The 60,243-nt window shown below is 50.2% G+C and overlaps 2 protein-coding genes across 5 annotated transcripts; one reads left to right on the forward strand and one right to left on the reverse strand.

The window, feature by feature from the left end:
- The first annotated feature begins 1,374 nt into the window (after window positions 1-1,374).
- On the forward strand, window positions 1,375-42,815 carry LOC116573066 (core histone macro-H2A.2). Its single transcript, XM_032312702.1, has 9 exons — window positions 1,375-1,940; window positions 20,334-20,564; window positions 31,944-32,050; window positions 33,777-33,974; window positions 35,003-35,113; window positions 36,593-36,692; window positions 39,429-39,518; window positions 40,230-40,404; window positions 42,087-42,815. Exons 2-9 carry the CDS (start codon window positions 20,393-20,395, stop codon window positions 42,250-42,252), a joined length of 1,119 nt encoding a protein of 372 aa, XP_032168593.1. The 5' UTR covers window positions 1,375-1,940; window positions 20,334-20,392; the 3' UTR covers window positions 42,253-42,815.
- A 47-nt stretch (window positions 42,816-42,862) lies between these two features.
- On the reverse strand, window positions 42,863-59,389 carry AIFM2 (apoptosis inducing factor mitochondria associated 2). 4 transcript variants are annotated; one of them, XM_032312699.1, is made up of 10 exons: window positions 59,308-59,389; window positions 51,397-51,587; window positions 50,911-51,026; window positions 49,908-50,027; window positions 49,079-49,171; window positions 47,324-47,432; window positions 46,024-46,176; window positions 44,692-44,892; window positions 44,372-44,546; window positions 42,863-43,101 (listed from the first exon to the last, which is right to left on the reverse strand). In XM_032312699.1, exons 2-9 carry the CDS (start codon window positions 51,572-51,574, stop codon window positions 44,395-44,397), a joined length of 1,122 nt encoding a protein of 373 aa, XP_032168590.1. In that variant the 5' UTR covers window positions 51,575-51,587; window positions 59,308-59,389; the 3' UTR covers window positions 42,863-43,101; window positions 44,372-44,394. The 4 variants fall into 4 exon arrangements, with proteins under 4 accessions (XP_032168590.1, XP_032168589.1, XP_032168592.1 ...); XM_032312698.1 differs by having other exon boundaries at window positions 51,397-51,590; XM_032312701.1 differs by having other exon boundaries at window positions 42,863-43,133; window positions 51,397-51,590.
- Between the last annotated feature and the right edge of the window lie 854 nt (window positions 59,390-60,243).

The following is a 60,243-nucleotide window of genomic DNA, read 5'->3' on the forward strand; positions in this document are numbered from 1 at the left end:
ACATAAAAATGACCAAGTATACCATTTTTATGGCGAAGTTACAGGGAGAATGTGAATCTAATATATATTGATGAATTATTCAACTATATCTCAGTCAGCCAGGCTGAGTGGGTCACAGGGTAGGAGCATTTTTCAAGCACTCCCAGAAGGCTCCTGAACTCTTTTGAATGTTGGCCTGGAGGTTATTTGTGATCAAGAATGGACACACCAAAAATCTATATAAGAAGGGAGATAGGCACTTCCTCTAGAACAGGAAAATCGAAACCATTTGAGATACCCCCAAGGGATCATTTGAAACCCTTTAAATATATGTCTCGGGAAAAGACTAGATTTCTGACCTGGAGAGTACCTTCAAAGACAAAGAAGAGTGAGGTCATATACAGACAGGGTAAAAGGGATAGGAAGAAGAGTGAAGGAAGTCTCCATAAACTGAGACCATTGTGTCCCGGAGAGCTGGAGAAGCCATATGAGATTTCAACAAATGAGGTTTTATTTATACCTTTCGATATATGCACGATCTTTTGGGAAGCAGACAGATTTCTCAGCAAAATACTTGTTTAAAAGGCATACGGTCTAAAGCCCTATCTACTAATTCCATCAACAGCCCCCATGGACTAATGAAAATCCCAAGGCCAGTTGGGCATTTGGGTTCTTTCCCACTCCAGGGACTGGAGGCTCTCAGTCACTCCCAATGTTTCCCACTACTTAAACATTTACAGGTTTATGGGAGCAGATGTACACAATATCACCAAATGTGAAAGGCTCTGAAAAACACACATTTGATCAATGCTGGAGACCTGTGTCTTCCTGTGGGTTTCTCTTTTATGAAGAGGTCAAAATTTCGCCTCTCCCAGTCCTTTGAGTCATGGGGAGAAACCCGAAAGAGCATGGGTGGCCCATAGCAAGTGAACACTTCTCCCTGCATTAAACACATTCCTTGGACTCACCCCCAGCCACGGAGCCCCCACCACCATCTCCAGTGACAAAGGAGATGGCTTCCAGTAGAAGAGAGCTACTACTAATCCCATGATCACACCTGATATTGTCCACCGCATCCTTAGAAAAATACATTTCCTGGAAACTAACATTTGGTCCTTAAGACAATAGCCTCGCGCCCATCTTAACACCTGCTTCGATATTACAAATTAACACACGGTAAAGCAACCGAATTAAAAATTATGTCCACACACACCGTCTCCCCCACCAAAACATCCATCTGCTAATATTATGCAATGCTGGAATCTAAACTGGTCTGAATTTATAAAAAGCCAACAGGCATGGATACACAGTCTCAGTTCTCGTGGCCGTGGCCACCCTAGGCAACAGCCCCAGGGGTAGCACGAACGTTCCTGTACGGTATTCGTTATTATTTGAGGACACGAGACCATAGAAGGGGGCCGTTTGGGCTTTCCCCTTCTAAGGCTCTCCCCAGAAGGGCCCGATGAACGCCCACGCCGTCTTCTCCCACCAAAGGTGGCTCCTGCTCTCCGGAGCCTCCGGATCCTGACCGTAGCGCTTCTGTCCCCGGCCCTGGGGAAAGCCTCGTCTCCGCGAGCGGCCCTCGGCGCAGCCGGCAGATCCGCCCGCGACGCGGAGGCCGCGCGGTTTCATCATTAATGCTCCTGAAGGACAATAGCTCATCAAGCCCCACCGAAAGCCCCGGACCCGTCGCGGAGCCTGGGCTGGCGGGGGATGAGGCTGAGCGACTCCTCCTAGAGGTGGTTATGTGGAGAAGGAGCAATCCCTTCTCCCTCCTCCTCCTCCCCCCGCTACTATCCGCGGCCCGGAGAACTGCCGCTTGCCGCCATTGACAAGCACCGATAGAACCCAAAGAAAGGCAAAGAGTCCTGCCCGGCACCGGCGCCGCGCGGGCCGAACCTGCGCCCCGGGAGCGGCGTGCCGAGGGCACCGGGCGCCCGGAGCAGGAGGCGCAGCACCAGGTGAGCCCGCCATGGCGATGGCATTATTGTTCAGGGGGCTCCGGGGTCTGTAGACAAAACGCGCCGCGGGGGCAGCGCAGGGGCCGGAGAGAACCCCTGCCTCTCCCGCCGCCCGGCCCCTGCAGGCGCACCCCGATAGCCGACCCTCCCCGCCAAAGAAAAGAGAGAAGAATTAATAAATCAAGCTGCCCAACTTGCTTCCTCGCGAAATAAAGGCGGGGGGGGGGGCGGGGGTGCGAAAGAAGCGGTAAAATTGCCGCGGCCGGCAAGGAGCTGGGGGCATCCTGGGCGAGGTGGGAGGAGGCGACGGGATGCGGGGTCCAGCGGCGGGCCGCGGCGAGGCCGGCCCGGCAGGGAGCGGAGGGGTCCCGGGATGCGGACTTCGGGGCGCCGGAGCCGAGGAGGGAGGCGCCCGGCCGCCAAGGGAACTGCTCCGGGGCGGTGGGCCGCTCGGGGGGCCTCCGAGGGTGCGGGGCTGGCCGCCGGCCCGCTCGGGGCTGACAATGGAAGGGGCGCGGGGGCGCGGGCCGGAGGGAAGGGGGCCGCGGGCCGGGGGCGGGCCGCGCCGCGGAAGGTCAGACCGGGGACGCGGGCGGCGGGGGCGACGCCGAGGGCCGCTGCGCGGTAGCGGGGCGCCGCGAGCTCCGGGAGCCCCGGGAGCCCCGGCCGGCGCGGAGGAGGTCTCGGGGCCGGGCACTCCCCTCCGGTTCCCTTTCCGGGGCGCCCGGTGCCGCCGCGCGCTGCGCTTTCCCCGGGAAATGGCGGCCCCTCCGCGGAGCTCGCTCGAGCAATCCCCGCTTCCCGCTTTGCGCGGGAAAAATACAATAATAATAACAATAATAATTAATAGTAATAATAATAATAAAAGGGAAAGGGGGATAAAAGTAAAGTGGCCGCGACGAAGGAAAGGGCTGCGGCGGGCGCCAGACGGCGCGCGAGGCGCGTGCGGGGCGCGGCGGGCGGGACCGGCCCTGCCTCCCCGGCTCGCAGCCCGCTCTCCCCAGCACCCGGTGCCAGCCTCGCCCGCCGCCGAAATCGCACCCGTCGGTGTCCTTCCCCGCCTTGCCTCGTGGGGGCGCCCTCCGCTCCTGCCCTCTTTGTTCCTCCCAACAATGGCCAACGGGCATTGAGCCCCCAAAGGGCCAAATGCGTCTCTGCTCCAGGAGTTCCCGGGCGCTGATTGCTGTGGCCACCACCTGGGCCACCGCGGGCTTGATTTCCGCCGGGTCACTGCTGGGGTTTAGTGGAAACGGTCCTACGGTGAGCGAAAAGGGGCCAGAAGAAGCGGGCTGAGAAGCCAAAGCGCGGGTCCCTGTGTGTCTGGGGCAGGGCAGCCCCGACGGGAAAGGGGGTCCCCGCACCCCAGCGGCGCTGGTGACCCCAGGGAATTCCGAACAGGGCCCGCGCCTGCGCCCCCCAGACCTCAGGGGCCCACTCTGCTGGAGGCGGTCAGTCCACCCTAGCAAACGGTTTCTTCATTTTTCTCATTTGTGTTTGTGTCCAAATACCACCGTGCCCCCTCCCTGGGCTGCACAGTTGCTACTGAAACGGTTCAATAGGCGAGAGAAATAGAAACGTTATCCAGAGCGAAACGCGCCTTGGTTTATACTGTTTCTTATTTAGCGACACACAATTCTCAGCTCGTTCATATTTAACTGAAAGTTATCTCTTACCCTTTTGGAAAACTTTTTTTTTTTTTTTTTTTTTTAAGTGAATGTTCAGAACGGCAAGATTTGGAACCACGCTCACGGATTTTTAGAATCGCTTTAGCCCAAGATTATCATACAAATAAATATAGGCTCTGCCTGAAGGAAAAGTTTATCTTGCATCCAGTAATTTACACCTCTAAAACCTCCCTTTCCTGTAACCAAATTGAAAATATATTTATTTCCGGTTCTCTGCTCCAGTTCTGCTAGCCTGTCACAGGTCTTCCTCACCTGGATCCATTCATTGCCATGCTTCCGACATTATGAATGATTTCCTCTATTTCAGAACTCTGTAAAAGAATTTCATTCCTTGGATCTAGAATGTTCCAAAGAGGGACCTTACTCCCTCTCCATCCCATCTTCTGTCTACTTCCCAGGGATTCTGAGGCTTTTCCCAGTGGGTGGGACACCCTGTTAGCTGTTGTCTGAGACAGGCAGGTCTGCTTTCACTGCCTCCTGCCTGCAGAGAACGAGGGAATCCTGTTTTAGGCAGACAACTTTAAATGAAAGATATCTGTAACTTGGCCAGGGGAAAGGATGTACAAAAATCCAACCAAGTTTTTGAAAATTATTTTTCGTTCTTAAGAAATAACCTCAAAGATAAATGCTTTTTTGGCACAGGGATGAGCAAAGATTGTGATTGGAGATCACTCCCCAAGCATCTACTGGGACCCAATTTTTAAACACCTCTGGTTGGGGAAACCAATACACATAAGTAGAAGTCATGGGCCTTGCTCTGAGGGAGCTCAGGTTCCAAGCCTAGGAGATAAAATATGTATGCAAGTAAGACAAGGTAAAAAATGATTACTCTTGGCAAGCTAAGTGGGAAACCAGTTACTTTCTTGCACTGCTAACAGGTATGTCAACTGGTATAGCCAATTTGGAGGGCACTGTTAAAGTCAAATAATGGACACACTTTGTGACCCAGCCATTCCATTTCTTGGTCTATATCTTAGGGAAGCAGGCACAGATTATGTAATTCCCTCCCATTGCAGAGTTTTGGCAGTTTTGAAACTGAAAGCAACCTAATGGCCATCATAAGGAATGGCTAAATAAAATCTGGTACATCTGTCTTCTGGACAGATCAGGCAACATTTTAAAAGAATGAAGTAAGTCCATATACACTGAGACAGAAAGGTCACCAAGACATACTAATGAAAAAGGCAGTTGCAGAACAATACATATTGTATGGTATTATTTATGTCAAAAACAAAAACAAAATGCTATGTATTCTATAAGTAAAAATGCACATATAAAAAGATAGGAAGGGCATAAAGACACCCACTGAAAGAGACGAGAACTGGAGAAATTATCAAGGAAGAGTTTAGTCATACAATTATTCATACCCATCTGTAACCATTGTTATAACATTTGGAATTTTACTATTTGAATTAATTTCTGTATTACTTGCATAACTAAATACAATTAAGAAGTTACAAGTGATTGATAATGTGTAATAACAGTCCCAATAAAATGCTGCAACAGTTTTTAAAGGAAGAATAGAATTTTAGTCTGGAAGAAGGCTGGGAGTAGGCTTCACAGAGAATGCAGAAGAAGGGGATAGGGTCCGAGGCAGGCAGAAGGAAGACTGACCAGACAGTCTTCCTCTTTCTTCAATGTCATCACGTTATCACGTAAATACCCTTGCGAGGCTGCGGTCAGCCTGCCCTGCCAAGGTTCAGGTGGGTGAGGGAACTAAACCCAATAGTTTATACTTGTCTAATCGCTATGATTCTGTGAATATCTTACATTAGATTTAGATGAGAGAAAAAAATGAACCAGTAGAGGAACTTCTGACAATAATGCTGGAAGGTAGTATTTTAAGAAGGAAGATAGTGAAAACTTCAGGATGGGGGAGTTTTTTTCTCCTGGATGCACACAGGGCTATATATGGGGAATTAAGTTGGAGGGAAAGATGAGCATTTGAGAGGATAATTCAATTCCCCTCCCCCCAAAAATTCACAAAAGGAACCCCCCAAAGGCTTTTGAAACAGATATTTAAGGGGTACCTGGCTGGCTCTGTCCCTAGAATATGCAAATTTTGATCTCGGGGTCATGAGTCCAAGTCCCACATTGCAGGTGGAGACTACAGTAAGAAGGAAGGAAAGAAAGAAGGGGACATTTAAGGCTGGTTTCCCTTATTCACTCGTTCAAGGAATATTTATTGAAGATCAAATGTGTACATTACACTGCCAGGTATAACCGAGTACAGGAAAAACAGCCCCAGACCAGGGTTCCAGAAGTGGGGGTGAGGGGCTGGTCATAGGTCTGGTCTCACATGGACTGTGTGGTCATAGACAAGGTGTTTACTGACCCCCGCCCCTCCCCTGTTACACCTTCTGTGGTGGCTAAAAACAGGAGGGGGCACTAAAAATGGTTGATCACTCTAGTCCCTTTCCGTCTTAGATCATGACCTTGTGAAATCCTAGGATTCTAACCATGTGATGACTGACTGTGAATTCCCAGACAGATGGAATTTGGGGGATTGGACTAGGAGGGGCCCCAAGTGCCCCATCTTGGGAAAAATAAAAGTTTCACTGTCTTGAAGTTCTCAGTAGCTTGGGTAGCTCTCGCTGTTTCCCCAGGGTGGAAATTTCATCACCAGCCCTTTACACAAGCTCCTAGGAAGATGTTGCTGAGCTCCAGCTTCGCGATGTACACAGACCACCCAGCGCTGCGGGATTGTCGTTGTTGCTTTTGAACTAGAGGGGAAATGCCAGCTTGCGCTCCATGAAAGTCATCCCCTAAAATTGTTTCTTCTCTGGAAATAAGTCCACAATGGCTAAGGTTTATGAAATGCCTTATTGCCTGCCAGGCGCTGTTCTAGACACTTTCTCCATATTCACTCCTTTCATTCTTTCCACAGCGCAATAGGCGGGTACTATTATTAGATCCATCTTATGGGAAAGAAAAGAGAGGTGGAGGATGTGCCCACAGCTGGAGGTAGACTTGGGAGTCGGGTCCAGACACCCTCCCTCTACAACCCACATCCTCCCCTCCATGAGGTGAGAACAAGGGCCTGCGGGCCTCCCTAGGGAGTCTCAGATTAGGTTCGATAGAAAGATTTTTACTTTAAAAACTTCTCTGCATCACCATTTTACCTGCCTCTGTCAGATGAAAGATAAAGATTATCCGATTGAGCTACACAACACTGTGCTTTAAACTGTCTTGTCACAAAGTATTAAATAAGATGAATTTGGTGGTTTCGCTGAAGCCCTTGCTGTTCATTTATCCATCCCGCCCTCCATCATACTTCGCCCGATTTATTTGACTGGCGTTGCCAATTTGGACTAGGAATGGAGTAAGTAATTCAAGTCAGAATTCTCGTGCTTTGACAGAGAAGTGTGGGTGGAAATCCATGTCCGACCAGCAGCCCCAGCCCAGGGATGTTCGCTCCAGCTCATTCTGGGGATGCCAGGATTAGCTACCATAATATTGAACCCAAAACTGTGACACATGATCTGATCAGAGATTTGGGGTTATTTCTGGATAAAAGAGGCAATCCTGATGATACAGTTTGGAGGACTAAATTTGGGGTGTTTCCACCACAAGTGGACAAAAACCTAACAAAGTAAAAATCAAACCGATCCTGGGAAACCCACGCCCTGCATTTACTGCATTTACATTAGCCCGGTGCTAATAACGCCATATATTATGCGATGTGTATTTTGGACTGCCTTAACCGTTCAATAAAGCCATTAAAATTAGATAGTGGTGACAGAATATGAAAAGGTAAATTCCAACAGCTTTTGTAATAGACAACATAAACTTTTAGCTCAGGTGATTATTCACGGGGTCCCCCAGCAGGATGCCAAGCTTGCGGATCGATCACGCTTCCGGAATTTTCGTGCAGTGCTAACCCACTCCAGTGTTGCCCCCGTGCTACGGAACTGGATTTCACCCCCGCTGCTCTTCAGCGAATGCTATAGATTATCATCTTGGGTGGAGAAGGGCAGTTTTGGAACAAAGCAAAGTAGAATATTCAAGTCTGGTTTTTCTTTCCGATGATTGCTTGTGGATGACAAGATAGTCCCTTCAAAGGAAAGGTCACCTGGCTATGACTTTATTCTACTGGGTTGTTCCATGTCTGTGGATGTAACAGAGGGGAGGGGGGTCAGAAGGAGGGACCTTTTGAGCATCTTCATAGAATAGGACCATCTTTCAAGTGGGAAAGGACCTCACAGGTCGGCAGGTGTAATGGCTGTCACTTCTCAGAGGCCCAAAGCAGGCAAGGCGGGGACCAGCCATCAAGGTTCTCAGGGTCTTCCCAACTGCACCCAGGACTGCTCCCCTTCCTTCCATCTGTTTCATATGTTGGAATTCCTGAAAGATTGTTCTTTTTGTTGTTTCTCTGAGCAAAGTTAGCGGGGTTGTGGAGGAGAGGTATTGAAAAATCAGTGGGTTTGGCTAAGGACCACAGGTGGTGCGTACAAGACTGGACCCCCACCAGCTCACGCCACACACCGCCCCCCGCCCCCGACTCCGGTCCCCTGTACCTCCCATCTGCCATTGTGCTTCACCCTCGAGGTCTAGCGGCTTCCGCTCGTAGATGGCAAGGCACCCCACAGTTGCCCTTACCTAGTGTAGCAGATAAAACTGCCAAGACCAGTCCGTACGCACACACCAGGAAAGGGCACTGTGTGTTGCCAGTATAGAACACGGCAGCCGCAGTCACAGCCCCCCGCCCCCCACCAGCACCAAAAGTGCAGCCACTGCCTTAGGACCGACAGTAAGGAAAACAGGGTGGGAGAGGCAGGCGAGGGAGGGATGAAGGAAGAGGAGTTCCAGGGCAGCTGCCTCTCTCTTGAGCACCCACAACTGCCCCCACCTATGCACGCAGGGGCACAGCAGTCATGGATGTCTCTGGAAGCCCCTGGTGGGTCAGGCAGTCCTGAGGGGCTACAGTCTCCTTGCTGTCTGATACTGGCATGCTCACACCCAGCCCCGAAGCAGGCTCCCGCATCTCCTCACCCCTCACCTGAGAAGCTCATCTTGGCTCAAAGCTGGTCCCCTGCTCAGAGGATAAGAGGCCACCACTGATAACAATAAACCTCACTACGAATCTGAAACTGCTCGATTTTGAAGAAAGAAGACAGCTTGCCCACTGTTCTGGTTTGTTAATTCCCAAGAGCAAAAAGACAAGACACCAGGCTGGACCCAGTGAAGGGTTTGGTTTTTATTTTGTTTTCCATGAATAAATAGATTCAGGAAGACAGTTTTCTTCCGGGGTGCATGACTGAGATCCAATAAGAATAAAACTCTTTTTTATTCATTCATTTATATTCATTTCTCAATCAACTGATACCATAGATAACCAAATATATTTATATTGTATTAGACAATGGCAAGCTAATAATGAAGAGACTGAATATATATTAACAACTTGTCCTTTTGTCTTTTTTTAAAAAAACATAAGCTCACGTTTAGCAAAGGTAACAAAACCTAGTCCCCGAGTACTATCCTAGCAGGATATACTCTATATCCAGACCCTATCTGTCCCCCTGCCCCCATGCTCTGCTCTCTCTCCCGGCCCCTCTAGAAGGAGATGGGCACACACACTCTGACTCTGGGTTATAAAGAATTCACTAGAAGCTGACGTCCTCCTAGATTATTCCAGGACATGACTTGAAAGACTTTTTAAAAAGGGAATGATTTGTAACCCAATAGTATAATTTAAATAAATTGGGTTAATGCTTGGTTCTAACGTTCACGGTTAGTTAATTTAGTTAATTTGATCCACGCGTCATTTTGATGAAATTGCATTTGCTATAGCTCTTTACATTATAAATTGTTAATGTGCTCTAACATATATGACGATAAAATTATTGACTGTTCTCATTCACTTAAAGGTGGCCTTGGAAGAAAACGGTTTGGAAAGTATTACTTGTGCAATAATGATTTGCCCTTGGACTTCATAAATGGAAATGTAATAGAGCAGGTGATTTAGCTAGTATTACTGAGAATGGTTTTTACAGCTACAAAATAATACTAACTATTATTATTTTAATACAGTACATAGGGGAACACACCAAAATATATTAGAATTCTATTAGGTGTGAGGCTAAGAGGTTGTCTTTTTTTTAACACCCTTTAAAAATATATTTCTACATATAGTTAATACATTTGTATTGAATTCCCTTATGTTCTACCGAGTTTTATTTCATCTCATTTTAGTCTCCCAAAGGTGAGTTTTGAACTGAAAGAGTAAAGATGCTTCATTGCAGCATCTATCTTGTTTTTTTCATAAATATTTACAATATGAAATATTCTGAAGCATGATCCTACAGATTAGAAAAATATCACGGGGATGAGAAATGAGTACATCTCAGCAATTTTAAAACAGTACTTAAAGTTTAAAAAAATTCATCCCCATCATTAAAAAGCTACAAGTCCTCTAATTTCTGGTTTTAAAGTAATATATAGATGAAAGCATTTTGATTCACATACTTTTCTATGGAGATTCCCTTGTTCACTGACTTACTCAACAGAAACTTCTGGAGAATCATCTAGGAGGCAAGGTTTGTCTAGCTAGTGCATGGATAAAACAAGGCCCCAGGCTTGTTGATGTTCAGGGGTCGGGGCCCCTCTCACTGGCCAACCCCAGGGTCCCTCCTAACTAAAGCAGAGGCAGCAGGACCGGATTTCTCTATCCAGCGGGAGCAGCCTGCAGGCAGATGGGGGACCAAAGCCCGCCCCAGAGCATTTGCTGTTCCCAGCCACTCCCTCCCCATAGCCCCTGATCGCATACTTCTGAAGAGAACAAGCTCAAAAGAGTAATTTAAAATAAGCTGTCTTGTAATTCCAGATCCTTTGTCAGGGTGGTTCATCCGCCCAACCAACCCTCACCTGTGACACGCGGCCTGCAATGACTGTTCCCATCTCAAATGACTGCTCTCTTTAAAAGCCGCTTTGCAGCACCTTAACAGCAGAAAAAGGGTCATTGAAATCAGGATGGCTGGCGGCTTCTGATGGACCATCTCGCTGATTGGCTAGGGTGTGTCATAGTCCTCATGAGTTTACATATAATAAACATTGCAAGAAGTTGTTGGAGGCAGAAAAAAATGGATTACTCTTGATCAGCTCTTTATGCTTGAGAAAGAACGTATTTAAATTAAACAAAATATTGGTCCAAAGACACCAGACTATTTTGTCTTCTCAAGAAGGCAGGCAATCAGAGTGTTAAGCAAAGTTTGCTGTTTCCCATCAAAAGCAATTCATTCAATAAGGGCAAATGCTTGGGATTTTTCTTTCCTTTCTTCTCCTCCCTTCTGGGATTACAGTATAATTATAAATATTGTTTATAGGAATCCCATATGCTATAGTTGGGCAAATACAGACACACTGAATTTGATTCGGTTATATTAATGGGTCTTACATAATCTCTTGATAGGAAATTTTATATTCCTCAATTATCTCAAGACCAGTGACTCACCTGGTGATGAAAGTGATCTAAATTTTTCAATATGACATTATTACTCAATTATAAAACAGTTGAGCTTTTTCTCTTTACCAGCATACTCATTTCTAGGCTGATTCCCAATTGATGTTCTTTAGGATGTTAAGTTATAATGACACTTTCCGTTTCCAGTTCTACATGATGGCTAGAGCGCAAGGGCTTTCCCTCTCCTGGAGCCCACAAAAATAATGGTTAAGAATTTCAAGGAGGGGCGCCTGGGTGGCTCAGTTGGTTAAGCGACTGTCTTCGGCTCAGGTCATGATCCCAGAGTCCTGGGATCGAGCCCCGCATCAGGGTCTCTGCTCGGCAGGGAGCCTGCTTTCTCCTCTCTGTGTCTGCCTCTCTGCCTACTTGTGATCTCTGTCTGTCAAATAAATAAAATCTTTAAAAAAAAAAAAAAAAAGAATTTCAAGGAAATCCGAACATCAACATTTGCGGAAGGCTGGTGTGGGTCTTCAGCAGGTGGGAGATTTTAACACATTGCTGGAAGACCCTAGAGCCTCGGACCATGCAAACAGTGTCACACGGGAGAGCCTCCCGTTTAAGGGTTAGGCAAGAGGGAGCTGCAAGGAAGGTGGGCAGGGTGAGAGAGGGGGAGTTGCTGAGAGTCTGTTTCCAGAACAGCCAGCTGAATTGGTCCCTCTCCCTCCCCTCCTCCCTGTAGTTTCTGGCCATCGGGCATGTATCCATCCACCTAACTATCTGGGTTTCCTCTCTAAAGAAAAAGACTAACTATGTGGGGCACCTGGGTGGCTCAGTTCTGGAAGCGTCTTACTCCTGATTTCAGTTCAGGTCATGATCTCAGGGTCGTGAGACCGAGCCCTGCTTCGGGCTCTGCGCTGAGCATGGAGTCCATTTGAGATTCTCTCTCTCCCTCTCCTTCTGCCCCTCCCCACTCAAAATAAATAAATTTCTTTATTTTAAAAAAGAAATCTATTAAGGTTTATTTTTTTAATAAAAGAGAGAAACTGAACAACTACAGGGCAGGTCTAGAATTTCTAGGACACCTTCAGCTCCACAAAGTGATGCTTTCCCATTCTGGCATTTGGGGGCTCTCAGTCCCTGACTGGGTGCCCAGGTGATACGTGCTTGGCAGGCCCTATGCACACACCCAGAGGTCCCAAGCAGGAACCATGCCTAGCTAATAACAACAGCTGAGAAAACTTTTCTATCTGCCGGTAATGATCAGACTTGGCTTTCATTCTTAAGCATGAAGGCATGACCAAACTCAGCAGACATTGAAGGAAATCTGACATGAAAGAGAAAGAAAAGAAATACATGGGATGACTGACTGGACCAACTAATTTTGAGGGCAGACGATCACATTAACACACCCTAACTAGTCTCAGAGAGACTTGAAGACGTGGTGCATTCATAAAAGGCGGCGCTGATATGAGAAAAGGAATGATCAGAGAACAAGAGAGAGCTCTTGGAAATTAATAATACAGTTGCCAAAATTAGATGTTAAGAAGGCTGAAAAAATGGAAGGAAAAAGACAAGAGACTTCGAGGAGCAATGCAGGAGCTCCAACCCCTGGTTTACAGGCATCCCAGTAAGAGAAGGGACAGGCAAGAGGCATAAAGAGACGGGGCAAAATGATCAAGTCTGGAACAGAAAATGTCTGGAGTTATTAAAGACTCCAGTCTTCTGACTGATTGAGCAGGGTGAATGGGGTCTGGGAGGACCCATACTTAGACATCATCCTTAGACACATCCTTGTGAAATTTTAGAATAGAAAGAGACAATCTAAAAGCTTGGGGTTGGGGCTCCTGGGTGCTCAGTGGGTTAAGCCGCTGCCTTTGGCTCAGGTCATGATCTCAGGGTCCTGGGATCGAGTCCCGCATCAGGCTCTCTGCTCAGCAGGGAGCCTGCTTCCTCCTCTGCCTCTCTGCCTACTTGTGATCTGTGTCAAATAAATAAATAAAATATTTTAAAAAGTAAAAAAAATAAAAGCTTGGGGTTGGGGGCACCACACTTCTCTGTAACACTGGATGAAAAAAAAACAATGGATCGATGGTTTCAAAATGTTGAAGCAAAATTATTTCAATGCTGGAAATTATATACCCTACCAAATGATCACCCAAAGATCATTCAGTAAAGACAGTTCCATTTATAAGAGACCAACGTGTACTTCCCTGTACTGTCTCCGAAGAGTTACAGGAGGCTGACCCCAAGCAAACCAGGCAGCGAGCAGAGAAGGAGGAGGTGAGGGGTGAAGGAGGAGCTGGGAAGATGGTCCCGGATGACCACTGGGCGAAAGCACCATTCCAGACTGGAGCGTGAGGTCAGAGGTCCGAGAACTTTTGGGTACAAGTCTCTGGGAATTAAGTGGCCCCGGCAAAGAACGATGAGCGAGAAGTGGCGGGGGCGGGGGGAGGCAGTGTTAGGCTATGGCAAAGCCACACTTAAGGAAAGCATGATCAATCCTCGTTATTCACAGATTCCGTATTAGCGAGTTTGCCGGCTTACTAAACTTCATTTGTCACGGCCAAATCAATGCTTTTTCAGTCTTTCAAAGACACGCACAGAGCAGCAAAACATTTGAGCCGAATCACTCACCTTCCCAGACGAGTTCTGCCGAGACTGGCCTTCCTCTTTTGTCTCTTACTCAGTAAATTCGTGCCCTTTCCACGGCCCCTGTAGCGCCCTGGTTTGCACATCTGTGTGCTTTGCATGGATGATTCCACTTTTCGAAATGGCCCCCAAGCTCTGTCCTGAAGTACCGTCCAGTGTTCCTGAGCACAAGAAGGTTGGGAACAAACGTGCCTTTGGGAGGAAATACGTGTGTTAGTTGAAGTTCGTTCAAGTTTAAGTGATAATCACTAGTTCCCATGAGTTCAATGTTGATGAATCAACACTACATATTACATAAGGTATCTGTGAACAGAAACACACATAAAACGAGGTTATATATTGATTTCATTGATGAAAAAGTGATGACCAGGGGCTCGCGGCCACCTAACCCTGTTTCCCCTAGGAGCCGTGCTCCTTATTCACTAGTCCAGTGTTCCCAGTTGCTCTGTAGAACCCAGCTACTGCCCCTCCCCACCCCAGCCCACAGTGATTCCTAACTTGGGGGTGGGGGTGGGGAGCCCTGTAACAAAGGCAGGATCTAAAGGTGAAACCAAGTGAAATGTGGAATGACTGTTGAACGACACGTTTTTAGAACGCAGAGAATCCGCTTGTTAATCCTGAGACACAAGGCATCTGGAGCCGGACCACAGAAGGCCAATATGAGCCCCACACCCACCTGATTCACCAAGGGCCAGTCTTTATAAAATCTTAGTCATATAAATGCTGCCTAGGAGCATTTCACTTTCAAAATCAGCCTAGAGCCAAAATGAAGACTTCACTGTGATTCCGGAACCAAAGGAAGGTTGTGAGTGGGGATGATGGTGGCAGAGAGGGCAGAGGTAGGAAAGGGGAGGAGAGGTAGGGAGTGCAGGACCAGGGAAAGCTCAGGGCACACAGCCCCAGCCTACGTAACAGCAGCTCAATAGGGAACCCTGAAGTTGGGGGAGTCAGAGCTTGAAGTGTGTTATTTAAAGTTCCCAAGGTAGGGGTGCCTGGGCGGCTCAGTCAATTAAGGGTCCCACTCTTGATTTCGGCTCAAGTCCTGATCTCAGGGGCATGGGATGAAGACCTGAGTCAGGCTGCGTGCTCAGCATGGAGCCTGTTCGTCCCTCTCCCTCTGCTCCTTCCCCTGCCCCCGGCTCATGCTCTCTCTCATTCTCAAATAAATAAATAAAATCTTTTAAAATAAATAAAGTTTCCAAGGTAATCAGCAGAAGAAATAAAAACGGTAGTATGCTGTCAACAGCTAGAAAAGGGAGGGGAAAGTCATTGTCCTCCTTAGGCATTGATAGACTATCTAAAAATGGAAATAAATCACCAAGTAAAAGTATAAATACTAGAGCTGAGGAAGTGACCACCAGGACTAAAATTATAGAACTGTTCCAGAATGGCCTCTGGAGGCAAGATTGGAGGTAGAAAAAGTGGGGTGGGAGACTACTACTTTTCATTTTGTGCATTTCTTTGTCCTTTTGCTTTATATTACTCTGTGCAAGTATTACGTAGATTTAATGATAAAATAAACTCAAATTCTTATTTTGAGATTTTATTTTTAAGTCCTCTCCACACCCAGTCTGGGGCTCGAACTCAGAACACCGGGATCAAGGGTCACCCACTCTACCTCTACCGACTGAGCCAGCCAGTCACCCGTAAACACAACATTTTAAATAACTAATTTAAAATTTTGTTTTCCTTGCTTCAGGGCGACCTTGGGCAAGTCATAATTATATGTTTCAGCCTGCTGGTGATGCGCCCTAACAGAGAAGTTCCCAGACTTTCTCAGTTCACAGAGAAATTAGTGTCATGTCTCCACCATTTTTCCTCTGAATGCCTAGGCCAGAAGAAATACCTATTGGTTCTACTTATTAAGTGGCGAGGTCCAAACACCTTCGTATTTATGTCCTAACAATTGGGAGCTATTTGAAAAAAAAAAAAAAAAGAATACATGAACAAGAAAAAAAAAGAATATTTGTATTCTGTTCTTAAATAACCACAATGAATTACAAATAGCATGTATGTGTGTGTTGGGCACTGCACAACTTCCCAGACCTTAGAATAAGGTTGGACATGGTCATTCTCATTTTCTGTTCCACATCAGTTTCTCCCTGGCTTTTTCTTTAATCACAGCAACAACCAAAAACTCAGCTTTATAAGATACGGAACCATGAGAAAGAAGTACAATCTGTCATGAACCCCTGGTAGGAACACTTTGACCTGGAGACTATAGGGTCCCACAGTGTTTGGGTATCACTTTATTTCCCTTGAAAGCTAAAACATTTGCTGATTTGTCCCAGGGTATCCTGGTGCACAGTCTGGGAACCATGTCTCTAGCATCTATTTGAAACTCTATCATGGTCTGTCTTGCAACTTCATTGGAAAATATTTGAGGACAAGGGCCATGTATACTCCACAACTAATGCAGTTCCTTGTTCAATAATAAATGCTTCATAAATACTGTCTTTCATTGAGTTGATGATGTCATAGATTGGAAGATGCATACTGATTTCCAGAGATAGTAAAATATAAAAAAAGAAAACACTATAAAATCAGGGAAATACAGTATTTATTTGAATAAGCCGGTATGAGTTTATTGCCCATGTCTGAGTCAACGCTGCAATGTAATATTTACCCTTGTCATATCTGTGAAATCTATCACATCAGTGTTCTTATGGGCTTAAAACCCATTGTAGGAATAAATCCTAAAACAACGGAATCTGAATGTGCCCTCTGCCCAGCACACAAAACCAGTTTTGTTCTTCCAGTTGTGCTTTTGGAGGGAAAGGGAAATGAGCAGGCAGCAGGCATTCTCTGGTCTTCTTCCCTGAGCCCCCACTGTTAGCATGCTGAAAACTCTCCCATCCACTTTTTAAGTCATCAGGAGACTTTATATCTTGGTTTTTCTTGGTCTCTCTGATATGAAAGGACAGATATATTGCAGATCTAGGTTCTCTCTGGTCTGGTCCCCAAATCATCTTAGGGACCCCAGGATACCCCAGGATTGGCCTGGAGGGTGGGGCCGGTTGAGCTTGGCCAGGCGCAGCCTCCAGGGGGCGCCACGTGGTGCCTGTAACCACCGGGAGAGCGCCAGCCAGCCATATTCTGTCTTCAAACTTGAAAACAAACATAATGTAGGGTAGTCCTTAGCTGTGCCTAATTAGAGAAAAAATTGTTTTAGAGCAGAAGGTAAATAAGTGTAAACATTTAAGTATTAGTCTGATGGAAACAAATTTCACATTGCCATACTGCTTTTCTCTTTCGACGAGTGGCCCTCTACAGTAGATTTTGGAGATTCACAGATAAAAAACTTGTTCAAGTTTTTCACTCCTAACTTCCCAAGACTGGATAGAGTCAGGGGAAAGGGAGTCCTGGGAAGGAAGGCAGTTAGGGGTTACCATGTCTCACCGCTCCAGGCAGAGCCCTTCCCAGACTGGGGGCGGGGATGGCTGCAAAGGGAGGGTCTTCTCTGGAGTGGATGGTGGGTGCCAAGCACTTCCTTCCACCTGTGGGGTCCAGTAGGTGTGACACGTCAGCCCCATCTGCTTCCTCTGACTCCTTAGGGATTCCCGGATGTGGTCTGGTTCTTAACAATATCCGGGTCCTCCCAGCATCCAGGGCCCCGGAGTTGGGTGCCCATCTGCTTAAGTTGTCTGCAAAGATGGGTTCCTCGGGCACAGTCTCCTTCAGAGACCTCAGACGGAGCCACCTCCCCAGCTCTAAGGCCCTAACCTGGAGGAAAGTCTGGAATCCAGCCAGAAAAAGAAAGCCTGGTTACAAAATGCTATGCATAGGGTGATCCCTACGTTTTACACTGCATAGCTGACATGCGCCTTTGTCTGATCTGACCCTGCTTTTCCCTACCTGGCTGTTTTATCTTCACGAGTGTTTTAGGCGTCTGTCCCCTAATGTCACCTGTTTTTAGGGAAACTTGTGACTCCACTTGGCTGACATTGGGAGAGTCACTAGGTGGCTTTACCCTGCATACTTAGTCATTCTCTTGGCTATTTTCGTTTGAGAAAAATATGGCGGGGTGGGGAGGGATGAGGAGTGGGTCCTGCCCCCGTGGTATTCGTGCCCTGTGTGTCCTTCTCTCTGTTGGTATGAGAGATCATGTCCGTACAGCTTGCACAGTGTCTGCAGGACAAGTCCACCCTGTGACAGATTTCCCAGGTGGTTTTCTTGGCAACCAGACAGACTGATCTTCTCGCCCCCCCCCCCCCCGCAACTTACCTATTACTACAAATAGCATATAATTCACTTAGCGGAGTCCCCAGTGCTAATACATCTTTATGAACCTGTACAGGCTCTCAACTCCTTAGAATTCATTTCCTAAAGGAACTAAAGCTTCTTTACCAGAACCATTTGAAAGTGCATTTCACGAACCCTGGGGTGTTTCAGACAGCAGTGACCTTAAGGATCAATGAGTCACCTCCCTGTCTTACAGATGAGGCCCACACCAATGACAATCAGAGCTCTCCTGGCTACTTATGTAGAAGCAGGACCTCGCCCTGGGCTTCTTGCTCCCGATCCTAGGGGCTTTCCACTGGACCAGGAGCCACCTCCGTTTTGGACCCCACCAGCCACTAATACAGCTGCCGTATCGCTCTCTTTCGGACAGGACCAGTTCATTGTGCTCTGTGAGCACACTGGGCCCCGGGTCAGCGATGACCAACAGTGGGTACTGCGGACTTAGATGGATGCCTGACCTCAGTTTCCTTAATGTAAATTCATGGCTAGGACCTTAATATTGTAGTCGCTTGTTTCCTCCAAAGGAGGACATCTAAGCAGCTGCATGAGAGGTAGCAGCCTGGGACAGCGGAAGCACAGAAAATGTGGGAGTTTTAAAAAGGGTGCTATTGTTTGATCCCTGTGCCTTATTATGAAAGAGACAATCATTCTAAGGCTATTTGCTCCTCTTTGCTCATACTTAACTTTGATGAATACCTACATCTTTCGGGGGCAAAACGACTCATAAAATAGGAGTACAGTAAGTACATATGAGCACGTAAAAAATAATGTATGTGACATATGTAATAAAATGCCTCAAATGCACATTATTCACCTCGAGGATGAGAGGGTGTCGAGGACAGGGTTGGTTGCCAGTTCCATGGTGTTTATATAGAAATTCTCAGTTGTAACAGGGTAATCAGCTACTTTAGGCACCTGAACTCTGTGTTCATTCTTCCATCCAGATTAAATATATCCCACCTTCGTGTCTTTCCTACCAGCCATGCCTCAGTGTCGCACTTTCTTCCGTCATATTTTTGTCCACTTTCTTGGGCCTTTTCAAGGTCACGTTGGCTGTTGGTAAACTAGGCTAGCTGGCATGTGAGACAGGCAGCCTCCGCAAAAAGAACCAATCTCAATTTCTTTTTTACTTTCTTACTTTGCATTCCCAAATGAAATAGCCAGAAAGAATGACATTGCCCTTGAAGCAGAGAACTTTGACTCATTCACGGATTTCCTAGAAATTTTGTTTCCTTTTCTCTCCCCCACCCCAACTTTGGTCATGCCTGTTTGTCCTGTCTCATTTGCTTTTACTCCTTCAACCAATGGATTAAGCTCTATTATGATTCTCTGAGTGAGCTTTTCAGAAGGGTATAATTATCTTATCTTCATACAGAAGACCGGTTCCTGAAATAACAGTGAGCTATTGGCGTGTCTGTCCGTGTGTTGTATTGAAGTCACCTCTTCAGGCTCTTTCTGAAGTTTCTCCCCCAGATCAGTCTGGACCCCTCATTCAAAGAAGGGGAAGGTTGGGCTGCTTTGCAGTTTTTAATTTGCTGGGGTTTATTCCTCTGCATTTAGCATGATGAGTAAACTGCATTTTCTGGCGTCTTTCTGATTTTGCGAATTGGAGATTGGAGAATTTAGAAAAAAACTTTCATCCAAGAAACGCCCAGGAGCTCTGAGTCGTCGGTCAGAGCCAGCCATGACAGGCATTGCCCTATTAACAAAGTACCCTGGAGTCAGACAGGCAGAAGCAAATCAGGGCAAAGAAGAATCCTATTCATTTTCTTGCTGCTGCTATAATAACTTAGCCCCAGTTTAGGGGTTAAAGCAATATGAATTTATTCCCTGACAGTTCTGGAGCTGAGGTGAAATTCAGGTTCTCTGGGCCGAAGAGAAGGTGTCAGTAGGACTGCTTCCTCCTGGAGGCTCTCAGGGGAGAATCCATTGCTTCTCCCATTACACCTGTTCCTACTCACTCATCTCCTGCCCCCTCCTAAAAGAACCTTTGCAATTACGCTGGGCCTGTCCCAATACTCCGGGATAATCTCCCCATCTCAGGATCCCCCACCTCATCAAATCTTCAAAGAATCTTTTGCCATATAAGGTGACATAGGCAGGGATTCTGGGCATCTTTGGGGCCACTGTCCTGCAGACAGCCGTACCATGACCCCTTTCTCTAGTGACTTTCTTTGGCCTTTCCCCCTGAGGTTGGGCTGATGCAGTGGGGTGGGGAGATGTTTACAGGGTGGCTGGCAAGACCCCGTAAAGCCCCCATGCCCAGCCTCCAGCCCTCAGTGGCTGGCGGTGGCTGCCAGGTCTCAGCTGTCACCCTGGGGCCACCAAATGTGTCACTTGGTGTCCTGGTGCCCCATCACCGTTCCCAAATGCTTGCCAGCCCCACTTCCTCACCCTGCCTTCTTTCCTTCTCAGCATCGTGTTAGAGCCAGGAGGCCTCCGTGTCAGCAAGCTGAGAGGGAAACTGAGGCAAGATGTCGGGCCGGAGCGGGAAGAAGAAAATGTCCAAGCTGTCCCGTTCAGCCAGGGCCGGTGTCATCTTCCCCGTGGGGAGGCTGATGCGGTACCTGAAGAAAGGGACGTTCAAGTACCGGATCAGCGTGGGTGCTCCCGTCTACATGGCGGCAGTCATCGAGTACCTGGCAGGTAACGTGTCTCCCCCTCCTGGCTCCCTATCCCGGCCCTTCCACCCCTGCCGCCCCAGGACAGGGAGGGTCGCTCCCCTCGGTCGCGGGCTGGAGGCTCCTGCGGGTGCTAACGGGGTTTCCGCGTGCCTGCTTGGCTGAGATTCATTTTGTAGGCTTTAGGGGAGGGAAGAGGGCACAACGACAGGGAAACAACATGGAAAGAAGAGACCGCACCATCAAATGGCTTCTCTAAACCAGCCATGAAAAAGGTGTGTTTTGCTTTCGGCAAACACAGCGTAAGTCTAGGTTCCTGCAGAAGAGAAACTCCAGGGAAGACTGGGGGTGGGGGTGGGGCATGCTATTCACTTTGTAACAGGGGTCTCCGCTTTGCGGAAGTCCTTGGTGTTGGTGAATAGTGTTGACCCCCATCAGAACCAGCGCCAGCCGGTTCCATGAAGCCCATAACGTTCCACCTGCACTCTCCGTTGTATATAGTGGGTCCATAGGAAATAATTCCCATATTGATTGTTAACAGTACTTTTTTTACTAAAAGATGAGATTTTTGCTGTGTGTGGTCTTTATATGTTAAAGTAACTTCCTGTTTAGCTTTATTTTTTTTTTTTCATAGAGAGAAAGAGAGCACAAACAGGGGAAGTGGGGACAGAGGGAGAAGCAGGCTCCCCACTGAGCCCGATGAATTCTGGAATCATGATTCTGGGATCATGACCTGAGCTGAAGACAGATATTTAACTGACTGAGCCACCCAGATGCCCCTAGTTTTCTTTCTTTTTTTTTTTTTTTAAAGACTTTATTTATTTCTCTAAATAGAGAGAGAGAGTGCACAAGCAGGGGGAGTGGCAGAGGGAGAGGGAGAGAGAGAATCCTCAAGCAGGTGCCCTGTTGGGCGTGGAGCCTGACATGGGGCTTGATGTCATGACCTGAGCATTGAAACATCTGCCCTCTTGGCCCCCATCTGTCACCAAGAAATGTTAGCGATTAAAGGTTTGCCTAATCCACCTGTGGAAGCCTTCCCCTGGAGCTTCCTAGGCAGACCTTGGCATCTTAAGCCTGTCCCTTATTGTGAAATGAAAGGTTTGTCCTAGGCTTTTCACTGGCATCCTTTAGGAGGTTAGAGAGAAGGGCTGAGGGCTCTGTAAGTTGGTCCAATCAAGTGTGAGAGAACTGTGTTTTCAAAGCGCCAACCATCCTGGGGTGGGGCCTGAGACTCAGCCTTCCTCCTGCGCTCCCAGCTGGTGCTGATGCTGGTCCAACGATGGCTCAGAGGAGCGAGACTCTAGCCAGTCTTGTAGCAGCAGCAGCCTAAACGCTTAGGGAATGCTTGTTTAAAATGCAGGATCCTGGCTGCTTGCCTCCCCCCCACCTCCACCCCACATACACACCCTGTGGTCTGATTCACTGGGTCTGGAATGCGACCTGGGAATCTGATGGGAAAATCTGCCGGCTCAGAGAGGGAAAGGCGAATGAAGCTTTAAAACAATCACTTAGGAACACACCACCCAGTGAAACTGGGAGACACCGAGTAACCAGAGATCCCACAGCCTCCAAGCAGGGAGCCGGGGTTCCCCCGATGTCTTTCAACCCTAGGCCATGTACTTCTGCTGCACTACATTGTCCCATTAATGCTGGTATTAATGAAATAATAGTTAAGTACATCCCATGCCTCCACTCGGTGAAAGTCTAAACTTGGGGCATAACACAACAGACCAAATTTGGCCTTTTGAATCATTGGCATCGCTGTTAGTCTGTGGTTCCAATAAAAGCTGATGTTTCCCTGTTCACTCATTTAACCAATACTTGTTAAGCATCAACGTGTCGGTGTACAGCAAGTCCTTAGCCTCTCCCCGGTATTAGAACTGGACCGCTGATAGGATTTTTAATTTATGTCGGATTAGAGCCACCAGACCCCATAGGAATGCCTACTGAAGCCCCAAACAGGCAGGAATCCCCGCCCTCGAGCAGGTGCATTCCGGGAAGGAGAAGCAGCAAACAAATAAGGGAAGTGTATGTGATCCTCAGATGGTGACAAGGGCTAGGAGGCAAAGGTAGGAAGGAGAGAGGCGAGGGGCGGGGCGCATAGTGCTGGTTGAGGACCCCCCGGGGGGGGGGCAGGGAGTGAGTGAGTGTGTGTGTGTGTGTGTGTATGCGCACGTGTGTGTGCGCACGCACGTGTGTTCGCGCATGCGTGTGTGTTCACGCGCGCATGCGTGCATGCGTGCATGCAAGTGGGTGCTCCAGGCAGGGGGAAGGCAGGTGCAGGGTGTTGGAGGAGCAGCCGTGGGCCCGAGAGCTCTGGGGCTGAGGGAGCGGCTTGGCCTATAAGTGGGCCGGTGGGGGATAAGAGCTTGCACTGAGAGTTCTAGGGGAGCTTTGAGCAGAAGTGGAAGTGATGGGACCCTGTGGGGAGAGGGTACCAGGGCGGAAGCAGGGTAAGTAGCAAGACGCTCTTGCAGAGATCCGGTGAGTGGGCGGCGAAGGTACTGAGAAGCAGTTAGAGCACGGATATATCTTGAAGGCAAAGCCAACAGCGTTTGCCAATGTGTTGAACATGAACGAGGAGAGAGGATGAGCACCTGGAAGGATGCCATTTCCAATAACACTGGATCCCCCAGGGCCAGTCCCAGCACCCAGGAGGGTCCTGAGCCAACTGGAGGAGGTGAAGTAGGTCCTCAGAAGCCCAGGCCTGTGTGCCTTCCTTCCCTTCCTGTCAGTTTAAATCTGGTGTGTCAATTTACAGGCTCTGTTACCTTGGCTAATTCCTGAGCCTCTTTGAGCTCACTCATTTAACTCCATGAATAAGCTAACATATTTTTAATGCCAGGTGCCTAGAATACCTTCAACAAATGGTCATTCTTCTGTTGTCCCTTCATTGAGAGCTGATGAAATCATTCGGGGCAAAGATAATGACTAACTCGGTTCATGTGTTACATTTTCCAGCGGCACTTGCATTCTACTGAAACAAAAAGTTTTAAGCCAGAGGAATGAATCCTTATTAGTAGAATTTGCAGACCATTGTTGAGGAAGTAAAAGGGGGTGTTTTGTTACTTTTGGGGTGGGGGTGGCAGCCATCAGTTGGTTTTGTTTAGGAAAAGAGGTTCAAAGCATGAGAGCATCCTGTCACCCTTGAGACGACTTTCAGCATCCATGACACAAATCTCGACTGACCTTCTCCTTCGGATCAGGCCTTGAAGATCCAGAGGAAAGCAGAGGCCAGCCAGCTCCTGCCTCGGAAGGCAGGGCTGGCAGAGCAGCAAGGCTGAGAGCATGAAGCACAGCAAAATAAGCCACATGCGTGCTGGGCAAGGAAGTTACCAGAGCTCTGGAAAGCATGTGTGGAGTTGGGGTGCCGGGGGCTGCCTCTTGTCAAATAAGAGTTGTTAGGACCGAAACTGGGTTCGCAGCTCTGGTTTTTCTTAAGTTGACTGATCTAAAATTCTGATGCTAGACTCTCATGGGAGTATGTTTTAGGCATCAGGATTTTTCTAAAGCTCCCCCAAATGATTTTGGTGGCAGGCAGAGTGGAGAATTAGTAGGAATTAAGCTGATTCTGATGGGAGATTGAGCTAGGGTGGGGGAGATTTTCAGGTGGGGTAGGAACAAGAGTGAAGACCTGAAGTTTAGAGGAAGTATGTGGCCCCTTCCAGAACCTGGAGGAGGTTCGTGCCTGGAGCAGAGTTGGGCAATGGGAGGGGGTAAGGGACAAGATGGGGAATGGGCAGGCGGGTCCTTGAGGTCATGATGAAAATGAATATGTTATGCACTCCCAGGGACATATGCGTGTAGAAGGGAGGCAGTGGCATCTGGGAGACATCACTTGGACTTTAAGTGAATGGTTGGCAGGAAGCAAGATCAGAGTGCAGGAAACCACTGGGGCCGTTTTCATGTCACCTTTGAGAATTGATTAGTGGCCAGGACAGGGGTGTGCAGAGAGGATGATGAGAAAAGATGGACTTCTGGGGGAGATTTGGCGGGGGGGGGGGGGGGGGCAAGTAGAGTCAGCTCTGCTCCATGATGGATTGGATGAGGGGAAGGGCATCAACGATGGCATGAACCTTTGAGCCTTGGGTTGGCTACTTTCTCTCAACCCAAGCTGCCATTGGTCGAAGAGTGGAGACGGGGACCTCCATCTAAGAGGACTGGCCAAGGGGATGAGAAGAGCTAAGCAGCTGGTGTGTGAGACTGGTGCCTGTCGCTGAAGCCCGAAACAATGGCAGAGAAACCGGGTGCAGGGGGAGGGGCTGAGTGCGGGCCCTGCAAGGTGCCCAGGAGGACAAATTCTGGCTCTCCCACTTATCAGCTGAGGACTGTGAGGTATATAGGTTTACCCTCACAACATCATGGTAAGCATTACCTAAGACAGTGCATGAAAGGGGCTTCACTTGGGGATCCATGGTCACAGCTCGCCCCAGGGCTATGGCTGTTATTGAGTGAAACCCTTCTAGGCATGCTTGGAGCCAGCAGGGAGCTGAGAGCTGGAGGTACAGATGGGGGTATCATGGGCAGATGGCATTAAGGGCTGCGTTCTCTCTAGGTGACTACTATATTGCAGATTTTTTAATACTTTGAAAATTACATTTCAGCGTCATTGGTTTTCTTTGCCATCCTATGTATTTTATTTTGTACATTTCAAACTTTATCCTGACACTCATTAGGATGGTTATTAAAAGAATTACAATTTTTGATAAGGATGTGGAGAATTGGAACCCTTGTGCATTGCTGGTAGGATGGTCAGTTGGTGTAGTTGCTGTGGAAAACAGTTTGTGATTCCTCGAAAAGGTAAACATAGAAGTCAACCAAGGAATCAAAGAAGAAATAAACAAGTAGCTGGAAACAAATGAAAATGAAAATACAACAGTCCAAAACCTTTGGGATGCAGCAAAAGCTGTCCTAAGAAGAAAGTTCATAGCAATAAAGACCTACCACAAGGAACAAGAAAAATCTCAAATAAACAGCCTAACCCTACACCTACGGGAACCAGAAAAAGAAGAACAATCAAAACACAAAACTAGCAGAAAAAAGGAAAGAATAAAGATTAGAGCATAAATAAATGATAGAGAAACTAAAAAAATGTTAGAACAGATCAGTGAAACCAGGAGCTGATTCTTTGAAAAGATCAACAAAATTGATAAACCTCTAGCCAGACTCATTTAAAAGAGAGAGAGATGGCTCAAACAATCACAAATGGGAGGAAAAAACAACCAACACCACAGAAACACAAAGGGTTATAAGAGAACATTACGAAAAACTATGTGCCAACAAATTGGACAACCTAAAAGAAATGGATATATTTCGAGGAACTTATAACATTCCAAAACTGAAACAGAAAGAATTAGGAAGTTTGAACAGAGTAAGCGAAGTAGTCATGAAAAACTCCCAGCAAACAAAAGACCAGGACCAGACGTCTTCACAGGAAAATTCTACCCAACATGTAAGGAAGGGTTAATACCTATTCTTGAACTATTCCAGAAAATATAAGAGGAAAGAAGAAAACTTCCAGATGCATTCTATGAGGCCAGCATTTCCCTGACACCAAAACCAAATAAAGATACCACCAAAAAGAGAGAGAGCACGTGCGCGAGAACTACAAGCCAATATCTCTGGTGAACATAGATGCAAAAATTCTCAACAAAATACTAGCAAACTGTATTCAACAATACATAAGAAAAGCATTTGCCATAATCACTGGGATTTATCCCCAGGATGTGAGGGTGGCTCCATATTTACAAATCAAGCAACGTGATACATTGCATCAGTAAGAGAAAGGATAAGAACTATCGGACCCTCTCAATAGATGCATAAGAAGCATTTGATAAAGTATAACATCCATTCATGATAAAAACCCTCGAAGAAGTCCATTTAGAAGGAACATACCTCACTATAATAAAAGCCTTATATGAAAAATCCACAGCAAATGTCATATTCAATGGGGTAAAACTGAGAGGTTTTCCTCTATGATCAGGAACAAGGCAAGGATGTCCACTCACCCTTTTTATTCAACATAGTAGTGGAAATCCTATGTATAGCAATCAGACAACACAAAGAAATAAAGGGTATCCAAGTTGGCCAGAAGTAAATCTTTCTGCACTATTTGCAGATAACATATTTACATAGCAAACCCTAGAGATGCCACAAAAAAACTACCAGAACTGATAAATGAATTCAGTAAGGTTGCAGCATATAAAATCAATGTACAGAAATCTGTTGCATTTCTATACACTAATAATGAAGCAACAGAAAGAGAAATTAAGGAAACAACCCCATTTACAATTGCACCAAAAATAATAAATTACCTAGGAATAAACTTAGCCAAGGAGGAGAAGGACCTGTATTCTGAGAACTATAAAACATTGACGAAAGAAATTGAAGGTGACAAAAAGAAATAGATTGGAAGAACGAGTATTGTTGAAATGTCCACACTACCCAAAGCAATCTATAGATTTAACTCAAGCCCTATCAAAATTCCAACTGCATTTTTCACGAAACTGGAACCAATAACCCTAAAATGTGTATGGAACCACAGAAAGACCCTGAATGGCCAAAGCAGTCTTAAAAAAGAAAAAACTGGAGGCATCATAATTCCAGACTTCAAGTTATAAAACTGCAGAACTGTAGTCATCCAAACAGCATGGTACTGGCAGGAAAACAGACACATAGATCAGTGGACCTGAATAGAAAACCCAGAAATGAACCCAGAATTATATGGTCAGTTTTCAACAAAGCAGGAAAGAATATCCTGGCACTGACAATGATCTAGCCTCCCAGGCAGAGGGAGAGAAGCTGCAGATGCTGGAGACAAAGGGCCCATCAGGGAAGTAGGACCCATGGGGCCTCTGGAGCTGGCTGGAAGCTCTGGTCGAAGGGGGTAGGTCTCCCCTCTGGTTCCCAGAAGCAGAGGGACAGCTGGGTACAGATGAGCACACTACAGTGTCCCCATACGAACACATCAGCATCTGGGCAACACCGTCCTACCCACAGAGCATCATCTTTGCTGTCTCTCCTTACTGAACCTCCTAAAAGAGCTTTTAAGTCTCACCATTCAGCTCTTCTCTCCTGCCCTGATCTCAACAGCAGACCATGCTCTTCATACCCACAGTGGATGGGCAAGAGAAAGCAGTCTGCCTTGCCCGATTTCTCCGGACTGGCTGCCAGGTTGGGCCCTGGTTCATACATCACCAGGATGTTAGAGCCATGCAGTGTTTCTAAGTCCCAAGAAAGGGGGAGGAGGTTGCACAGTCTGGTAGCAGAGGCATGCCAAACTGCGCATCTAGAGTGTTCCTTCCACCTGAGACATACTCAAGCTTCCCAGAATGGACATCACATTCATATTTCAGTGTGTCCTCTGTAAATGTTGGTCCAGCTCACATCTCCAATAGAAGTGAGGGAAGATGGACTGAAAAGCAAGCCCCCAATCCTGGAAAATAGTTTTGTATTTACCAACAATAGATATAACATAAATGTAAGATATTAAAAGTGAATAATTTAAATAATTTTTGTAGTGAGGAAATGTTCTATAATATACTTTTAATTGATAGGACAAATAGGCCTTTAAAAGATCTTGAATTTCCAGGTACCTTAAGTCACTGTGTCACATAGAAACCCATCATTTACATCATTTCCAGACAGTTGGGTCTCTCCATTTAACAACAAACATTTGTTTATCTAATGATTTTCATTTATTACATTTATGTTTTGAAAAAATGACTTTGGCATCCAGGGCCACATGTATGGTTGTACAGGTTGTACACTGTGCAAAGGACACACATTCCACTCGTGTGGGAATATCATTCTGCTCATAACCTCGAAGATTTGTATATTTATTATGAGGATTGCCAGCAGATGGCAGTAAAGGGTGTTGTTCTGACAAAATCAGGGAAGCAAAGTGTCTGGCAGAAGGGACCTGGAATTTGTATAAAGGTGCCTATGGGCCAGCAGTGGTGTTGTTGGCATGGATCTGGAGGAAGACAAAAATGGGGGCAAGGAAACCATTTGGGCAGCCATGATCACTCTCTGGGCTCAAAGAGCAGAGGGCCTGAACTCGGGCCCTCAGGCAGCAGGTATGGAGAAGAGGTATGACTCGTGAGGCCAGGAGGAGGTGAGAAGGGCAGATGGAGGGAAGGACTTGCAGGTCTCTGGGAGGAACTGCATGGAGTTAGAGCTGCCACCCCCAAAGAAATAATTTGGATTTGGGGATGTGGTAAGTTCGATTTACCTGTGGAACAGGCAGGGGAGGCTGTACAGGGGACATCCCATCAGGACCGGAGGTGCGGATCTGGTGGCACAGAGAAGCTAGAGCCGTGAATGGATGGGGTTTCCCTGGAAGACTGCATGGCCTGGGCAGACCAGAGGGCCCAGACAGACCCCTGGGGGCATCATCACCTCATGGGCAAATGGGCAGGAAGGAAGGGGCTGAGGAAGGAGACAGTCTTGAAGGCGTGGCCACACCTTGCCCTCTGCGCCAGCCCTGCAGTCACTCTGCTATTTCCGGGCTCCTGTGGGCTCAGGTAGCCAATGCTGGTCAGACTGTGGACAGAACGAGAGGACCCATCTCTTCTGAGATTATGTGCATGATGAGATTTCCAAAATCCCTTTTGGCTACAGAAATTTTTTTTTTTTTTTTTTTTTTTACGACCAGATTCTAAGCCATCTTCCAGATGGTTCCTATTGCTGAAAGTGTGAATTCCAAGAATATAGAAGTCTATAGACTTCCAAGGAAGTCTCCACCACTTCACAGAATAATCATCTTCCCACAAATTTTTCAGCGAAACAAATTTGTGCTATAGAAATCCATTTTTCCTACTAACTGCCAATAAAAGGATACTTATGTTCTCAAAATCAATAAAATCACTCAAGAATGTAACAAACATTTATCGTTCATGTGAATATATGAGTCCTAATAACATTTGGAAAATATTAATAATAATGTTATTTCAGACATTTAAACCATGAAGTCCTTGTCCCGAGGAACAATCAGACCACCTATCCAACAGGGAAGTCCTTGGTCTAGATTTTCAGCTGTGTATTGTTAAGAAGTTTTTCTCTTTCTACAGCAAAAGTCTACCTCTGTTTTTCTGCTGGAGTACAGAATTGAGGTTTTTCTCTCCTCTCTGATTTCAGAAAGGGCTAGTCCAGGAGTCCAGTGGCATGCTGGCCGGCCGTGCTGCCTTGGATTCCGGCAGGCTGTCCGTCTGTGAATCCAATGTGTGTGCATCCTGTCTGTCAAGTTAAAAATAGCCCAACCTCAGGCGGCTTCCTGAAGGCTCCAAGTCTGTCAGGCTTCCCATTTACCCTGCCTCTCCTGCTGACAGCTAATTTGCAGAACATGGCAGGGTGCTTAACGTCTTCCTTTAAGTGCGGGAGACACAGGCAGGAAAGTGGTAGTCCCAGATTCTGAATTAAATTCCGTGGCTCAGAAGTTTAAAAGTGGGGGGCTCCTTGACCTCCCCCACTCAATCTAGAAAAATGGCTGAGAGGAGTCCTCCTTCCCCCCAGGGATGGAACCCCCTAGATGAGCAGGTGCAGGAAGCTCCATTTTATTGTGCAAATGGGGAGCTGTACATTTTAACCTAGAGTCGAAAAAGCCAGCCTATTTGCGAAAGCTTCATCACTACAGTTCTTTGTGATGGATACCCTTCTTTCAGGGGAAAAAAGGGTTGGTCAGCAGCTTGAACTAGCCAACCAGATGACCTAACAGGGCATGAATTTCCAATACTCTATCCCATCGTCCCAACAAGCATGGTCATACTTCTCAAACTACCATCCCCCAGTCTTTGATTCTGAAAACACGGCCACTGTATAAATGGATTGTGGGTAAACACGATATTCATTGCTTAATAACCTGGAAAAGATCTTGTGAGAATGAATTTGCAGTGATTTACAACTTTTCATTATGGAAATTCTATATAAATATTTAACTCTAATGCGTATTTTATTCTAATTTTTTGTTAATCACATTTGCTTAGTTAATATGGCATACTTAGGCAGTTTTTTTATTGCCATAGATTTTTATGAGTGATGGCAATTTCACGTGCTATTTATTTGAAATTAGGTTGATTGTAAAGACTCACACAGAATTGCCTGTTAATTTTAGAGCTTAGTATTTATGCCATTATACCAGCAAATTCTCCCAACACACACACTTCGCCACCACAGTGTCAGTAAGACAACACATTGGCACATGCCTCTAGCGTTCTAAGTGAAGGAATTTTTCCTTCAAGCTTCACTAATACTTTCGAAGGTGGACAAATTTGATGAGCAGACCATCCGTCTGAAGTTGACGAAGAAAGAAAGAGAGGAAAGGAAGAAAGCATATAGATGGTATGATCCAATTCTATAGATTTTTTTTTTAATTTTGACTAAAAATTTTGATGACATATAAGAGAATTGTAGGAAAATTCCTCTTTATCAGCCCTTTCACATTTGTCAAATGACATGTTTGGTAAAGTCAGATCCTGAGGGATATGTGGAAACCCCCCAAACCCCAAATATCTTCCTTCCAAGCCTTGTAGGTATCCCGCATTCAGAATTCACTTTCCGGGTTAAACGTTTCCTCATCCCAGAGTACGAGTTAGTTCTTCCCATTCACTTTCCTTTAGGACAGGAGGGACCTGGGGCATCAAGTGAAGAGGAAAAGGAGATTCTGGAAGTTGTCCCAGTGGGCATCAAAGATAGACTCTGCCTACATCACTATCCTCTTCAGAGATGGCCCTGCTCTCCTGAGACTAGAAGAGACTCCAGTCCTGTGTTAGGGCTCCATACTGGTCAGCATTAGCTCCTGCTGACTGTGGCTTAAACAGGAGAGGTTACTTCTCTCTCATACAAAAGAAGACAGTCCAGGAGGAAGGACAGGCCAGTCAGGAGCCTCCACCATCACAAGAGACTCGAGTTCCGTTTTGTTCTTCTTCTGGGCCAAATTCCAGCCATCACATCCCCAGTCTGCCAGCAGAAAGGGAAGGAGGGCACAGTCCCGCCATTGATGGACACTTCCCAGAAGTACTGCACGGGAGGACGCCTCCCTCTCATTGGCCAGAATCTAGTCACATGACCACAGTTATCAACAAGGCAGGTTGGGAAACACCGTTTTCTCTTGTGATGGTGGGCTCAACAAAATGTCAGCGGTCCAGATGCTAAGAAAGATGAGGGAGAATTAATGTCGAGGGCCACTGGAAGACTGCCATGGGATCATAGAGCAGGACTTGCTAAAATATTGTCATCATCTGTAACCTGAGTTCTTTCCAGCTTTCTGGATTTCTTTCCAGGCCCTGGCTTTAAAACTCACAATGGCATCAGTGTGATCACATTCAAAGACCATTTCCAAAGAAAAGCTCTAGAAATCTCAGACCCCATTCTGTGATTGCCTATTAACTCTCCATTGTGATTTCAGCGGAAATTCTAGAATTGGCTGGGAATGCCGCGAGGGACAACAAGAAGGCCCGGATAGCACCCAGACACATCCTGCTAGCAGTGGCCAATGACGAGGAGCTCAACCAGGTACGTCTTGTCTGAAACACCACGATAAGCCATGTTTGCCGGACACACAACGGCTCGTGGACCTGGTTGGCTATGTTATCATTCCTGCTACAGTTCCCAAGCATATTAATACAAAATTTAAAAAAAGAAAGAAAGAAAATTTCAGATTCTGTAAGAGAAGAACCAATTCTGGTAGCTCAGTTGTTCAGAGAGAAAATTGCTTCTGGAATAAACCCATTACCTACTCTGGGTCTTGCCAGACCTTTTCTTCTCTATAAGCGAGCTCTGTGTGTGGCTGGGGAAGATACAGTGCAGAGATGCTATTCATGGTTTCTTCACCTGAATTTTATTGATGATTTATTCTGATGAGGGCAGGAGAATCTTCTTCTTAGCATAGAATTAATTACCAAGTGCTGTGAATGCCTCCCCCGGGAAATGTGAGATGGATGGTGGATGGTGTAAGAATTTTTATTCTAATCATTTTCTTCTCAAACTGTGTGTGGTGAAGAATCAGCTCTTATTTCCAGTCCATCATGGGCTGATAATTTCCAAAAATACAATAAAAACTAATTGCCAGAAACATTTAAAAACAAAACAAAACAAAACAAAAACAGGGGTGCCTGGGTGGCTCAGTGGGTTAAAGCCTCTGCCTTTGGCTCAGATCATGATCTCAGGGTCCTGGGATCGAGCCCTACCTATATCAGGCTCTCTGCTCAGCAGGGAGCCTGCTTCCTCCTCTCTCTCTGCCTGCCTCTCTACCTACTTGTGATCTTTGTCTGTCAAAAAATAAATAAAATCTTTTAAAAAAAATGAAAATAAGGGCGCCTGGGTGGCTCAGTGGGTTAAAGCCGCTGCCTTCGGCTCAGTTCATGGTCTCAGGGTCCTGGGATCGAGTCCCGCATTGGGCTCTCTGCTCAGTGGGGAGCCTGCTTCCCCCTCTCTCTCTTGCTCTCTCTCTCTCTGCCTGCCTCTCCATCTACTTGTGATGTCTCTCTGTCAAATAAATAAATAAAATCTTTAAAAAAAAAAATGAAAATAAAAAATAAAAAAACAAAAACATACAAACCACAAGCCACAATTCTTTGCTATTTGATCCAGTAGATATACCATACCTTTGTTAGCTTGCTTTAAAAGTTTCTGGGCTCTTCCTTGCCATATCTGTACTTTTCTTGTCCTGGACAGTAATTGCCTATCTATGGGCCAGTCCTGGCTGCAGACCACCCTTGGAGTCCCCAAGCTGTTTTGGGATGTGCAGACTGTGCTAATGCAGCAGCACATGTCAGTTATGTACAAAGTAAACATGGAGAGGCGCACAGTCCAGCGTACTTTACAGATGGAATGCATGATCCCCAGAGCATGGAGACCACTGATCTGTTGTTAGCTGGGTCTAGCCCTAGCATGGACCTTTGAACCCAGTTTTGTCAAGCAAAGCTCTCTACCTGCAAAGCTCTTTATCCTCCTTTATGTCTAGAATTCCACACCTGGGCAACATTGCTGGCTGCAACCCCTCCACCTTTTCCTTGTGCCTTCCTTGTTTTGCTTTCTGTATGAGACCATGGGATGCCTGGATACCTACAGAGACACGCTCTACCGGTGAAACAGGAAAGCCAGTGAAACCACTAATCACACAGTGTCTCTGGGAAAGCAAAGGCCAGATATAACACTTGTTTTGCCATCAATTAGAACAGTATTAAATCTGGAATCAACAAGCTCTTTGCTGCCTCAGTTCACACGTTTCTCTTTCTAGCTGCTAAAAGGAGTGACCATCGCCAGTGGAGGTGTCCTGCCCAGAATTCACCCCGAACTTCTGGCCAAAAAGCGAGGGACCAAAGGCAAGTCGGAAACTATCCTCTCCCCTCCCCCGGAGAAAAGGGGAAGGAAGGCGGCATCGGGCAAGAAGGGAGGCAAGAAATCTAAGGCAGCCAAACCACGGACGTCCAAAAAGGTGAGCCCAGGTTACTGTGTGAGCCAGGGACTCTCAGAGAACAGGAGAAGCTGAAACAGTCAGAAGATGAGGGTGTAGCCAGCGTCGCTGATGGGCTGGGGACTCTCCCCACTGGGAGAAAATGGCAAGGGGCCTCTTGGACAAGAACTTAAACCACCAAGCAGGGTCTACTAGAGGTTTCCAAAGCCAAAGCACGGGTGGTCTTCACATTGCCAGATGCTTCCACTGGCCCCGTCAAAATCTTAAGTGAGAGATGATAGCCTGGAGTTTATCATTTCTCTTTAGAGCTCCTCACCGTGCACAAAAACACCTCTGTCTCCTACAGACTGTGTGTCTGCCACAGACAGTCCCCTGGGTCTAGCCAGTGAGATGTGCTAAGTAGCCACAGCTGCCAGATACCATTTACAGAGTAAGACTTTCATAGGCCGCCTAGTACCAGAACCACTAGCCACATGTGCTCTTTGAATTGGAATTCATTAAAACTAAATCAGATTAAAAATCCGGTTCTTTGGTTACATCACCCGCATTTCAAGTGCTCAATAGGCGTAAAACATTTCTGTGATCACTGAAAGTTCTACTGGACAACGCTGCTGCAAGGGTTGTCACATTTCCATTCCACAGACCTCTGTGATAACACAAAAGGTTTGTACGGGTTCACTCCGCTGCCTCCGTGCCCCAGGGAAATCCTAGGGAGAAGGGAGGTTGAACAGTGGGCTAGGAATGACCCCACTTCGCTCTGAGGCTTGCCATCATAAGCTGTAGGCATTGCGGAGGACAAGAATAACACACCTGTGTCCGGATTTGAGTGAGGAATACAGGCACCTGTGAACTCCTTTAACACTCTTTCTTTGGGACAGTGCCCTTTTCTTGCCCTCGTGTCGTTGTCCTTGCTTCCCTCCACTGAAAGGAACACCTAACCACTTCCTTTCCCATCCAAGGTGGTCAATAGCCACAGGAAGAACTTAATAACGCCACTTGGGACTTTTTCTGGATTAGTTCCCATCTGTCCTTCTGATTTCTACCAACAGTCCAAACCAAAGGACAGCGATAAAGAAGGAACTTCAAATTCCACCTCCGAAGATGGGCCAGGGGATGGATTCACCATTCTGTCTTCTAAGAGCCTTGTTCTAGGGCAGAAGGTAATAAAGACCATTGTGATGTGCTGTAGTAAAAACGCTATTGCATTTTTATGACCTCCTGTTTGCCACAAGCAATGATGCTTCCTTTATCCCTGCTCCCCCAAAAGGACTCTCTCTCTATCTTGAATTATTTACGTTTAGACTAAAGGGCTTTGACAGGGTCTGTATTGTGAGAATCAACATGCTCTTTAGCACCAAGAAGTGTACATGGTTCCATCGGTCAGACAAAGATAGAGAAGCTTCCAGGTCAGGCAAAAGAATGGCACCATTGCCGGGAACCCCCCACGCCCCCCTCATTCCTGGGCCTGCCCAAAACATCCTCAGCTAATTCTCTCAAACAGCTCTGGGAGTCCAGCTGGACATGGTTCGATGTGATTTATCAGAAAAAGAAAATAGAAATAGATGTTTCCTGAACATCCCCGGTGTTAGAAATGAATTATTTGCCAATAATTCAGTCTGCTTGCCTTTCTAGACTGCAAAAAGAAAACAAACAGGGCTATGCGTTTGAACAGTCTGCGGCAGCCAAGACAGACATGCAAATAATTCATTCCCACTAGCATAAAGTTTACAGAATAGACCATTTATCTACCACGTCAAACGGGGCTGAAGTAAGACACACACAGGGAAACAGTCAGTGAATCACATCTCCGGGAGCTGAATGTTTGCAGCCTGGTGAAAGGATCCACCGCGACTGCAGCAGATGGGAAGAGCATGTTCGAGAAGAGTGTACCTGGGGCGGGTTCCTCATTTTTCACTGATGAGCACAGGGAAGCAAAGAGGCGGCATTGAGGTCCCCTGCAGGGGCTGGCTATGGCCGCGTGACAATTAGCTTTCTGTCCCTTACCTAGGGGAACGTGACTGTCGTGCTCACAGGGGAAACAGTGGAAAATGCCCTGCTTTCCACTGAGCTGTGCGCACCTAGGGCAGCATTTCACCAGTGTAGCCCCAAGAATGTGGTCCCCCCAAAGGCAAGGTGGCCCGAGGAAGGCAGGTCAGGGTCCCGGAGCCCATCACTTTTCTTGAGTGAGGTCCCTCGGCCGCACGTCCCTGCTCCCAGAGGTCTAGGCTGCTCTGGGTAGAATTGGGATGCTGAGCGGGGAGGGGGAGAGCCAGCCCGGGCTTCCCTCCTAGGAGCCGCTCAGACTGTGTGTCACCGCACACCAAGGCCCCCAGCACTGGGAGACGGAGGCATAGCTCTAGGGAAGAGAAGACGAGGTGAGGGCCCGTTCCTGCTCCTGGAACAGGAGGTAGATTTGTCGCATGCTGCCGTCCTCATAGTGAAAACTAAATCCACTGAGCTGCGAAGAGCCCACCAAAGGCCGGACACCTGGCAATCTTGACAGTCACTCCATGCCCCGGTCCTTTCTGCGGACATTCGCTACAAATAAACATGAGAATTAACAGATGGGACGTGAAATGTGAAGACTTTAACTGGATTTGGTCTTTCCCACACTCTCCCCTCTTCCCTTCCTGATGCAGCTGTCCCTGACCCAGAGTGACATCAGCCATATTGGCTCCATGAGAGTGGAGGGCATTGTCCACCCAACCACAGCCGAAATTGACCTCAAGGAAGACATAGGTAAGGTCCCGAGGCTCAGGTAGAGGGGCCAGAGCATCACCCACTGCTTGGGCACATCCTTCTGAAGTGGATCATTGTCGACTTGATACCTTCTCCTGGTGGAACCGTGTCACACCCTGCATCTCCCCAAACAGCATTACTAGAAAATAATGAATTTTCTTTTAAATCTGAGTGTATTTCTGAAACGTTTATTGAGGTGTTCTATAAAAACAGATCATTAGGGACACCTGGGTGGCTTAATTGGTTAAGCGACTTTCTTTGGCTCAGGTCATGATCCCAGAGCCCTGGGATCGAGCCCCACATCGGATGCTCCCCATACTTGTGTGCACATCCTCTCTCTTCTGACCAATAAATAAATAAAATCTTTTTAAAAGTCTCTTAAAAATCAAAACAAAAAACCCAGCTCGTTAGGGCACACCTGGATGACTTTTCCTCTAAGTGAACACAAGTGTGCAGTGGGCACCTTGATCACAGAGCAGAATCTCACCAGCACCCCAGAACTCTCCCTTCCTGTCCTGCCCCAGTCCCCTCCCTCCAAGTGCTGCCACTGTCCTGTCTTCTCACAGCACAGATGGCTGTCCTCTGTTTTGGGTTTTGTACAAAGTCATGCCCTGAGTCGTCTTCTGTATCTTTTGCCCGACTCTGTATTGTGAGATCCACCCGTATTGTCACGCAGGGCTGGAGCTGGGTCCTCTTCCTGGCTCCCCCGTGGACTCTGGCGGCATCCTGACCTTCCACCGCAGGTACCATTTGCATGGCTTCCAGTTTGGGCTATGATGAGTCATGCTGCTGTAAACATTGTTGTACGTGTGTTGGGTAAACCTCCACACTTATTCTGAGCTTAAAAATTAACACCTTTCGTAAAAAGGAATCGGACATCTGGACAAAGTTGTCTATGCGGCTGTGTGTTGAGTCACCTTTCAGGGGACTGCCACCTGCCCCACGGGTGGGGAAGGGAGCTGCTCCGGGCTGGCTGGATGAAACTGGCGGGGGGTGGGGGGTAAGCTCTTGAGGGCACTGAACATAGTAGCCTTCTGGGTGACCACTATCTTAGCCATTTTTTAGAAGACGAAGTGCCTTAAGCTCACCAGTGAAAAAGTAAAATGAGCAAAGAAAGAAAGGGCTTTGTCCCTGGGGTTCTGGGCTTGCTTCTGAGGTTGGGATTTAGGCAGAGGCTGGCAGCTCAGCCTTGGGTGGCAACACCGGGGGTCCCAGAATGCTGGGCACCCTCAGGTTTCCCCTGTGGCATCAGAGGCCACTTGCTTTGCTTAAAGGAGACAGGACAGCCTCAGGGGTGGGGGCGGGTGAACCACAATGGGGAGAAGCAGGACTTGCACACAAAACCTGAAAATTTCTCCTTCCTTCTTCAGACCCAGCCCTGGTCCTACCAACTGCCCTGAACTCCCCTCGTTCCCCACCCCCGTGGAAAGACAAACCCCCTCCCCGCCCTGACAGAGCTTTAGCCGGAAGCTCTGTTTTGACATATATCCTAGCTTCTTGAAAACAAAACGAGTAGCAGTGTGTTACTGTATCATTTCTGTAGTTTGCATTTTTATATCAGGAAAGTCATTGTGATTTTTTTTATTTTTTTAAGTGGCGGGGCAGGTGATAAGGTAGAAAGGATACAGGTATTGGGGCAAAAACTCAGGCCTGGATTCTACAAAACACCTCCTAGCTGTGTGACTTTAGGCAGGTTTCTTAAGCTCTCAGAACCTCCGTTTCCTCCACTGTAAGTGAGGACAGCAATAGCGCCTGTGTCACAGGGCGCTGTGAAGAGTAGGGTCACACACGGATGAAGCGGAGCACAGCGCCGGGCTCACCACTCCGGTGAGTGCTGGTCTTTTTTGTTGTTGTTGCTCTGTGTTTAGAAGGGGGCCCTGCTGTCATGATTCCATTTTCCACGACCATCATCCAAAACAGTCATCCCCTGTAGATGAGACCCTGGTTTAGTCTATTTTATTTAAAGATTTTATTTATTAGAGAGCGTGCGCATACAAATTGAGACTGGGGACAGGGAGAGAGAGAATCCCAAGCAGACTCCGCACTGAGCGCAGAGCCCAACTCAGGGCTCAGTCTCTCGACCCTGAGATCCCGACCTGAGCCAAAATCAAGAGTCAGACGCTTAACCGACTGAGCCACCCAAACACCCCTTTGAGTTATTCTTTATAAAGCATTGTGTGTTACTACAGGAAAGTTCGAGCACACACAGAAACAGCAGAGCGTGATAAACCCTACACACCCTGTTACAAGCGTATCTACCCAGAGCCAAGGCTGCTTCAGTGCCTCCCACCCGTAGCCCCCAGACCTCACACCATCGAATCCGTGGATATGTCAGAATAGGGGCGAGCTTTTTAACAGCATCACCACGATACCATTATCACAACTAGAAAAAGTCATGTCATCAAATATCACTCAGGGAGGCCTCTGCTTGAGATTCTCTCTTGCGCTCTCCCTCTGCCCTTTTGCCCACTCGCAGGAGAGCGAGCTCTCTCGAAAATATGAAGTAAAATCTTAAAAAAAGAAAGAGTTTGCTAGAATCCAAGTCCTGTGGGACAAAAGCCAAGACCCCGGCCAGCAGTGACCACTGGCAACCAGGACTCCCACTGCAAGCGCGATTCCTGCTTTCTCAGGGTGGTGGGTGGGTTTGTCTTCTGACCTACTGAAACTATGTGACACGGTGTGGCCAATGACTTTGGAAAGGACAATAGCGATGGCTTCCCTTGTTCTCTTCCTCAGGGAAGGCCTTGGAAAAGGCTGGCGGCAAAGAGTTCTTAGAAACGGTAAAGGAGCTTCGCAAATCCCAAGGCCCTTTGGAAGTTGCTGAAGGTGAGTGTGGCCTCGAGCCCTGGTTCCCAGCACAGCCTCAGCCCCCTCCCAGCCAGCATCACTTGCTTCAAGCACGCCGTGTGCCAAGCAAAACACACCACAGCCAAGATGAGACCCACTTCCGCCCCACTCCCTGGCTCCTGGCCGCGTCGCTCCAGTCACCTTCTCCTCCCATCACTGCTCCTACCTTTGACCTCCCTGCTCACCGCCCTCCGCCCCGCTTAGAAGGACCCAGGTGATTACATTTAGGGCACCCCCCAATAACCCCAGATAATCCATCCTGCAGGTCTTCACTAACTCACCTCTGCAAAGCCCCTTTCGCCATGTAAGGTAACGCCCCCAGGTTCCAGGGATCTGGACGGGGCGGGGGACATTGGGGTCAGGCCACTCAGCCATCAGAGATGATGCTGGTGGGTACCTCCCACTGGGAACCACAGTCAGGAGGTCGCCCACCCTAGCGGCCAGTGGGAGCAAGTGAGGGCCGCTGACGCATTCGTCTGGAGCTGGTGTCCACTGCCCATGGCAGGCCGGACAGGGCTCCTGCTCTCTGGCAGCCGTCCAGTCCCATCAGAGACACAGAATGGTGCCCAGCGAGCTTCTCTCACTGCCCCAAGCGCGCACAGCCGAGAGGCTTCCGTGAGGTCCAGCCTCGGCCCCCGGCTAAAGGGGAAGGTGTAGGAAATAACCCGCCATGTTTCTCTCCTGTCCCAGCCGCCGTCAGCCAATCCAGTGGACTTGCAGCCAAATTTGTCATCCACTGTCACATCCCTCAGTGGGGCTCGGACAAATGTGAAGAACAGCTTGAAGAGACCATCAAAAACTGCTTGTCGGCAGCCGAGGACAAGAAGCTCAAGTCCGTGGCGTTCCCACCGTTCCCCAGCGGCAGGTAAGACGAGTTCCTCCAGGCGGCAGCGGGCGGCCACGGCTCTCCCCTTTCAGCCTGCGGCCTGCGGCTCTCCCACAGTCACACCCAGTCTGGCCAATCCAGAAGATACAACCGAGGGCTGCTAGCGCAGCTGAGCACACTGACCTGGTCATTGGGCCAGAAACCCAGTTTCCAGCCTCTGAAACGCAGTGTGAAAGGCAGCGCTGGAGAGGAGCCAGGAGCGGAGCTTCTCTGACGGGCTGCCATGGTCAAGGCCCACATCCCCAGTGGCTGCCCCGTCAGAACACGTGATCGGAAAACCCCAGGCTCCGGGCTCAGCTGGTTAGGCGTCCGACCCTTGATCTCCGCTAAGGTCGTGATCTCAGAGTTAGTCACAAGTTCAAGCCTCGCCTTGGGCTCTGCTGGTCAAGGAGCCTCCTTAAAAGAATACTAGGCTCAAATGTCTTGCTATTCGAATGGCTGGGCCGCACTGACTCTGCTGTGTTAGAGTGTTAGAGTGCAGAGTCTCGGACCCCCGCCCCACAAAAAAGTACCACCTCAGAGTGCCAGGGGGGCTCGTGTGTTGCTGGGGTGGAGGGGAGGAGAGGCTGAGGCTGCAGCCCTCACAGACACTCCCAGAGAGGGGACAGGCTCCCACCAAAGGTCTGCTTTGGGAGTTATAAGTGCTGGTTCTAATTGTCATGGACGCAGCTGAGTACGAGAGCCACAGCAGATAGGAAATGAGGCTGTCTGTCCTCACAAGGTGGCCTGTCCTCTCCTGTCACCCTCACGGTCAAATCGAGCTATTGCTTCCATTTTGAACATGCTCTCTCTTACAAGATGGCCCTCTGTAACACGGATAGGATTTACATACCCAAGATGTTCTCTGAGGGGAAGGCTCTGAGGGTCATGGTGAGGCCTTGCTTCCTGCTGTTACCCCACCCCAGCAGCATGGGGTCTCCATAGCCTGGCCCAGAGGCACAGCAGGATGAAGTCTTTGTGTGGCCGGGCCCGCATATCGTGATGTTCTGGGCTGGGACACCACAGGCAAATGAGAATTCCTGTCTAGCGGATTCATCCCGTCCCTGCCGGAGGGGGCTAGGTGGCCAACCCCAGACAACTACGATGGCTATGTCCCCGGAGGCTGCTGCCATGGCCCAGCCTGGCGGACAGCCGCATCTCCACTGGGTGCTTGGAGCCCCCCCCCCCGCAGATTACAGCAGCACGTCCATAGGGGGCCCGTGAGGGGAGCAGTGAGCGTACATTTTCCCCTTTCACCAACGACCTGACACCATGCAGCGGTTTCGAGGGCACTCAGAAAAACTAGCTGTGCATTCTAGAACACCAGCTATGTCAGTGCTGAGCTGGTCATGGTTTTAAAGCCCGGCTCGACTGGAGGCAGGGGACATGGATTCCTATGTCCCTATGACTTGGGCTGAGCCTACTGCACCTGTCCCAGCCAGCGTGGCTCCCGTAGAGGAGGACCCGCATGCCCCGTCCCAGGCTGCCCCTCTGCCTCGGCTCAAAGGAGGTGGTCCGCGGCCCTGCGGGCACACAGGGAGACCCCATGAGACAGAACCCAAAAGGCCTGGTGCCAAAATAAGAAGGCACCGTGCTGCCCCCGGCCCCGGGGCTGAGGGCCAAGTTATCCCATGGGTCCTGGGAACCAAAGTGACATCAGCTCTTCTTTCCCTCCAACACAGAAACTGCTTCCCCAAACAGATGGCCGCCCAGGTGACCCTCAAAGCCATCTCAGCCCACTTTGACGACTCGAGCTCGTCCTCGCTGAAGAATGTCTACTTCCTGCTCTTTGACAGCGAGAGCATCGGCATCTACGTGCAGGAGATGGCCAAGCTCGATGCCAAGTAGCCGCCCCCCGCCCAGCCATGGTGGCCCACGGGAATCGGAGGAGGATCCAAGTCACAGGAGAGGGGTTTCTTTTTTAAGAGGAGAGAGGAAGGGTGACGGCAGGGGAGCGGAGGGCAGCAGGTCACGGGGGCTGCCAGAGCAGGGCCTGCCCACGGAACGAGCCCTCTGCCTTTTCTATTCTCGTTTCAAAGAGCCTCCATCTGTAATCAACCAGGTCTCCACGAGGGGTTTCTTTCCATGTGTTTCCTTCCTGTTGTTTTAGAACTTTTTTAAAAGACAGACTTCGTTTTAGATTTATAGCATTGACTTTTACACACACACACAAAAAAAAATCCTTTCAAAATTCTTAAAACCTCGTTTCTCCTTTTTGCAAGGGAAGAGGGCATAAAAGTGACTTGGGCTTTGTCAGCTGTCTGTGTTCGGGGGCAGAGAGAAGAACATGAGAAAGGCGTCTTACTGGTGCTTTCCTTTTCTGTTTTTAGTGCCCCCCCCCATGACATCTGTATTTACTCCTAAAAAGATTTTGCTTCAGGCTTTTGTTTTGTTTTATTTTGTTTTTAAAGAAAAAGAAAATGAAAGGAAAAAAAAAAAAAAAGAAGAAGATCCAGTGTCTTTCTTACAACATAATCTTTTATTGCAACATTTTCCTCAGTTTAGAAAACTGTGTCCCCGTGGGTAGGCACTTGTAAAATGTTATAAATAGAACAAGGCCTGTCACGCACAGGCTGAGACGCCCACCCTGCCAGGCCCCAGGGCAGACAGCACGGACTGGTCTGGGCAAGAGGAGCCTGGTTGGCTTTCTGTGGACAGAAAGTTAGTCCTAGGTGAAGCCTCCGGTGGGCAGCCATCCTACGGGAGAGAGGCACAGGTCTCACGTAGGCCTAGAGAACAAATGGAACTGACCTGGGCCACAGCCCAGGCAGGAAGGACTGAGAACCCCCATAGGCTGTGTCCTCAGGACTCTGGCCAAGGACCCAGAAGCCACCATCAAAAATGAGCAGGGCCTGCATTTATGCAGATGAAATCAGCAACCACTTCCACTCTGGGGATTTAACTTCTGTCTTCCAGAAGAGACTCCCTCTAATTGAAGTCCTCTCCCAGATACAGGAGTCATTTATGTACCTTAACACAGCCAGTGGCAGGCAGGACCCCCACAAGTGTCACTGGGGTTAGCCAAGAAACCAGAAGCACAGAACCCCAGAGGTTCCCACAGGGTCCCCTGCCCCAGCATCAGCAGGAATTTTGTCCCCTACAGAATCCACTGAGACAGTAGCCTAGAAGCGCACACGGGTTCACCTGCAAGTCTCACTCTGCTCCCTGAATGTGAGCCCAACGGCAGCCCACCCAAGGGTCCTGTTAGCTCAGCTGCTTCTCCTTAACATCTCTAGCAGCTGGCCGGCCAGGCTTCCATCTCAACCCACTAGCTTTGTTAAGAACTCACTCTCTGTTAGGACGGGCTAAACGGGAGGGCAGTTTATCTAATTTTTTCTTCTTAAATGTAACCTAAGGTGTGTAATCAGAATTTAGAAAAGGAAATATAGAAAGTTTTGTGAAAATGAAAGACCATAGGGACTAATAGTTTGAAATTAGGCTCCTCTTAACAACCTGGGTATTGCAGAATGCACGGGCTTCCCCACCCAGGATGCGACGAGAGAGGCTTGGGGTGCAGGCTATGTCTACCCCAGCTCCCCTTCCATAGCTGGTGTCACCATGTAGGCTCCTCTTCGCCCTAACAGACAGGATGCCAGCCGCCAGGAGACCCTGCTCTCTCCTGCTCTGAGAGCCCTGAGTCCCAACACATGTGCCCATGTACATACACGCAAAGAGCCTGGGGAAGAGAAAGCCAGCTATACCCCTCACCAGGACCAAGTGAACCCCTCCGCTAGCACAAAGGCAAGCAGACCTCTCCAAACCCAGAAAGAATCCTCTAGAAGGCGTCTTTTTTCCAATGGCTCACTTGCTCCCTTTCCCAGTTTTTGCTTTCTGTAAGTTGTGTCTGATCAGTACAACCCCAGCATCTCACTCCAGGAAAAGGGCATCTACCCTTCGGCATTCGTCAAGTGGATAGCACTTGGCAAACAATCTGTCCCCCATCCCCCACCCCCAACCCCAGCAGTACCTTGTCTCCCGCCCTGCTCCAGCTCAAGGTGGAGACTGCCGCATGGTCTTCCAGCTGGAGGAGACGAACAGGTCCCGGCTCTTGGCCAGCCGAACCATGAGTCGCCCCACGTAGAAGCCACTGATCTGGCCCACACCATCGTTTCTCCCCATGGCCAGAAGGAACGTCAGTGCCCCTGTGGGGCAGACACGGGTGGGTAAACCAGACCCCCGCTCACCATCCGTGGGCCTGCCGTTCCTGGGGCCTCCCATCTGAGGACTGGGAACTGTAAGACATTTAGGAAGATGGGCGAGTCTCTGAGGTACATGCAGCTTCCTTACCTGGCTTGTAGGCCTTCAGGGGCCTCTGTTTCATGGAGTTGACAATGTTGGCCACAGCCACGCTGGCATGGAGGCCGGCGTGATAGGCCATCTTGGGCTCCTTCACATCGGCACAGTCACCAATGGCGTAGACGCGGCTGCAGCCTTCCACCTGGAGATGCTCGTTCACTCGCAGAGCGCCGTTGCTGGCCAGGTGACTCTCTGCCGGTCAAAGGTAACCCGGAAACCCTGTTATGCGGCCACTAGAACACCAAGAAGAGGGCCCTCTGGTGCCGGCTAAGCCCCCCTCCAAAGGCACATCCTCGATTTAGTTCTGCCTCAAGGCCCATCTCAGAACTCTTCTTGCAAAGTCAAGGTTACTATTCCAGGAGGGAAACTGATCAGAAAGACAGCACTTGCCGTTTTATACAACCTGTGTGACTATAAATTACCATGACCGACAATGACTCACAATGACAACGTGGCAGCTCAGCCAAGTCTTGAATTTCCCCTTGAACATGGACCAGACTTTTTAAGTAAATGCAGGACTCTAGTAAATGATAAACTTTTCTTTTTAAGAGACCTAAAAGAATTACTTTTGAAAATATGACATTAAGACAAATGGGTGTAAAATGCTGGGACCTCCGTCCATTACAGGCCCTCGATCCCACCCCTACACATGGCCTGGACCAGTTTCCTTCTGCTGGGACTGACCAGTTCTTTCCCGCAGGACCCAAACAGGACCTCCCTGTCCAGGAAGGGTGCTACGAAGTAATTGGGAGCAGCCTGGGGACACGGCAATCCTGGGGCCCGAGGAAGAGTCACAGAGCCTCCAGCTCACACCCGAAGGCCGGGACTCCACCTCCCCCAGCCTCCAGTTAGCTGGGGAGTTCACTACTGAGCCTGAGGCCGCAGCATTTCCTCTACTCCCCAGAATGTCATTCCACGTTTGGATCAGGGTTTGGAGAGAATAGCACACCTGTGAATAAATGGGCAAAGGCCTGACCCAGGAATTGCCTCCCCTCCATGTTCACAGAAAATGAACGGTGGATCTTTCCTTCCCCCTGAAACCTGTTCCCCGCTCTCACCACGAGGGGGCGGGCTCCGACTTTGAAAGATGGTCATTTTCGCCACCTTGGCCTAAGTCACGGCCATAGTGGAGGAAGGCACCGGGAGAGGGGACCCAAGCCTGAATTTAAAGTTTGATGTCACCATTCAGAAGAGACCTGAGCTGCTGGGGTGGAGGGGAAGGGAGGCAGGGCGACACTGATGCCCGGGGGAGAGGCCTGCAGGGCCTGCCATGGCCGGACAGTGGGGCCGTGGCCCAGGCAGTGGGCCTCGGCTTCTGCTTACCGAACGCACTGTGGTAGGCTGAGCTGTTGATCTTAATACCGTTGCAGACGATCACCAAGTTGGTGGCCACCTCTGTGCCTTTGTCCGTGCGCACCTGGATGCACTCCCGATACTCATTCAGAGGCAAATCCTCCAGGTTGCTCACACGCTCACCTGTCAAGTGGGATCCGTGAACGGGAGGCCGGCAAGGGGTGGGCACGGCATCAAGGCTGGGGCCCACCTAAGAGATCCTTCGGCTCCCGCCTTCCTGCAAGCCCCTCTCCCAGTCCACCCTACTGCCCCCAAGAAGCACAAGGTGGACATCCGGCCACCCCGGAGGATCCAAAGGCAGGAAAGTTCCCAAAAGCAGTGTGGGAAAGTGAGACTGAATTTCCCAAGAAGTTCTGGGAAAAGCTGTTGGAGGAAGACCTCAAGCATGCCTCCCGGAAAGTCAGCCAACCACGCCATCCTCACCAGGCAAGGAGGCGCTCCAGGTGCACCACCGACTAAGGTGTGAACAAGAAAGTCCAGAAGAGGGACCAAGAGGTGGCTCAGCCGGTTAGGCCGCTGCCTTCGACTCAGGTCATGATCCCAGAATCCTGGGATCAAGTCCCGCATCGGGTTCCTTCCTCAGCAGGGAGCCTGCTTCTCCCTCTGCCTCTGCCTGCCTCTCTGTCTGCCTGTGCGCTCCCACTCTCTCTCTCCTTCTCTCTCTCTCTCTCTCTCTCTCTCTCAAAAATAAATAAATAAATACAATCTTAAAAAAAAGGAAGAAAAGTCCAGAAACTCACCTACACTCTACGCTGCCTCAGAGAAAAGGTGGACACACTAGTGGGCAGCCCAGCGCAAGGAGACCAGGAGCTGGGAGGGGTCTGCCCAGAGCAGAAATGTCACCCCTCCCTGCAGAACGCACAGAGGCTTGAACCCCATGAAGTGCGCCAGTCACCGTGCCAGGGTCAGGGCCCCAGTCTCTAAACAAGCTGTGTGGTGCTCTCCCTTCCTCCTGGTCTCGACAAAGCTCACACTCCTCGCCACCTTCTGAATATAAACCAAAGAAAACACATCCAAAAAAAAAAAAAAAAAAAAAAACAATTGTACCAAAGAGATACTATAATTCAGGTCAAATCCTGGAGAAGCCAGGCCGGGGCTACGCCTGTGGCCCAGGAGTCCCGTGAGCACCAGGGCCTCTGCCCAGTCCACGGGCAGACACAGCCCACAGCAGGCCAGCAAGGCTCAAATGCCCGACCCCAGGACCCAAGGGGCCGTGGAGCTGGGGTGGTGGGCGGGGGAGGGGATGAGCAGGAGGGGGCCTCGCACGTACTCAGCAGCAGCTGAACGCCTTTCTGCAGCAGGATCTCCTTCGCTTCCTGCCGCACGCAGGGCAGGAGCTCCTTGTCAGCAAGGGCCACCTGGGCGTGGATGAGAGTGACCTGGACAGGCGACCACGGGGCGGAGAAGGAGCGGCTGAGTCTCAGGCTCGCAGGAAGAGGCTTACCAACGTCCACGCCAGCCTGTCTCCTTCCCCACCTCCACACCCGCAGAGAAGTCAACTGCCCAAAGCCGGAACCAGGGAAGGCGGCTGGGCCGGAGCCCACATCTAGTCTGAGACTCTTCCAGAAGGCGCCAGGGCTCCAATCCCCACCCCCACCCACCCCAGGGCCACAGGGAAATTATTTACAGCCTACGTGTAAGCCATGGACACCCTGGCTGTCGGGCAGGCCGGCATTTACACTACAGCCAGGCACGACGCCCACCCTTCCAGACGCGGCTACTCGCTGCGGGCCAGCCTGGAGAGGCAGGGGCAGCCTGGGACGGTGCTCGAAGCTCGGGCTTTAAAACCAGAAGCCGGGGCGCCTGGGTGGTTCAGTGGGTTAAGCCTCTGCCTTCAGCTCAGGTCATGGTCCCAGAGTCCTGGGATCCAGCCACACATCGGGCTCTCTGCTCAGCAGGGAGCCCGCTTCCCCTCCTCTCTCTGCCTGCCTCTCTGCCTACTTAAGATCTCTGTCAAATAAATAAATAAATGATCTTTAAGAAAAATAAATAAATGAATGAAAATAAAACCGGATGGCCTGAGTGGAAGCCTCGTCTCAGACGCTCACTCGGACGCCTCCCGAAGAGTCCGTCAAACAGGGATCCAGGCCCACCCTCGGGAAATTGTGACGATGGACTGAGAAACCGTGGGATAAGCACGTAACTCAGTACCCACTGAGTCCTGAATAAAGGGCGGGTACTGTTACTTGTATCCGCTCCCTGACGAGTGACGACTACTTCAGCCTCGTCTTTACCCCATAAATCAAAATTAAAACCCTTTCACATCAATCACTCATAATAAGGTCCAATAATTTGTCAGAGAACAGCTATATAATTCAATTAGCCCATATGGATCTTTTCAAAGCCAACCTGCCTTTCCCTCGGGAGGAAGCAGCAGCCACGTGGCTCTGAGAAGCCGGGCTGGCGTCAGCTGATTAAGCTCTTGCCTCAAGGACCTTTTAATGACCGCTCCTCACTGGGCCCTGGGCTGAGCCTCTACATCCTGCGGGTCTTTCTCTCCAGGGTTCCAAGCAGGTCCTCCTGCCCACCCCCCAATCATTCTAAAGGGCACTCCTGCCAGGGGTGCTGGCCACTCCTTCCCCAGCACGGGCAGTGAGGGGACAGCATGGCAGAGACCCCCGTGCAGCTATTCAGGGCAAAGGCTTTCGTCCCTTGAAGACCAGCTGCTGCTTGCCCCAGACAAAACGCCGCCCTCAGGTGTCTCTGAGCAGGCCAGCTGCCACCAAAGACAGGGAATCAAAGTCTACATTTATGTCTCAAGAGGCTGAACACAGCAGGGGACACGAGAGCTCACACTCTGCTAGGCTCACTGGCCCTGGCTAGACTGGCTCACAGGCCCTCTCCCTGAAGGAGGACATGCCCTGGCTCCCTAGGACGCACTGCCAGCAGAACAGGACATCAGGGGACACCCCACTGCAGAGAGCGGGGCCCAGAGTCGTGGAGCGCTATGGCCTAGGCCCCGAGCCAGTCCCCCCTGCTCCTTTCACGCCATGCAGAGAGCCCAAAGGCAAGGCCGCGTGCCCACCTCTTTCTCGGGGAATTCAGTTTTAACCTCGGCTGCCATTTCCACTCCAGCAGAGCCGCCTCCCACCACCACCACTGACTGGGAGCGTTGGACCTGGAGGGGAAGGAAGCAGGAAACACGCCCTCAGACTCAGCCTGCCCAGGGGCTCGGCCAGGCTGGGGGCTCCCCGACCAAAGAAGAGTCCAAATTTGGGGTCCAACCATGCTTCCTCGGAGCCAGGTCGTGCGGGTGTCTCCCCGCACGTCCTCGCATGGTTCGTGCTTGGCCCCACGAGGTAGGCAGCACCCCCACCCACCATCCAGAGGACCTCGACCCAGGTCTGTCTGAGCTCACAGCCGGGACCCTAACCTCCACACCCACATCTGTTTAAGATGGGCCAAGAGAGGCTCCCCAGGCATCAAAGAAGCGTGGCGGGGAGGGCAGGACCCAGTCACAGTCACACAGTCCCACTCGCCTTGGGATCCTTCTGTGGGGCTCTATCCCTTGTCATTCAGCCAGGCCAGACCCTGCCCACCCCTCAGGGAAAACCGCCTGAGGTCACGGACCCACAGCTGCTCCGTAAAATACAAAGCCTTGTGCAAACGGGACCCCAGGGGAGACATGGCAGGGATACACCAGCCACTTCATGAGGTCGGGGGTACTCCTATCCAGACTTCGGTGAGGGACAAAGGTCTCTGCCAGGGAGTCTGGGATCTTCCCACTAACTCTCTATCTTCATAGCTGCACCCGGGGGCTCTTTGCTACCGCCCCATGCATCCCCACAGTGGTTCCCCTCCCCCAGGGCCCCGCCTGACCCTCACGGCCCCACCTGGCCCCACAGGTAGCTCACCTGCTTCACCATGTCCTCGTAGGCCTGGATAGCAGCCTCCCGGCTGGAAACCTTGTTAAACTTGCCTGGAAAGAGCCCGGTGCTGCCAGTGGCCAGGATAAGATGTGAGAAGGGCAGGGCCTGGGGCGGGGGGCGGGAGGGTGGGTAGAGAAAGGAGGTGAGGGCAGGCCTGGGCTTCTGCCCATGGTTGGGCCCACCAAGCAAGGAGTACCGGGCGGGAGAGGCCTGGGCACACTGCGGCCGCCCTCCTCTGAAAGGAGTGAAACCATCACACTGAGCAGGCCAAGGAGAAGCACTAGAACCCGGCCAGTACCGAAGGGAACAGCTGCGCGTCCTGCCGGGAATAAATTCAAGGAAGACTGATTCGCACAAAGTCACCAAGGACAGAAATTGTGCCCCTAGGGCCAGGCTGGAGGTGGCCCTTCCCAACATATGGCAGCTGCCCCATGGTCTCCGTCACTGCAGGGCCACACCAGGCTCCGGGCTCTTCCCAGGGCTGGGGAATGCAGGGATGAATGAGAGCCTCCCAATCTGGAGGATGTGGTATCATGTGTCCACCTGCCCTTTGATCCTACACAGCCAGGACGGCCCCACAGGCCAGCTAAGCCAGAACCTGGTCTGGGACACCAGCTTTCAGTGTAGACTCTGGGTTGAAACTGCCTGGGTTCATAACCTGGCCAAGTGTCTTACCAGCTGTGGGATCTTGGGTCACTTACCCTCTCCATAAAGAGAAGCTACACCACCTCCCCACGGAGTCAAGGTGGGCACAAAATGAGACCACATAAGGCTTAAGACAGTGCCAGGCATATAGGAATGGCTCGGGGAAAGTCTGTTGGGGCCAGGCCTTCACTTATAAGGAAACTGCTACCGGCCGGCACCATGTAGGGGTCATCGAGGGCTCTGCAGCTTTGAGACTACCTGGGTCCCCTCCCAGCGGCAGCTGAGGAGCCATGGGGACCCCCTGAAGCTAGCAGAGGGTCGGGTCGGCCCCCACTGTGCTCACCTCACCGTCCTCGAGCAGCACTGTCTGATTCTGCAGGTCTATCTCCACCACCAGCCCCTGCCGAAAGTTCTCCTTGAAGGTCACAGAGTAGGAGATGAATGTCTTTTTGGCAAACCCTGGGGAATGGGCACAGAGGAGGTCAGAGAGTGAAACTGGGCTGCCCGCGGGAAGCCAGAAGCACTCACAACCTTTCCTGAGGGGTGTCCTTGGCCAAAGAGCTGAGCCACTGGTATTCGGGGAACCCCCGCTTCCACCCCCCCACCGCCGGCAACAGCCACCTGGGCCTCACCGGGTCCTCGGGGAAGCTGCAGCTCCTACTTCTACAGCCTTGATATGGTAGCTGCTTAAGGCCAGGGACCTCAAGAATCTCCAGAATTTCTCTAAAGGTGGAATTTAGGCCTTGCCCTAAGTGGCAAAAACCACCCCCAAACCCACGTGGTGACAAGACCACTCTGACAAAGAAAGCCCCAGAAGAGAGTCCATTACCACTTTCCACGGAGGCCCGGAGGGCTGCCACGTTGTGGTGGAAGGAGTCCTTCATGTCCACCAGCACGAAGGGGATGTTCAGAGTCTGCAGCTGGCTGGCAGCAGCCATCCCACCAAAGCCCCCACCCACGATCACCACACGCACGGCTCCCACGTCCACGGACACCTGGGAACCCATCTCGAACCAGGCACTGCTGGGATAGGAGGAGAGACCACATCAGAGTCAGGACGCTCAAAGGCTGGGGCGGGGGAGGCACAGCAAGAAGGCCTCAAATGCCAAGACTTGATCTTTTAATTTATTCCTTATTTTTATTTTTGGTGAACTCTACACCCAACTTGGGGCTTGAACCCACAACCCCAAGGTCAGGAGTCACCTGCTCTACTGACCCAGCCAGCCAGGTGCCCCACGACTTGAACTTTTTAAATTATATAACTGTCTATTAACAAAATTCCAATTTTGTAACATGTGGGTTAAATTCCAAAGGAACAGGTGTACCCTAATTCCGTCCCATTCCCCAACCACGAGTCCCCTTCTCAGCGGCATCCGCAATCACCGAGTATCCACGAATCCCTCCAGAGATGCTCTGCGCACCTACAATATTCCTTTTTGCACACATAAAACAAATCATTGTGTATTTGTTTTGCCCTTATAAAGGCAGGACTTGCAGACTTTGTGGGGCCAGGTGGGTGAGGCCAATGAGGGCAGACGCAGAATAACAAGAGGGAACTGGCAGGCACAGTAAGGAAACGGACCACACTCCTCTAAGTGCCGCACTGCGCAGACGCCAGACTCTGCCCTGCTCACAGGCCACCACGTTGTGCCCCAAGTCGAAGGAGATCAATTAGCAGGTTATGCCCATCAACCCACAAAACAGGATGTGGTACGTGGAGGTCAGGACAGGAGGATGGGGAAAAGGGGCCTGCAGTGGGCAGGTCACTCCTCTGAGCATTCCTGGGACAGCGGGTGTGCACCAAGACGGCTGGCTGAGCCGCATTCCCCAGGAGAGGAGACAGGAGGCGATGTCTGCGGTAAGAAAGAGGGTAGGGGACGCACTGACCGTGGAGGCTCCAGTCAGAAGGCGTGGGGTTCAGGGTCCTGCCAGAAGCCCATGACAGGGGAGCAGTCCCCCGGAGGGCATCTGCAGAGGGCAGAAGCCAGATCTGCAGGCCAAGGGTGCCCTAGGCTCACACTCACACAGGGGCTGGGGCAGCCTGACCAGTTCCTGGCAAACTGAGAACCAACTGGTTGAACCCCTAAGGAGCGAAAATTCAAGGACCATTGCCTGGCACTGAGTTGGACACTGAAGGACATCTGAGGCAGAGGATAACATTGGGCTGGGTCACTAGACACTGAACCGCCAAGCCCAAAGGAACGGGATAGCAGTTTGCCGGGGCTCTCCTAGCCAGCCTGGGGCGCTGCCCAGGGGGCTCAGCCTCCTGAGGCCCTGGGTCATCCAGGCAGAGTGTTCCAGACTCTGCCTCCAGGGAGGGCAAAGGGGCCGGCTTGGGGCTGCAGCGAGGAGCTCTGTCCCCGGCCCAGCTTAGCCCCAGAGAAGGGCAGTCGTGGTACAGGCCTCAGGGCTCGCTAGGGTGGGAGCCCAGCTGTCTGAGGGGCTGAGATGCTGAGAGCATCCTGTGGGGAGGGGACAGCTCAAGGGCAACCGGCCATCAAACCTCCTCCCAGCCTGTGCCAGGCTCCACGGAGAGGCAGGGATTGCTGTCTGCTGGAGAGCAATGCTAAGGAAAGAAACAAAGTCTTCCCTGCACAGAAAGCAGCAAGAGGAGGCGGACTGAGTGGCTCAGTCGGTGAAGTGTCTGCCTTTGGCTCAGATCATGATCCTGGGGTCCTGAGATGGAGCCCTACACTGGGCTCCCTGCTCAGCCTGGGAGCCTGCTTCTCCCTCTGCCTCTGCCTGTTGCTCCCCACGCTTGTGAGCGCGTGCTCTCTCTCTCTGTCAAATAAATAAATAAAATCTTAAAAAGAAGAAGCAGCAGAAAGCAGCAAGAGAAGCCAACAGCTGCTGTGGGCTTCAGGGAGGGGAAGTTCAAGGCTGTGTGGGTGGGATGTGGAGGGGGAAGGCAAGGAAATAAGAAATTGAACTTAAACATTTTCTTAAATTGTTTTACAGATTTCATTTATTCATCTGACAGAGACAGACATATAACAAGTAGGCAGAGAAGCAGGCAGAGACGGGGGAAAGCAGACTCCCCACAGGCATAGAGCCCAGCGTGGGGCTTGATCCCAGGATCCCCAGATCATGACCTGAGCCGAAGGCAGAAGCTTAACCCACTGAGCCACCCAGGCGCCCCAAAATTTCTCTTTTTTTTTTTTTAAGATTTTATTTATTTATTTGACAGAGAACAAGAGAGAGGAAGAAAACAACAGAGAGAAAAGAGAGGGAGAGAGCAGAGAGGGAGAGGGATAAGCAGACCCCTTGCTGAGCAGGGAGACCACCTTGGGGCTCGATCCCAGGACTCCGGGATTATGACCCAAGCCAAAGGCAGACACTTAACCGACTGAGCCACCCAGGCGCCCCAGAAATTGAATTCAACCTTGAAGGTCAACCTTGAAGGACAGACAGCAAACTGCCTGAAGGCTCAATGCGGAAGCATGTTCCAGGTCATCTGGGATCCTCTCAGGCAGCACTGAAGGGAAAGGGGAAGGCCACTACTCTGTTTTGCATCATCTGTATGGCCTGGGACAAAATCCCTCCCCTCTCTGGGCCATTTACCCCCTGTAATGGGAGGGGATGCCCTGAGATAGCCTTGCACACCTAAGTTTCCAGGACATGGTGACCCCCGCAAGATGGCCCCCACATGAAATCTGTAAAACAATTTACAGATCTTCCCACACTTAGAGATGCAGCTTATGGACCTCCAGGTACTGCTCTCATTGGTATTCAAATGCCCACTGCTTCCTATCTCCCCTGGGGGAGAGAGAACCTGGGCATGGGGGAGGGGGATTTGGCACAGGAAATTAGAAGAGATTTAACTCTGTTTCTCCTTGGCCAAATTGTCCCCAATGCACTGAGGCATTGTACATTCCACCCATTTTACAGATGAGAAAACTGAGTCCTCAGCAGCGCCATGACCAAGACAAGTCTCCAGCAGGCAGTGCCATTTTCACTGCTCCAGGCCTTCAAAAAGGTCATCCAGATCTGGTCGCCTGAGTGTTCATCAGGCTGAATCTGCCAACTGGGCCAGAATGAAAATATTTCTTGGGGTGGGGACCCAAGAGAGCCCAGGGACCCAGCCAGAGGTCAGGAGAGGATCCCAGGACCTTTCCAGAGCCTGTGAATGTGGAGGGCTAAGGAAGAGCTGCATCACCAGCCCCCTCCAACACAGCCCCCTCCGTGCCAGCCTGCTCTTGGGGCCAGCAGCCTGAAAGGAGGTTGGGGAGAACCCAGAGAACTCGGTTTCCAAGTTGTCTGGACATGGGCACTAGAGACGACACACAGTGCGCTGGGGAGATGGGGTCCAGCATGGGTCAGGTCACACCAGACCACCCAGGACAGCTCAAAGGGGAGCCTTGTAAAACAGTGGGGCCAGGGGCCTTCACCACCGAAGGCAAAGCTTAGCCCACAAAGTCCAGGGACAAGAAGGGAGGGGGTAGAAGTTCAGGGAACAAAGTGGGGAGGCCAGGAGGGCAGGTGACAGGTCCCACCAGACACATGTTATGTTGCCAGGGCCATTCTCGAGCCTACGTCCAGGCTATGAGCACCCAGGGAGGAAAGCCCAAGGACCCCAGCCTAGGCCTGATGGACAGTGGGTTGGCCAAAGGACTTGAACCCCTGCTCCCTCAGCCCCCAAGGGTCATCAGCTGACTTCCCCAAAGGGCTAACCTTGGCCTAGATAACCCCTCCATGAAAGCAGACTGCTTCTCCAGACTCCCAGTGGAGCGCCTGGGGCCCGAGGGCAGAGCCAGGCCCCTGAGGGGCTGCCATAGCTAGGCCAGGGGAGGGGAAAGGCTTTTACACACTAGGCTGCCTGAGGCCTCTCCTGGAATCTGTCCCTCTCCCCTACTGGCCTCTGGCACCCCCACTTGGAAGATGGGGGCTGGAAGCTCTCCAGCCCATTCCGTCCTTCCTCCTCAGCAGCCTCTCCTGCCCAAGGCTCTAGGACACACCAACGTTCCATTGGCTCTTCCAGTGCCAAGTCATGCCTGGCCCTGAGGACAGTTAGACTCTGCGAGGCCACAGCTACTCTGGGGACACCGAATCCGTGGGCTTAAGCCACAGACCTGCGTTCCAGCTACACACCCTAAAGGCGGTCAAAAAGCACGTGGACTATGGATAACGTTGAGTCCTACGCTCCAAGCGAACAGTAGCGCCATTCGAATAGCCTCGGTCAGCGGGGGATGCCACTCGAGGGAGCCAATCGAACCTCCATACGTGGCAGACGACTCTATTATACACCCCCACGACGGAATATCCTGGAGCTGTCCGTTTTCAGAACGGGTTATTTTTTTACATGAAAATTTTGTCCATGACAACGCCACACCCATAGAACGTACGAGGCCAACCGTGAACCCCGATGTAAACTACAGTCTTCGGGTGACTCCGTCCTCGGAGGTTCATCAATGGTAACAACTGTGCCACCCTGATGAGTGAGGCTGCCCGCGGGAGAAGCTGGGGCTGTGCGGGGGCAGGGGGCACCTGGGAAATCGCGGGGCCCTCCCCTCTGCTTTGCTGTGAACCTAAAACCACTCTAAAAGCATCAAGTCTCAGCGGGGGGAAAAGGTGTCTACGAAAAAGTCTAGTAACAGCATGTAAGCCTCATCCCACTAGGGGCACCTGGGTGACTCAGTCGGTTAAGCGTCTGCCTTCGCCTCAGGTCATGATCCCGGAGTCCCAGGATCAAGCCCCACATCGAACTCCTGCTTAGTGGGGAATTGGCTTTTCCCTCTCCCTCTGCTTCTCCCACTGTTCATGCTCTCTCCCTCAAATAAAGAAAATCTCAAAAAAAAAAAAAAAAAAAGCCTAACCCGCTGTGCACAGAAACATGGTAACTGCGTCGGCTAGCATTCATTGTGTTTTTATCTGTGCCTCTGTACCCAGCAGCTGTGGATTTCTGTCCCCATCTTAGAAACCAGTTTAATAATTTGTCCAAGTTCAACCCTCAACACACGGACTAGAACTGAGTTCCAAACCAAAATGCTAATAGAGGTCACTAGGTGATATTTTTACTTTCCTCTTTGAGCCTTTTTCTTTTTCTTTTTTTTTTTTTTTTTTTTTTTTTTTGTATTGCTCGAAAATTTTTAACTGAATATGTCATTTTGGTAAAAATAATAAAGGTTTAAAAACAGGGCAGGCCTCCTACCATCTATTTTTATAAATTGAGACACTCCTATATTCCACTAGTTTAAAGTACACAGTCCAGCAATTTTTAGTACATTCATGAAGTTGTGCAACCATCACCACAATCTAATCCCAGAACATGTTCCTCACTCCCCCAAAAAAACTCTTACCCATTAGCAGTAACTCCCCATGCCCTTCTCCCTCCAGCCGCCGGCAAGCACTCATCTTTCTGTCTCTATAGATTCACCTGCTCCCCACCTTTTGTGTCTGGCTTCCTTCCCTTAGCATAACGTTTCCAAGAGTCATCCGAACTACAGCATATTATGAGGATTCTTTCCTTCTTGTTGCTAACATTCCATCATAGGGAGATACCATGTTTTGTTTCGTTTCGCTTTTTAAGATTTATTTATTTATCTGGCAGAGAGAGACACAGCAAGAGAGGAAACACAAGCAGGGGGAGTGGGAGAGGGAGAAGCAGGCTTCCTGTTGAGCAGGGACCCTGATGCGGGGCTTGATCCCAGGACCCTGGGACAGTGACCTGAGCTGAAAGCAGACACTTAAGGACTGAGCCACGCAGGAGCCCCCACATTTTGTTTCTCCATCGGTCAGCTGAGGGACATGGGGTTGTCCCCACCTTTTGTCTGCTATGAACAGTGCTGCTTGTCAACATTTGTGTCCAAGATTTTGTGCGGACATTCGTTTCCAGTTCTCTTGAGTATATACACCCAGGTGTGGGATTGCTTGGTTGTTTGGTAGAGTTTGCTAACTCTAGATTTAACTCTTTCAGGAACTGCCAGACCCACCATCAGGTTTTGAACCAAACATCAAGCCGAGGGGGAGAGTGACCCTAGAGAATCAACTACATCAGTCTAGACTCGGGAATGTTAGCATAAAGTCCCATCCAAGAAGAGAAAAAACCCTAACTGTCCACAACTCCTATGGAATTTTACCTTTACCAACCCCTCCAATACACATACACACACAATCTGGTTTACGCTTGTATTTTCTCGGTAAATCCTCTTTTCTCTGCCAAGAACACCAGCCTGACTCCAGGAGGATTCTTCTCCAATCATGCAAACAAGAGCCTGCTAGGAACCTACTGAGAAGCGAGGAAGTTACATTTATGCCAAAGCTGCTCAGAGGTCCTGCCTCAGAAGACACGAGAACCATGCAGGCTCTGACCAAAGCGAGGACATGACCCCAGCATTGCTTCGCAGTGGTTACAAATAAAACACAGTTTTCTGAGTCATCCCCATTACCCCAAGGGTAGATTTCAGCCATGTTTCCAAGTGGCCATCTGGAATGAGGGGGCCGCTGGAGTGTGGCTCACCCTGAGTGTCCCCTCTCAGGCGGCCACCCTCACAGTCAGGGAAGAAGGGGGCAGGCTGAGAGTTGGCGTTTTATGGCCAGCCCCCCAGGGGATGCACACTGAATATAACCCAAAAGAGAGGGACTTCTGAAAGAAGGTAAAGTCTGAAGGGGGAGCTGTCCTGTCAGGCCCCAGGAGAGGGCAGCTCTGGGCAGACAGGCTCATTCAGGTGGCACATACATATTCATAGGGAAAACCAAGGCCAGGAAACTTGGACATCCTCCTGGGGGCAAGTCACTTTGTGGTCCCTCAACATCAGACCCACAGTCTGCTCCCCGCATGTGTCTAAACCCAGGCTTCCTCATTTCAGGGCTGAAGACCTGGCTGGAGCCCAGCTCCACCCAGTAACCCCTCCGTAGCTCTGAACGAGACCAGGTCCAGGTCTCCTCCCCGAAGCCCTCCAGATGCTGGCTTCGGCCCAGCGCTCCTTGGAGGCTCCTCTGTAGGCAAAGGGTGAGGACAAGGGGGTCTGAGAGCTTGGGGTGCTAGTGTAGTCACGCACACTTACACACACTGACCTGAGCAGGCCTCCCTGATATTTTACATATTTACCTGTTTCACCTGCTGGCCTTTAAACACAAGGTACAGCTAGCTGCCACACCTGAAAGGCCCATCCCAACCTGACCCTCTGCCCTGCCCAGGACCCTCTGCGGGATCCTCAGCTCCCCAGGGCCTCTCCCGTCCCACCCTGACAGAAGGGCTCTCCCTGGAGGGGAAAGGCGGGTGTGTTTACTGGGTGGGATGGGGAGGAAAGCGCCCCACATCACCCACTAGTAGCAGCTCCGGGTGAATTTCAGGCCTCCTGGCCTTCCCAGCCCCACCAGAGTTAGTTCAGGACCAATGGCCTTTGTCCCCGCAGAACCTGGGCTGCACCGGGAAAGAAGCGGACCTCCTAGCGCACGCCAGAGTCGGTCGGCACTCGGGTAAGCCCAGGTATTGCCCCCCTAGAGACGGAGGATTTCCTCCTGCCTGATAACACTGCTTTCCACCCAGGGGTGACTCTCGACCGGGGGAGCGTGAGGGACGGGCCGCCCGTCTTCCCCGGGAAGACTTCGCGGAAGTTTCGAGGGGCGTTCGTTTGTTTCGAGGGGCGGATGTTTCGAGGGGTCGAGTTTGCCCTACCCTCCCCGGGACTAAACCTCCCAATTATCGTGTGCTGGGGGAACTGGGGTGAGGCGGGCTTGGGCCCGGTTACCCCGCACGATCGCCCTCCCCACCAGGGCCCCAAAGCCGCGCGGCACCGACCTCCAACGCCGTCCGCTGCGTCTTCCTGGCCCCGCAAGCCCCCTCGAGGAGTGTGTGGGGCGGAGCGGGCTCGGACACTCGGGGCCCCGAGAGCCCGCCCCTTGCGCCACCCGCCCGGGCCGCTCCCGCCCCCGCCCCGGCCGCTCCCGCCCCGGCCCCGGCCGCTCCCGAGTAGCCCAGCGCCCCGGGCTCCTCCCGCCGGGCGTGGGCGTGGCTTGGCACGCGCCTGCCTTCATCCCGGGACCGCCCCCGGGACCGCCCCCAGAGTGCGCGGGGGACGCTACGGCCTCCCAGGCACTGGCTGAGCCACCTCGGCTGATCACCAGCCTCCCGCTGCACCATCATAAGTCCCAATCCCGGAGACCGCGCACGGGGTACCCTGTAAACCCGCACCCGCTGTAAACCCGGGGCGGCGGGGCGGGGGGCGACAGAACGGAGAACCAAACAGGCATGGTGTCCACCTTCCGCTGAGCTGACAGTCCGGGGTAACCACACAAAACCTGTATCGCTAACCGCAGTACCAAAGACGGGCAAAGGAAGTGTCCCAAGGCCTCTCTCCAAGGATGAGCGTGCAAAGACCCAGAGGCAGGACAGACAGCTGAGAGGGGGCTGCTGCAGAGGCTGCCACGGGACAGAGTGGCGCCGCGTGGACAGGGTGCGCAGCACCGCCCTCCCCCCCACCCAGGCCCCGGTGGAGATTGGCTGTGTCATCCCCAGGGCGGTGGGATGTCACTGTGAGGCTTTAGGCAGAAGAGAGACAGATCTGACTTATGTCTGTAGGGAAAGAATAGGGGAGTGGCAGGGATGCCTGAAATTGGGGAACTAGTTAGAAGGGCAGTCCTGGAGACCAAGGAGCTTGACTGAGATCCGGAGAGAAACAGACCAGCCCAAGTTCTAACCTGGAGACAGGATATAGCCAGTTTGGTGATGGATGAG

Source organism: Mustela erminea, chromosome 14 (assembly GCF_009829155.1).
Source record: "Mustela erminea isolate mMusErm1 chromosome 14, mMusErm1.Pri, whole genome shotgun sequence".
In the NCBI taxonomy this organism is placed as follows: Eukaryota; Metazoa; Chordata; class Mammalia; order Carnivora; family Mustelidae; genus Mustela; species Mustela erminea.

Excerpts from the sequence above, each read along its gene's own strand:
- AIFM2 (XM_032312699.1), bottom strand. The coding sequence starts at position 51,574 with ATGGGTTCCCAGGTGTCCGTGGACGTGGGAGCCGTGCGTGTGGTGATC. Across the intron at positions 46,177-47,323 it reads AGGCGTTCAGCTGCTGCTGA|GTGAGCGTGTGAGCAACCTG; the intron begins GTACGTGCGAGG and ends CCCACTTGACAG. Across the intron at positions 44,893-46,023 it reads AGCCTACCACAGTGCGTTCG|AGAGTCACCTGGCCAGCAAC; the intron begins GTAAGCAGAAGC and ends TTTGACCGGCAG.
- LOC116573066 (XM_032312702.1), top strand. The coding sequence starts at position 20,393 with ATGTCGGGCCGGAGCGGGAAGAAGAAAATGTCCAAGCTGTCCCGTTCA. Across the intron at positions 20,565-31,943 it reads AGTCATCGAGTACCTGGCAG|CGGAAATTCTAGAATTGGCT; the intron begins GTAACGTGTCTC and ends TTGTGATTTCAG. Across the intron at positions 40,405-42,086 it reads CCACCGTTCCCCAGCGGCAG|AAACTGCTTCCCCAAACAGA; the intron begins GTAAGACGAGTT and ends CCTCCAACACAG.